The following is a 52,486-nucleotide window of genomic DNA, read 5'->3' on the forward strand; positions in this document are numbered from 1 at the left end:
AGCGTGCTTTCCTGGATGGCGGAGCATCCATAAACATCATCACTACCGACACCTTTATGAAAGCTGGCATCCTAAAATCCAGGATGGTCCGCCAACCCATTACTGTGACGGGTTTTGGTGGTGAGAAAAAGGCTACTAAGGGCCATGTTGTAGTGGACTTAGCAGTTAGCGAGATCCGCTCTGCCATTAAGTTCCATGTAATTGAAGCTGACACAAATTACCACATGATATTTGGCAGAGCTTGGATGCACCGATATAGGGCTATCCAGTCGAGTTATCACGAATGTGTAAAGGCAAAGTTGATGAAGCGTACAGTGACCATAAATGCGTCTGAAAAGCCATTTGGAGTAGAAGAGGCACACTATTTTGATGCAATTTTCTTTATTAAGTTATCAAAGGATAAAACTCCAAGGACTGGTAAGGTTACAGGGGTAAAATTGCCAAAGTGGGAAGACATTCGAGATGCAAAAGGCTGTTTCAGAAAGCAGTGGGCAAAAAAGGAGCAGCAAGTCTACAAATCCTTCGCCCAAGATTGTTAAGGTACGCAAGGGCAGCAAGACAGTTTATTACCTATGATGATCTTGGGGGACCAGACTTCATACCTTGTGAGGATGACCCCGAGGTAAATAAATGTGATGGTGATGAGTCCCAAGAAGGGTTGGTGGAGACACCTGAGCCCGCCCCTGAATGCATGCAAGATAGACCCAAACTGTAGTAGAAGGTAATTGCTGAGGTCAACCTCAACAACTTACCAGGGTAGAGCAAGCCCATGTTTATCAGCGCTGCAATGGCTCTAACAGCTAAGGCAGAATTGATAACACTACTGAAGTGGTACAGTGACGTATTTGCTTGGACATACGATGAGACGCTTGGTCTTGACCCATCTCTTGTCACCCATCACCTAGACACTTTCCCCAACTCTAAGCCAATAAAGCAGCGTGCTCAAAAGTATCACCTTGATCTTGAGACAAAGATTAAAAAAGAGGTAGAAAAGTTGCAGAGGACCAACTTCATTGAGCCTATACAATACCCAACTTGGCTAGCAAATATTGTGCTTGTGAAGAAAAAGAATGGCCAAATCAAGGTCTGCGTAGAGTTTCGCGACCTGAACAAGGCTTGCCCAAAAGATGAGTTTCCATTGCCCCATATTAACACACTTGTTGATTTTACTGCGGGCCATCAAATGTTCTCCTTCATGGATGGGCTCAGTGGTTATAACCAGATCAAAATGGCACCAGAAGATGCAGAAATTACAGCTTTCAAAATGCCCTTGGGACTATACAGTGATGCCCTTCGGTTTGAAAAACATGGGGGCAACCTATCAACGAGCTATGATTGCAGTGTTCCATGACATTTTACATTATGAAGTGGAAGTGTATGTAGATGATCTGGTAGAAAAGTCTACTAAAGCAAATCGGCACCTTTGTGACTCGGAAAAAGTTTTTCAGCGTTGTCAAAAATTCTGCTTAAAAATGAACCCTCTCAAGTGTGCCTTTGGAGTTACCGCAGGCAAGTTCATTGGCTTTCTGGTACACCAACAGGGAATTGAACTAGATAGGGATAAGATCAAGTCAATCATGGAGATGCCACCGCCGCACTCTCAAAAGGCCTTGAAGAAATTCCTAGGCAATGTGACATACCTCAGGAGATTCATTCCAGTCCTTATTAAGATAACCTTTTCCTTTAGGACACTGTGGAAAGGGAATCACAAGTTTGAATGGTTGCAAGAACACCAGCATGCATTTGATATGGTAAAGAAAGCACTTACCTTTCCACTTACAATGATTGCCCCATAATCTGCAAAACCTCTACTATTGTACCTGACCTCTACATCCCGGCCTATTGGAGCTCTACTTGTCCAGGACATAGATGGTGTTGAGAAACCAATCTATTACATCAGTCGCAAAGTCAATGGCCGCTGAATCACGGTACACCCCAGTTGAAAGGCATTATTTAGCCTTAATCTTCACAGCATAGAAGTTGCGTCACTATTTTTTGGCACACCCGATCCAGGTTGTGACCAAGAGTGATCCAGTCTGCTACTTACTAAGTAAACCCACTCTGACTAGAAGAATGGCAAGATGGCTCTTGGCTCTAGCAGAATATGACATCACTTGTGTTACTCCCAAGGCTATTAAGAGCCAAGCACTCGCAGACTTACTAGCACAATTCTCATATGGTGAATATGAACCTGCAGAGGTACCTCTACTAGATGAGGTCCATGTCTCAGCAGCTGCAGTTGAGACTTATTGGGACTTAAAATTTGATGAAGCTTTTGGAGCTGGGAAAGGTGGAGCTGTCATAACACTAACTAGTCAAGAGGGAGAGAAGTTTCATCTATCATATAAGCTTGACTTTGAATGTTCAAACAACGAGGCCAAATATGAGGCGTTGATACTAGGTCTAATTGCTGCTCAAAAGAAAGGCCTCTACAAGTTGAAAATTTGGGGCGACTCCAAGCTAGTTGTCAAGCAAACAATGGATGAGTTTTCCTTGAAGGAGCCTCTGTTGGCCCCATATCACACCATAGTTCAAAGGTTGCTCACTTAGTTTAATAACGTCCAAATCCAGCATACCCCTCGAACACACAACCATTTTTCCGATGCCTTGGCTATACTGAGGGCAAAAGTGGATATACCAGATGATAGTATAGCCATCGTCGTCGAGAAAAGAACAACACCAGCAGTGTTAGCCGAAGAACATACATAACAAGATGCTGAGAGACGAAAAGCAGATATAATCCAGCAGCTGAAAACAGGCTAATGAACAATCAGACCAGCAGAACTTGCATTATTCCTGCTTCTCAAAGGAGAGTTGTATTTTCGTGGTCCCAACAACCTGTTAGCAAGGTGCATTGACAGACAAGAAGCAACTTATAGACTTAAGCAGATTCATGCTAAGTCTTGTAGAGATGGAGATATCAGTCTATACCAACGGATACAGAGATAAGGGTATTACTAGCTAGACATGGAAAAGGAAAGCACTAAGTTGCAGAGGCAATGTGTAAAATGTCAATTCCGGCTTGAAAATGAAGAAGCCCACTTCTTAAGCAGTGAGGAATGGAGACAGCCGTATATTAACTATCTTGGAAATGACACACTATCTGAGAACAAAATCGATGCAATTAGAGTTAAGAGGCGAGCCCTCTGCTTCTTCCTTGACCAAGGAAAGCTGTACTCTAGAAGCTTTGAAGGGGAACCTTTGGCGTGTTTATCAAAGGATGAGGCAAACAAAGTGCTGAAGGAAGCCCACAAAGTAGAACATCAAGGAGCGCGACGATTGTATCTGCACCTTATTCACCTCTGCTACTACTGGCCAACAATGGAAGAATATGCTAAAAACTTTGTAAAGAGATGCCAATTTTACCAGAAGTTTGGGAACTTGATACACGCACCAATGGTCGAACTACACAACATCAAGACTCCTTACCCATTTCATACTTGGGGATTTGACCTGGTAGGTCCTATAGCACAGCAATCTAAAGGGCATAGATGGATAATCGCAGCGACTGAAGTTAATACCACGTGGGTAGAGGCTATACCAATGAGGAAGGTAGATGGGGCAAGAGTGGCCACTTTCATCAAAGACAACATAATCTGTAGGTTTGGCATCCCCAAGGTGATGTTGTCTAATAATGAGACCCCCTTTGTGAACCTCCATATGGGAAGATTGTTGAACGCTTATCAAATCAAGCACCACAAGTCTACCACATACTACCTACAAGGAAACGGACAAGTTGAGGCAACTAGTAAAACCCTTATTCGAATATTGAGTAAAATGATAGATGAAGCAGGGGGCACATGGTCCGAGTAACTCCCCATAGCACTCTAGGCATATAGAATGTCAAAAAAGAAGCCAACTCAGGTAACCCCATTTTCCCCAGTATATGGGTCCGAAGCTATGTTACCAGTTGAGTTGGCAATACCCTCGACAAGAATAGCTATGTCAGCACACTTAGTCCTAGACAGTAGGAAGAATGACATAGAAGCAGCCGAAGAAAGAAGAGATCGGGCCTCGCGGGTGATGGAAAAGTATCATCAATCCATAGCTCGCGCTTACAATCAATTTGTTCAACACAGGGAGTTCAATGAGGAGGACTTGGTATGGAAAACAGTAGACGCAACCATGCGGAGGCAACCAATCCCCAAGTTCTCCCAAGATGGGAAGGCCCCTACAAAGTTGTTGAGGCAAGCAATAGCGGGTATTACAAGTTGACAAGAGTAGATGATGGGTTCAAAACTGGCCTTATCAACGTTAAGTATGTAAATAAGTATTTTCCTTAATTTCTTTTGTTTAGAAAAAGAGTTGTAAATTTATTTGTTAATACTTCCAAACCAAAGTGTAAAGAAAGTGTCATACACTTAGTAAACCTGTTACTCTTGTAAGCACTTGGTGTGAGGAAAGTTTTCCATACTTAGTGAATTTTTTATCCTTGTAAAAACCTAGTCATGCTGAAGTTCTATTTATAGCAAGAGTTTTGTTCAGCCTTAGAAGATATGTAAAGGCAATGAAAAGAAGGCAATGAAGTAAGACTCAATATCCTTGCTTCTCATAAAACATCAAAGTTTTCCATAGCATGATTACAATGATTCAAAAGGCAAAGGAGAAAGAAAAAGAAAGCAAAAGTGCAAAGGAAAAAGAGTCATAACAAAGCCACGATACATCAAATCAAGCCCTTCGTGAGGGAGTCCATCAGGGTCACATCTCGAGACAACTGAGCAACCAGCGCAGAGTCCTTTTCTTTGAACCGAGCTAAGTTTTGCCGATGTTGCTCCAAGGCACCCTCACACTCTTTGATAGTCTCTTCCAAGGATGCAATCATCGCCACATTGTCTGCATGCTCAAGGAAGCCCTCGACTGCCTAAAGCCTATCTCTCATCCACGATAAATCCAAACCATTCCTCTCAAAGCCGCTCAGATTGGCCTCAGCACTTTCCACGAACTTACTGGGAGTTGTCAGAATCTTCTTAGTAGCGAGGTTGCGAATGAAACTGGCAAGTGACTCTAGCAACGCTGTTTTACTATAGAGCTAAGAACATTAAAAGTGATAAAGGTGCCAGGGTATAGCGCCTGGATGTAGGCAAGAGTAGGAGCAACTTAGGAGGAGACCCAATAACTTAGAAAAGAAACTTTCCCTGAGGACTGAGGAGACTCTCTCACGGCGCCACCAGCTTCAATTATTGGGGGGAGACTAGCAACATGACCAAAGGTTTATGGACGATGCATCTCCCCTGAAGATGACTATCCAGTAGCATTGGAATGAGTAGATGCTGGGAGGCGATCGGATGAATTAACCTCGCAAGAAAGACCAAAATTTCCTGCACCATCATGTCACTCCAAAAAGAGATCGTCCATATGGTAGCCTTAACCTTCAGATCTGGCACAACAGTGGTGTCCATGCCCACATAAGAGTCTCGTGATCCCCCAAGATTAGCTGGCACCTCAAGGAAGTGAGTAGGGTACAGATCAGCAAGCTGCTTAAAAGTTGCTGAGGCAACTGGGTCAAAAGCATCAGCAGCAGCAGTAGCACTATGAGTGACCAAGTTTGGAGGGCCCACAGTAGGAACAGCAACTACATCTGCTCCTCTCTCAGCAATCTGAACATTGGGAAGTGGGGTCTATTGAACCAATGAAGACTCAGTGGACTGGAAAGAACCCCCAGATACAGCTTCCAAAGGGGGTGGTGCAACTTCCAGTGGCTCTCCTGCGCTATGCTCTTCTCTTGGAGTCTCGAGAACAAAATCATCCCCGCCGATGGAGGAACAGTCAGAATGAATAGAATCAGCAGGGTTTGGAGGTTTTGCACCCTCAGCAACTACACCACCCGCCGCAACTTCCACAACAGGGGGACTTGTTCGTTTTTAGCAAAGGGGTATTACGACCTCCTTCCATGTCTGCAACCTCAGTATCTGGCTCAAACTTAACAACTGGCTCAGCCTCAGTAGTTGGTTCAGCCTCAGCACTTGGTTCTTCTTCAACATTTGGAAGTACCATCTTGCGGGTTTTGAGTTTTGTGACCCTTGAAGCAATGGGAAGGTCGTCGTCGTCGTCTGAATCTGAGGAATTTCGATGGCAGTAAAAGAACCTCCGGGGCCCGAAGATGGCTAGCTGATGGGCCCTGAAAAGGAAAAAGATCATGTGAATACTAAAGTGAAGATAAAAAGCCCAAACAAGTATAAAAAATACAGAATATTTTCCAAGTATGGATACCTTCCGGAGTCTCTTCCTACTTGGTGAGGCACGGGCCTTAGCAACTGATGTCGTTGCCTCCTAGACTACTCTCAAGCAGGAACGGGCCATGCGCACTGATGTACCGATTTGAGGAGGAGTAACTTACAGAGGCTAAACAGATATTGCCCTAGATGGATGAGGCTCCTCTACTACAGGCAAGAACAAAAGCTTGAAACTGCAAAATACACTGGTCTGCTTCCCCCGACCAGAGGGGAAACGAAGGGATAAATCAAGTTGGGAAATGAGTTCCATTGCAGGAACAATTGGATCATTGTTGCAAAAATTGTAGAAGGAGTTGAGATTGCGATGCCAGAATAATCTGTTACTAGGAGTGAAGGTGCCTTCTCTTCCGAGCAAGGGCAGCTCTATGAGGCCTAAATCCTCTACAAGTAAAGCAGTATAATCACGAGCAAATCGCTAAAAGCTCTGATGGAAATCTGCCTAAGGCGGAGGAGCATGCGGGACACCCTGATCTATGCCAAACTGCCTAAGGACCCTGTCCGGTCGATAGATGACGCTAGACAAGCCCTCCTCGTTCCATACAAACAGAAATCTAGGGCGTATCATAGCAGCAATAAAGAGGGAGTTGGCCTAGACACTATCGAGAGAGAAATCAACACGACGGGCCTCAGAGAAATAAAATGGAACAACAGAAATCCTTGGAAGAAGTTGGGTAACGGGGCAGAACAAGCACTCTTCTATGCGGTCAATGTAGTCCACAAAGGGTCTGTTGGTGCCAACACCAGACCACCTGGAGATGCGAGAGAGGGAATGGCTCACTTGCCTTATGATGGGCCATTCCTTATATCTAGGACAGGACGACCTTCTACGTCAAGGACTTTGTCGGTAAAAAATGGCCCATGCTCTTTGGGCGCCCATAGTAGGGAACCGCTCATAGAAAAAAAGGGTCAAGAATTGAGTTTGAATGAAGTTTCATACATTATAGCAGCCCATGGATCTCTCCACGTCCCATTGAATGAGGTCCAGACGAAAGTATAAATTCCCCAAGAAAAGATGAGCCTATGGGATCTGATTGTTGCTACAAAGTTTAACAGCAAGCGGGAACACCAGAGGATTTATGCTCTTAGCAGGGTTACTAGAGAGGACAAAAAAGGAGATAAAATAGCTAACAAAAGTGGCCAGGTACAAATTGTCGCGGTAGCCCGACCCAACTATGGACTCGCGACTGTCTTCAGTAATGTCACCCAAAACCAGTTGCATGTTCTTGAAAAAATGCTTCAACCAAGAGAGGTAAGTGGTCTTGTCCTTCTTGGGCCTCTCTTGAAGTAATTCCCCAGTCCTTAGATTGTACCAAAAGCCATGCTTTCATGCCTCTCGAAAGGCGCATTAAAGAGTAGTGACAGCAATCTGTTCCGCAGCAGTCAGGGACGCAGGATCAAAAAGGGAGTCCCTACGGATGCTCAACCAAAGGAGAATGGCGACGTCTTCAAGGGTTGGGGCTATCTCTCCCCAAGCTAGCACGAAGGTGTGAGTGTCACGGCTCCACTAGGAAACAATCGTATCAATATTGGTCTGTACCTTACGCACAGACAACTCCCTCGAGATCAAAATGGCGTTGAAAAGACAAACATCCCTCAAGCGCTGCTCAAAGCTGTCATCTACAATGATGTCATCAACCCAAAGGGACCAACCTGCTGAAGGGCTCGAGTGAGTGTGGTAATAAATGTATGAATGAGGAAAATCACCAGCTCCTCAACTGGTAGAGGTGGTTTTAGATCCGGATGAGATGTAGATGCCCTAGATGGGCTTTACAATAAGGCAAAAGCCTCACTGTTAGCGGAAACCTTACTGGTTTGAGGGATAAAAACAAGTTTGCTATACCTACCGAAGGTTGGTCAGCTATCACCACTGGAGGTGGATCCATCACAGATTCTAGAAATTCTAGCTGGAGAAGTACTGACAGTGAGGTCTTAACCTTTCTTCTTGTAACTGGCGGTAGAGAAACTAACACTGGTTGTCCTTGAACCAAATCTGTCTACCAGCGCAAGTCCGCAAAACTTGGAGGAAATTAAACCGTGCTGAAGCTATAGTGTTACAACTTCCTAGCAAAAACAAAAAATGGAACTCCTAATCAAAATTTCAGCAGCATTCCGTCTTAACTAATCATTATATAACATGCTGAAACACCGAACTTAATCCCTAAAGCTAAAATGCCTGAACTACTCATCTGAATTTGAGAACCCCTGTAATAGATCCCATACATTGCACATAGCAGGACAGAGAACAAACACCCCTATGGAGAGGGGGAAAGGTTACCCTATCTTAAGTTTGAAATGATTTAGGGTTTCACAAATCAAACAAGTGGCATCATACCTCCTGAAAATGGGATAACATTGTGCCTTAAGTTGGAAAGGTACTATAGCCCACTATATGTACAAGGTCAGCTCTATTCTTAGGGGTTAAAGTCAAGATGATGTCGCAAAAGATTCATTTAGTTAATAACCAAGTAAGATCCTAGCAAAGTCGAAAGAGTCAAATATAGCCTCTCTTCTAAGTCCGATAACCTCAAATAGCGGAGTTACCTTTTTGACAGATCTTTAAGAGGTATAAACACAAGGTCTACAAAGTAATGCGGAGATAGATATAGTGTCACAAAAAACTTGCATGTGGTCCCACCAGTATTTGGACAACACAGAGACTTTAAGTGCATCAATGCATGCAATGCAATGAACATATAATTGAAAATAAAAGTCATATCATGGAGTTTAAGTCAAGATTTCATAAAATCCCTAGTAGAGTCGCCAAAAACTGTAACATCGCCCGGGGATACCCATGAGCATTAAACAGTTTGGACCCTTGATTTCTGTGATCTAGTCTCACAAGTGTAATGTGAAATATAGATAAGAATCCAGATTTGGAAACTTTTATAGAAAATCTGTTTTATGAAAAAACCTTTGCCCGAAATGGACTACATCACTAGATCTTAGAGTCGCAACCTAATATTTTAGAAAAATTAGAAAACTCGTGACTCGTGCCAAGGTCACTATTCATCGTAACCAAAGATGTTTTGCTCGGACCCTTAGGTATGAGTGGGGAAAGTTATTAATTGAGCACCCCCACTCACCCGATTAAAGATCAGCCTCTACTAAACCATTATATGAATTTTATTAATTTTATATGTTCATATTCCAATTATTTAATAAATTCTAAAAATTACTATGTGAAGTATCCAAGTATAGACTTAGACTATATCATTCATTTTGGAACAATTTGATTTCATGTATTTTGAAAGAGTTTTAAAGATGTACAATTCAAAGAAATTCAATTTACAAACATGAAAATCAATATCATTCCAAATTAAGTGACATAACATCCATCCACCGGCATTCATACAATTATATCAAGTAAGTAAGTAGCCACATGGTAGGATATTTAAACATAATAAGAAAAGCACACACAAGCGAGATGCTAAACCCTAAAAACTTACATATTTATCGATGTCCCGCGACCAGTTACAAAATAAAGTTAGAAAAACATGCATGATCTTATGTACAAAATCCTAATGCAATTCACTCATGAAATGCAGCTATAGATTCGAATTCTAACATATGACATGTGAATCACTTCAAGAACATGAGGTAGCACACATAATCATATAAGAATTGACATAAGAATTGATTAAACCCATAGATACAAAATTAGCTGAATCAAGATGCATGAAATATAGATGCAAAACATGGATATGATTAAAAGCAAAATATGATGCATCTTTACAAACAAGAAAAACAAGTAAAAGCATGGGATAGAAAGAAGCGGGGCAGAGAATTATTATAATACTTGGAATTAATAATTACAAACCAAATGAGAGAGGGGAAAAAAATATTGCAACAAAATAAAAAAATCACAAAACTCTCAAATGAAAAGAATAAAATATATAGGTCTTGAGGATCGCCAGAAACTAGTATGCTCAACGCCGGAAGACTACTTTGTTCCGTCCATCGAAAGTTAGCTGACCGGCCAACTAAGCCTAACAAAACTTGTCTTGTTGCAACACCGAGAAAAGAACAAACAAGGAATATGTAGATGGCTTAACTAACCACTTCCGGTTAGATTACAACAAAACTAATATGAAATTAAAAGAAGAAAACAAATATAAGATATAAAATACAAGAAAATGATATAAATTGAAAATTCACCTTTCAAAGAAAGAATGAACTTCTTGATTTCTAAATTTTCTTTTGATCTCCCTTAAGGTTGTGAATTGTATTCTCAATCCTCAATTCAAAAGTTTGGAATTTGAGCTAGAATGGTGTCTTTGGACAAGTAAGTTTATTGAAAATGATCACTCTTTAAGTTTCTTGAACTTGGCAAGGATTACTCTCTTTGATCAAAGCTTTAGGACTTGGTTTCAATGAATTTCTTGAGTTGTGTTTTGCAATGTATACCAGGTCAGAAATTAAACTCCAAATTAAGTATGGGCCTAAGTGCTGAGGTCACCCTTCTGAGACAACTAGGAATAAAAAAAGAGCATGGGCTAAAGCCCAAAAAAAGTGGGCCAACAGTAAGCCGAAGCAGGTCCAACCCGCCAAGGGTCCAAAAGGACTCCACGAAGGAAAATGCCTAAGTCAAGTTGCAGAGGCGACACTTACGATGGCGAAGTTGCAGAGGCACTTTGTCTCAACGCTACCATTCCAAGTATTGTCGGTTCCGTCGCCACCTGGAGTTGCTGAGGGAATGAGAGAACCGAAGCAACTAAGTTGCAGAGGCATTACTTGTTGTGCCCAAGTTGTAGAGGCACTTTGTCGGCGCCGCCATCTCCAATATTGTCAGTTTTTCCATTTGAACTTACCGCGGAAATGATTGCCGCAGCAACTATAGTCGCCGCAACCAACTTGCAGAGAGAACATCCCGCCAAGGTGATAGCAACCTTTAGGAAAAGTTTCCCCTCTGCAAGTAGAGGCTAATGTTTGGCGTTGATAGCAGGCCCCAAGACTTACTGGTTGGAGCTAATAGCAGGCCCAGAGATACCAGTTTACCGCGACAACCCCAAGATGATGGGAGCAGGGCAGCCCGAGCGCAAGGGACTCCTTTTCCATTTACCCAGGTCACGAACCTGCCTTAGTTGCACAGGCAGGACTAAGGAAGCCCCATTGGGCTTGGTACTAAGGCACAACATGGTTGATAGCAGGCTTGGTTGTAGCCTTTGCAATAGGAAGTTGGGGAGTTTGTGGTTAGGTAGCTAAGAGTGGAGGCTTCGCTGAGGTGAGCACGAACATAGTTGATCGCAAATTAATGGAGTCCTAAGAATGCATATACTGGCCAAGTAGAACTGAGAAGGCAAGTGCAGCAGCAATGTTTACTGCTGCAAGTGCACTTTCTAAGGTTCGAGCTGAGAAGGCAAGTGCAGCGGCAAACACTCCTGCCGCAACTGCACTTGCTGAGACTCAAAAAGAAGTTGCAACGCCAAACACTCCCATCGCAACTACACGTGCTGAGGCTTAAAAAAAAGGTAGTTATGGATGTAAACAGACAGTACACAGTACATGCAAAGGGACATGTGGCACTTTCAGTCTGGTGGCTCAAGGCAAGATATTCCATGTGATCCTTTAGGACACATGTTCTCTCTCTATTTGGCCACTTGATGTCCTCTTGGTACCAAGGAAAAGCCTATAAATAGGACTCATTTCCCAAGGTTCAAGAAGAGGAATTTTGGAGATTTGGTGGAGATGCTGCCCATTTTGGCACTGCCATACATTTCTTCTTGAGCTATCTACTTCACTCTCACCCAGCTGGTCACTCTCCAACTTCCTAGACAGTTGCTACTGTTCATCCTCCAGCCATTCCACCATTGTTGGACTATTATAGTTTTGCCTCTCTAATCACCTTCCTAACCTTGAACCCCCCTACACAATGGAAGATGAGATATATGGAGGCTAAGACAACTTCACTATTTTGGCAAGACAACTCTATCTTTTTCAAAGTTTTCTTTTCTTTCTCAAACTCTAATCTTCTCATCTCAAACTCATCATTCTCTCTACACTTCTTCTCTTAAATTTATCTCCTTAAATTCAAGACCTGAGCTCTCCTTATATAGGCAATGCAAGTGAAGAGATGGTGGAAGACAAAGTGGAAGCTTAATGGACCATTAAGGAAGATAATGGGGCAAATAGAGCGCAATTGAGCTAATGGAAGACAAAAATGGAGCATTACCTTGAATGGATCATCCACTAGGCAATGGAAGCTGAGTATACATGCATTCAATGCATGAATGGGGTTGTGAAGTGCCCACCCAAACCAACAAAAAAACAATCTTTGCTATCTCTAGGTAGTCGACCGACCGAACGACCACCCAGAGAGAAAAATACTGATTTGTTTCAGTTCAGTCTAGCTTTGCTCCGGGTCTGACGGGGCTTAAACACTTGGCCAAAGCAAGCTTAGGTTTGGGAACAAAACTCAAATTCCATCTTTTTATTGATGATTTTGTGAAAAATGCATTCTTGTTTTTATCGTTGAGTAATCAAAAGAAAGCGTTCAAATTTTAAGACCTACCAAAATAGAGCGTCTATAATATAATAGTTTTAAAACTTGTTTGAAAAGTGTTACCAAAACAACACACAGAGAAGTGTTTTCACTTTGCTGATTAAAAACAAAACGAAATCACTTCTTAGCCTACCATCAAAGCCTTGACCATGCTTGCAGCCATGAGTTTTCAGTTTGCTGATTAAAAACAAAACAAAATCACTTCTTAGCCTACCATCAAAGCGTTGACTATGATTGCAGCCGTGTGTTTCCACTTTGCTGATTAAAAACAAAACAAAATCGCTTCTTAGCCTACCCTCAAAGCCTTGACCACGATTGCAGCCATGTGTTTGTGTGGATTTGCATTGAAACCTCCGTTATTGACTTACTTACACCAAAAATCCTTTATTGACTTGACTTACTTACTTACCCAAAAAATCCTTTATTGACTTGTCTTATCATATGCCTTTTGGTTGCATTTTGACAATTTTTCAAAATCATTCATCAACTAAGTTAATTGCACCAATAGACACTATTAAAATCAATTTCTAAATTACTTACATTTACACCCGCAATGCATGTACACTAAAATTCTAGTATTCATAAACCACGTTAGAGTCTTGTAATTGTCGCAATAGTAATCCCAATCTTTTTTTTCTATTGTGGTGTTTGGTAGCATCTCAAAATGCTTCAACTGATATGAAACACTCAATTTTTATTTTTATTTTTTAATCAAATTATTTGAAAATTTTGTTATTCTAAAAACTTTTTTAATTACTTTTGAGGAAAGAAAACCATTTTCAATCTTTACACTTTTCTTTTTAAATTTCATCAAATTTAAATAAAAATACGATTGTTAGAAACTTGATAAAAACTTTATTCATCCTTGATTTAGTGAAAATTTTACGTTGATTTAATACAAGTTTAATGAAAGGGTTGGTGCTTACTTTTAACTCTTTATTAATTATATTCAATTTTTATGAAAACTTTTGTGTTATGATATTTGGTGTAATTTTTATTTGTAACTTAACCACAAATAATTTAAATAATTTGAAGAAATTAATTTATATGTAAAATGAGGATTAAATAATTTCAACATTTTCTTTTTAATTAATATCTTTTCAAATTAAAAAAAAAGTACATTCAACACGCTCATTATATAAAACATCTAATTTAGAATATATGTATCTATATATATATATATATATATATTAAACTTTATAGAGAAATGACAAATTAGTAGAAATTCTAAAAATAAATTACACATCAGTGAAATTTTTTGTTAATATTAATAATGAAAGTTTTAACCTTTTCATATAACTATAATTTTTGTATAAAGTACGGTTGGATAGTAATTCTTCCAAACTTTATCATACAATTTTTTACTTGAAAAATGTTTCCAGAATTGTATCGATTATTTATTTCTCTACCATTATGAGATTGTGGTGATAGTTTATTTGATTGTTAGGCTTGGGTTTGGTGGCTGGTATATTAGTTATGCTAAGTTTTATTGACTTTTTAATTATTGTATATAAATTTATTTAGGGAGCTTTTTTGATAAATCCATTTTCTAAGAGCTTTATTCCATCCAACCCATATTCTTTTTGACTATTCCATTAGGTCCAATTTGAGATAAGAAGACCAAAATACCCTTTTCATCTACTTATGTTCCATTTAGTTCACATTATTTTCTTATGTTTCAATAAGTCTTATGGGTGACATAATTACCAAAATACCCTTAATGTGAATGTTCACACCGTCAATATAAATGTTTATATCATCGATGTGTAGGGGCCCGGCTCATGTCGATTCTCGTGGATGCCCGGAAAAATTCGAGTCGGGCCGGGCCGGGCCAGCCCACAAGCCAAAAAAATAGGCCCGATCCGGCCCGTTGATAATATGAATATTCACATTGACAAGTTAACATTCACATTGATAGGAGTGTAAAATTGGCCTACAGCCCGTGGGCGGCCCGAAACCAGCCCGTCGCCCGGGGCGGGCCCGGGTCGGCCCGTTCACAATATGAATATTCACATTGACATATTAACATTAACATTGACAAGAGTGTAAAATTGGCCCATGACCCGTGGGCAGCCCGAAGCCCGAGCCCGGACTCGGGTCGGGGCGGGCCCGGCCCGGCCCGGCCCGTTGACAATGTGAATATTCACATTGATATGTTAACATTCACATTGATAGGAGTGTAAAATTAGCCCGCGGCCTGTGGCTGGCCCGAAACCCGCTTGCGGCTTGTGGGCTGCCTTGGGCGGTCCCGGCCCGACCCGTTGATAATGCAAATATTCACATTGACATGTTAACATTCACATTGATAAAAGTATAAAATTAGCCCGCGCCCAGTGGCTGCCCGAAACTAGCCCACGGACCGTGGGCGGCTCGGGGCGGGCCCGGCCCGCCCTGTTGACAATGTGAATATTCACATTGACATATTAACATTCACATTGATAAGAATGTAAAATTGACTCGCGTCCCATGGGCGGCCCGAGGCGAGCCCGGTCCGGCCCGTTGACAATGTGAATATTCACATTGACATATTAACATTCACATTGATAGGAGTGTAAAATTGGCCCGTGGCCCATGGGCAGCCCGAAACCAGCCCGCTGCCCAGGTCGGGCCCGGCCTGGCTCGTTGACAATGTGAATATTCACATTGACATATTAACATTAACATAGATAAGAGTGTCAAATTAGCCCATGACCCGTGGGCAGCCCGAAGCCCAGCCCCGGGCCGACGCGGGCCCGGCCCGTTGACAACGTGAATATTCACATTGACATGTTAACATTCAAATTGATAAGAGTGTAACATTAGCCCGTGCCCTGTGGCTGCCCGAAACACGCCCACGGCCCGAGGCGGGCCCAGCCCGGCCTGTTGACAATGTGAATATTCACATTGACATGTTAACATTCGCATTGATAAGAGTGTAAAATTGACTCACGTCCCATGGGCGGCCCGAAGCCCGTCGAAGGCCCGGGGTGGCCCGGGTTTGGGTCCTGGCCTACCCCGGGCCGCGGGCGAGCTTCGAGCAGCGGACAAGTTTTACACTCCTATCAATGTTAATGTTAACATGTCAATGTGAATATTCACATTGTCACGGGTCAGGCCAAGCCCGCCTCGGGTGCGATCGGGCTTCGGGCCGCCCACGGGCTGCGGGCCAATTTTACACTCCTATCAATGTGAATGTTAACATGTCAATGTGAATATTCACATTGTCAACGGGCTGGGCCGGGCCCGCCCCGGGCCGCGGGCGGGCTTTTGGCCGTCCATGGACCGCGGGCCAATTTTATACTCTTATTAATGTGAATGTTAACATGTCAATGTGAATATTCACATTATCAACGGGTCGGACCAGGCCCGCCCCGGGCCGCCCATGGGCCACGGGCGGGTTTCGTGCCGCCACAGGATGGGGGCCAATTTAACACTCATATTAATGTGAATGTTAACATGTCAATGTGAACATTCACATTGTCAACAGGCCGGGCCGGGCCCGCCCACGGGTCGTGGGCGGGTTTCGGGCAGTTACGAGGTGCGGGCTAATTTTACACTCCTATCAATGTGAATGTTAATATGTCAATGTGAATATTCACATTGTCAACGGGCCGGGCCGGGCCCACCTCGGGCTGCGGGTGGGCTTTTGGCCGCCCATGGGCCGCGGCCCAATTTTATACTCTTATCAATGTGAATGTTAACATGTCAATGTGAATATTCACATTGTCAACGGGCCGGACGGGGCCCGCCCCGGGCCGCCCATGGGCCGCGGGCAGGTTTCGCGCCGCCACGGGACGGGGGCCAATTTTACACTCCTATTAATGTGAATTTTAACATGTCAATGTGAATATTCACATTGTCAACGGGCCGGGCCCGCCCTGGCTCGCGGGCGGGTTTCGGGCCGTCCACGGGCCAATTTACATTCCTACAAATGTGAATTTTAAAATATGAATGTTCACATCATTAAATTGCTAATCGTTGAAAAAATATTTATAAGGATATCAAAATTAAATATAAGGGCATAAGTGTCCAATAAAATAGTGTAAATCAAGAAAATGGACTTTATGGAATAAAACTATACATACATGGGACTAAATGGGTTAAAAAATTCCTTCATGGACTTCTTGGGTTAAAACACTTCTAAATTGGACTTATCAATAAAAATCCCATTTATTTAATAATATAATATAAATATTACTCATATTTATAATTACTTTTCTATCGATTAATAAATATATATAGGGACACTTTTTCATAAATCATTTTTCACCTACTTATGTTTAGTTCACATTATTTTCTTATATTCCAATAAGTCCTATGAGTGACATAATTACCAAAATACCCCTAATAATATTCACATTTTATAGTGTGAATGTTTCGTGATGTGAATGTTCACAATGTCAATGTGGATGTTCACACCACCAATGTGAATGTTCACAATATCAATGTGAACATTCACACGTCAATATAAATATTCACATTGTAAAATATGAATGTTCATATCACCAAATTGCTAACCGTTTAAAAAATATTTGTAAGGGCAGAAATGTCCATAAAATACTTTAAATATGAGAATTAGGATTTGGTAAATCAAATATTCAAATAATAGGATTTATTGGAATACAAGAATATCTTATAGACTAATTGGGATACAAACATTTGAAAAAAGATTTTCTAATAAATCTCTCATATATAAACATATATATATATATATATATATATAGAGAGAGAGAGAGAGAAAGAGAGAGAGAGAAAGAAAAAATTAGTGATAAATCCAATTTAGAGGGTGTCTACGGCATTAGGTCCAATGTCTTTTTTTTATTAGTAAGAAATCCACCATTTGTGAAATAATTTGGTAAAATGTCCTTTTATTTGTTTTGAAGGACATTTTGTTTCCAGTTTTATCCCTATTGATTTTTTTTATCTGTTGACTTTTCGTTGACTATCTGTTCAAATTTATTTTTATCTATTCAATTTTTTTTCTATCTATTAAAATTTGTTTCTATCTGTTCAATTTTTTTGTCCATATGTTCAAATTCTTGTTTTATTTTTTCCTATCTATTGAAATTTCTATCTGTGTAAAATTTTATCTGTTGAAATTCTTGTTCTATCTTTTCTTATATGTTAAAATTTTTGTTCTAATTTTTTTATCTATTCAAACTCAAACTTTTTTTATTTGTTTAGTTTTTTCCCTTTATCTGTTGAAATTAATTCTTATTCTAATTTTTATCTATTCAAATTTATATCTATCTGTTAAATTTTTTCTTATCTATTCAATTTTTTTATCTTTTCAAATCTTTTTTTTATCTATATGTTCAATTTTTATTGATTATTTTTTATCTGTTACAATTTTTTTTTCCTATTTGTTCAATATCGATTTAATTTTACAAAATTTATTTTATCTATACAATTTTTATTTGTCGAAACTGATTTCAAACCAAAAACTAGATTCATATATGTATATATAAAACCAGATTCATATATATACACACACAGATTCATATATATATATATATATATATATATATATTTAGTTTCACAGATTCACTTATCATTCATATATATATATATATATGTATACATATACACACACATATTCCTACTTTTCTATTATTCCAAACACAAATAATTTTCTTTGCACCCAAACACCCTTCCTTCACTTCCTCCATGGACCAGACACCAAGCTCTCAAAACCCTAGCTACTATCACCAAACCTCCACCCAAGCCCCCTCCCATGGACACCCGCCATGTTTATACTATTTGCTAAAAATGCATCAAATCTAGATCTATTATCATTCATCTTTCTAATTTCTTCATTTGATTTCACTCAACACACCCCCCAACACACGGAGCTGGTGCTAGGGATTCAGGCCTCGTTTGACAACATCACTTTTTAACTTAAAAGTCAAAAAGTCACTAAAAAGCTAACAATCTATACCAAAAAGTCAAATAATCTTTTTTTCTCTCTACTTTTTGCACATCTTTTCTTAAAAAAATCAAAAAATCATCACAAATATACTAATTTTTTTTACCTCATATTTAAGCTAAAAAGCTACTAAAAAAGCATGTTTCAAACGAGGCCTCAATAGCAGCGGCGCATAATGGAAGAAAGAAAGGATATGGAGGACGAAGATGGAAGAGAGAAAGAGAGAAGAGTAAAGAGAAGATAAAGAGAGAGGCGGTGGTGACACTATTAATGTTTTTAGCTCCATCGTAGCCACACAAGCTTTTCTCTATTGAATAAAAGCTCATCACCCTTGCAAAAAGGTGCAGATCTCTCGATGTCATGCTGGAGTAGCGGGGGAGCAACGACGAAGGGTTGGAGGAATAGTGATGGACGAGCAATGACGGAGGAGTGGAGGAACAGTAACAAAGACTTTGAAGATAGAGAGAGACTTAGGGTTTGATGAGGAAGAGAGAGAAAGAAAGGGAGTGTGTGTGTTAGTGCTATGGATTGAGACCATATATGATATGTATAAAGTTATTTTGACCATTATGTTTAAACTTGTCCTTTTAGATAAAATAAAAAAACGCCTACACTTTTGACAATAAAATTGGGATTTGTATTTGTGAACGGAGTGCCCATATATATATATATATATATATAGAGTAAATAAAGTATTAATTATTAAATTTTAAAATTAACAAAATTGTCGTATAGCAAATAACCCAAAATTATAAACAAAATTACAACACATCGTATATCATGTACCCACGAGCGGCTGCTATATAATCACATACATGGCGGCACACTTTGTCTTCTTCGAAAGCATCATCAACTCTGCAAACCTCTGAAATCACTCCTGTCAATTTCCCATTTATTTATTTATACTTCAAAAAAAAAAAAAAATCCCCATATCATGAAGAAAACCGAAAGCGAGCAGATCTGATTTCCATAATATATCCAATCTCTCCACCCCATTCTCATTCCTACCTTGCTCCGCCGGAGAAATTGTCCAATACGACGTCGCTGGTAGTGCTTTCCCTGATATTTTCGAGGAGGAGGAGAGAGGTGCGCCAACTTTGGGTTGGGAGGGTAGTTTGGTAATTTTAAAGTTGAGGTGGTTTTTCTCGGCCCCATTCAAAAAATTCGATATGTATTTGTTTATTTGGAGTACTACAATGCCATTTTAGTGTCAAAGAAACAGAGCGAACTCATACTGGTTTACTCTCTCTTTCTCGAGTCTCACTCTCTCACTCTTTATCTCTGAGCTTACCGTTTTCGAGTGGTTAGGGCTCCATTCGCTCTCAATCCTAATTCTCTATCCTTCTTCGATTGCCAAATTTAGGTATCAAACCTGTTTTTATGTATATTGTATGTATCTGTTCATACGTAACTTATGTATATACACATACATATATACGTGAATCTACAATATATCTTTTTTTTATAATTATTATTTATTTATATAGGTATTGCAGTGGATGGAGATGGTTTTAGAGAAAAAACATGCAGCCGATTGGATTTACAGAGGAGAAGGAGCTGCCAATCTTGTTCTGACTTATATCGGATCCTCTCCTACTTTTGTATGTCTATTCATGCTTTACTCTAATGTGTGTGTGTATATATATATATATTCATTGTTGTGAACTCTATGCATGATAAAGAGAGTTTGAGTTTTTGTTAGTATAATGCTTATAGACTTGGAAAGGAAATTTAATTTTGTTGATGAGAAACAATTGGAGATGGAAAAAATTTTGAATTTGATTAAGCCTAATGTAATGCTTAGGCTTGGAAATGAAATTTAATTTTGTTGATGAGAAGAGCAATTAGGGAAGGAAAGAAATGAGAATTTGAATCTGATTAAGCCTAATACTAGCTCTGCATGTGTGGATTATTTTTACAATTTTCATTATTGGTTTTATTTTACATTCGTTGTAACTGAATGTTAGTTAAAGTAAAACATATAGCTAAATTATGCTTGTTAGAACTGGTATCTTGAATATCCTTGATTACTGAATTGGATTATGCAAAGAGGAACTCTGAAATGGGTAAATAGGTGGAAATTCTTATAATGACTATCCTCTTTTGTGTGTGTGTGTGTGTGTGTGTGTGTAAGGTTCTTTTGGGTTTACTATTCTTGATCACGCTTGTTGCTTTACTTCCCTATGTTTGGTCATGACATCAATTTCTTGTCTAACATCTGGGTGATTCCCCATTACCAACTTTTTTCCCCTCGAAAGCATAAAATGTGGTCTTATCCTAGCTTTGCACTCCATCAATTTGTCTAAGAAAGGAGATTCTTATAATGACTATACACTTTGTGATATATATTTAGAGGGAGAAAGGTTCTTTTCGGATTACCATTCTTGATCACGCTTGTTGCTTTACCCCACTATGTATTCCTCATGATTCATGATGTCAATTTCTTGTCTAAAATCTGGGTGATTCCCCACTACCAACTCTTTTCCCTTTGAAAGCATAAACTATGGTTTGAGAAAGGAATTTTTTTCTTAAATTCTAGAAAAATAAATTTTCCTACAGTTATCCCTCAACAGGCAGAGAAAATGGGCTTGAGGAAAATGAGTCAAAGAAGTTGGGCCATACCATGCTTCATTTAAAAATGTTGGAGTGGACTAACATACATTTGTCACTTATAGATTCTTTCTTCTAATATGTATAGGTTGGTAAGGTACTACGCATACAAAAAGCTTCAAGGAATGGATCTTCTATATACTTATCTGATAGTGAGCATGGTTATTCAGCTCTAACCATGGATGAGTGTCGTCTATGGAAAGAAACTAAAGATCTTGTATCAGCCCCAACAAGGGAAATAGCAAAGCAACTATACGTGAAGCATGTAATCTGCCCACTGTTAGGTCCTGAATATGTTGATGCTGGGGTACGTTGCCATAGCATTGTAGGTTTTACCAAAATTTACTTTATTTGTATTTCTAATTTTGTTGAGTTTTGATGAGAAGTTAAAAAGCACAGACACTTCTAAGAGGGGAGAGTGTTGTGTCCAACACCGTGTCCGATACGACACTCATCGGACACTTCCCAACAATTAGACAAATACGAAACACATTACAAGTTTGAATAAAATAACTTATAATCCAATGATGAAATAAAAACAATGTGAATTATGCATATTCTCCTCCTTTAGAGTTTAAAAATCATTAATTTTGACTTACATATTCATATATATGACATACAATATATAAAATTATATATTTTACACATGTCCCCCGCGTGTTGTGTCCTACATTTTTTGAAAATTTATGTGTCAATATGTCCATGTCACGTTTCCATGTCGGTGCTTCTTAGGTGGGAAGATATTAAAGTTTGGAGTTTGACTTATGTTTTGATGTAATTGTTCATATATTTGTTCAAAATTCTTTTTATTTTGGGATATCTACGCCTATTCTTGGAACTGCAATCTTTGTGGAGTACACTTAAAAATTTTAAATAATTTGTGTTGCATACTAAAAATTTTAAAACTGCATTCAGTCATATGTTAACCTGTTATATGACACACGCATATGCTTTGGTCCTTTTTACAGTCAATTAAAAGGAAACGCTAGAAAGGGATTAAATCTTGTGGTTCATGCACTAGAAATGTGGAATTGGGCAGTTACTTGAAAAGTTATATACATGTTGACTGTATGGAGTTGTTATAAGAAAACTGCATAAAGATTCGTTATTTTTCTGTTACCTTGGGATCATTATGATCATTTAGGACATCATTAACATTTCTGATTATTGTTTCCTCCGTATTTGGCAGATTCGTGTCCTTGTAACCCAGGAATTTCTAGAGTTGGTTGAAAAGAATGTTCTTTGTCAGCGTCCTGCTTCGCGAGTTGATGCTGCCAAGGTCAACACCCTTTGTAATTCTGCACTTGTTATATCTGATCATTCAGTTTTCCCCCGTGGTAATTACCATCTCTTGAGCGTTTTCAAATAATATCTTCTGCTTGCACTATGAATGGTAAGCTCCTTGTAGCATAATTTTACTAGTGTGTGTCTCCCACTTGTGATCAGTGTCATTCTAAGAAAGTAAGAAACATGGCCTCTTGTCTAACAACTGTTTAATTTTGGGTTAGGCTTATGTTTTGCGCATCCCTGCTTTTAGTTGCCTCTGATAAAGTCTGCTTCTTCCCCCTTATGTCAAATGAAAAGGCATCTTGCAATATGGATGTAGTCACACTAGAATGAAGTAATGGGATATTCACTTATCACATAACTAGCAGTGGAAGTCAAAACCCAATTTGGGAGTTAATTGTTAGTCACCAATAAATCTGTATTAAACGATTATTTTTAATTTGTTGAAGAAGTAAGTGTTTGACTTGCAACTTATGTACTTGCCAAATAGTTCAGATCATTCCTAGCAGTAGAGCCGTTGATGGCAGAAAACATACAACATATTTATTCAGAGAATGCAGACGTAAATATTTTAATTATACGACTGAGTTGTGACATGAAACCACATTTCATTAAAGCATTGGTGGGAATAGTCTAGTCTGATATTTTGCATCTAGTCTGTGAAAACTGCATTTGTAGACCTTGTTTATAATATTCACATATACACGTCACATATAAGTAATGACTCCATATTTTTTTTGTTTTTTCTTGAAGTATCATCATCACAAGCCAATCACCTCATGTTTTTCTGGAAATTGTGTTATTATTGTAAACATTCATTCATTGATAAAAATAACTAAGAATCTGTGCTCAAGAGCAGCATCTTATTTTTTAGTAAGCAAACATTTATTAGGGAAAAATGCTGTTCTAGTTCAATGTTCAGGAAACCAGATATTCTTGAGCAAAACTTTGACCAGGAAGAATACTATTAAATATTGCTTAGATGCAGCCAACAGTCAATAGGCACAATAATTCGTTCCCCTTTATTGGAATGATAAAAGTAGTACGCACTTTGAGGAATAAAAAGTTCAAGTACAACTTTTAGCAACTAAACTTGTGTTTAAATGCATAACAAAAGAAACCACTGATGGTTGAAAAAGTGTAGTGAGCTATGAAATTACTGGAATAAATGTAAATCATATTATGTGCTTTAAGAAGACATGACTTGTGTCTTCATGGGAGAATATGCATGCATATGACTTCAATTTGAATTTCTGAAAAGCTCTTATAATGTTAACAGAGAAGATAGGCATTGTAAAAGCAAGTAGTAAATTTTCCATCACATAATGTCGAAACATAGATTTGTTTTTGGTATATATGATATATGAGTGGCATCATGATTTTTTTCCTCCAGGTAATCTTAAAGGTGAATTCTGCATATCTGTTGAGATAAAGGTGCTTTCCTTCAATCAACATCTTTGGTTTCATATCTTTTTGTTGGCTGTTGTTAACCTTTGGTCAACGATTTACCACCATAGTTATCTAATATGTTTCTACTTTTTTCCTTAATTTCTTCTTCTCTCTAAAAAGCAGCCAAAATGTGGATTTCTTCCAGTTTCCAGATTTATATCCGAGGAAAATGCTGTTAAAAAGAGTATATCTCGTTTTAAAATGCATCAGTCATTGAAATTGCATCATAGAGAGGTAATTTTCCTTTCTTCTACTATTTATTCTTGAGGCTAAGCTATAAAAGGAAGAATCTTTTAATTCTAGTGCATTTCTGGATGACCAATCTCATGTATCGTATATGGCTTTGGTCTGATGGGAGTCCATGCTGTTCCATTTAATTTCAGCCTGATTTCATCTAGAATCTTAAGCAACACTTTTTTATTTTTCTTGTAAGTTTCTGGCTCAAACATGTTCATGTTTTTTTCAGATATCAGAAATAAGTGAATATGATCCACTTGACATGTTCTCTGGATCCAATGACAGAGTACATAATGCAATGAAGGCTCTCTTTGTTACTCCTCAGAACAATTTCCGTGTTTTCTTGAATGGTTCCCTCATATTTGGGGGCTTGGGTGGTGGGGCAGATAGTACTAGTTGTATGATTGGTGAAGCATTTGAAGATGTACTCAAGTGTGTGATTCGGGCAAATGATGGCCTACGTACAATGAATTTCCTACACCTTGTTACTGAAGCTGTTTTCCAATCAGGATTACTAGATCGCCTTCTCAAAGTCCAGAAGCTTGATATATTTGACATAGAAGGGGCGATTCATGCTTATTATGACATTGTTTCCCAGCCTTGTATGGTGTGTAGAGATTTGGGTGAAGACAAATTGGCAAACATGTATACCTATTTGCATTCAATGCCTTTGGATGAAAGCTTGAAGATTGTAAGGGACTATTTGATAGCTGCAACTGCGAAGGACTTGAGTATTATGATTTGTTTTAGATCTAGGGAAGATGGGGATGTGAAATCTCCATATAGTGGTGTATTTCTTGAATCAACCAAACAAAGTTTTGATTACAAGGTATGCATCATATCCAGATCTATCATTTAAAATTTTAGTTTGTGTGGCTGGTGTCAAACAAAGTCAGAGGTGTTTGGGCTGAATGAGTTCAACTGTAGAATGGAATGCTTACAAATTTGAGTCATTTTTTACCCCCCCAAAAGAAAAAGATATCATTTCTTGAAATTTGGAAATTCTGCATTAATTAGAATTAACTTATTTTAATATGATACAAAAAAACAAAGATTAAAGAAAAATGTATCAGATACAACTTGATAAATCATCCCCTTTTTGCATTTGTTTTAATTTATTGGTATATTGAAGTATACTTTGGGTTTTTATTTTTTTTAGATACAAGGTAGTAATTTATCTCCTGATGGTCTCATTGAGTATTGCTATGATACATCAGCAGGTTACTAGGTTCTTAAACCATCAAAATTTCTAACGTAGAAGTTGATTTTTTACAAAGCGTAGTGCCTTTTTCCTGCCATATTTATAGCTAACATAAGTTGTAAGTTATTAGGCATCTTTTATTGACCTGGATATGAGACCATTGAAGAAGATGGAACACTACTATGAATTAGACAAGCAGATAGTCAGCTTCTACACTCAAGTGGTGAACAGAAAGCATCAAGCGGAAAAAGTTGTGAGCATTGATGCTAATAGAACTGCATATTCAGATCAGTCCAACACCATGGAAGATGTTTCTCATGCTGGAGATCCTGCTGGTAACATGTAGTAGTTTAAGAAATCTTTCTGTGTCAGTATCTTTAGTTGTGTGCGTGTGTGTTTGTGTGTGTCTGTGTCTGTGTCTGTGTTGGAAATGTTAGTGGATTTCATGCTGAGCGATTTTTTTCCTATGCTCTCCACATCAGCTTTACTCGACTTCTAATGCCTAGGATCCAAAACTCTGAATATAGACAATTTGTAAGAATTCAAAAGCCTAGATTTTGAAAGTGTAGTATTACTCCTGAACTAAAAAACACAAACCCTTCTAAGAAGGTGGCGTATCTTGGAAATCAACACTCCTTGGACACTCTCAGACACATGCTGATACTCATTTTTACATGTCTGATACATATATATATATATATATATATTTTTAACTTCTTGCTTCCTTTGATATTCCTTTTGCCCGTGCAAGGTTTCCATCTGGGTGAGCTATATTTATTTGTAGTATCTCTATTGTAGTTTAACTTTGATTGTACATTGTGACCACTGGCTATTAGCTTCACCGGCATCTCTTGCCACTAGCAGAGGGGAGGTGCAGGTTTGAAGTCTCTCTTAGGACATGGGCATCTATGGATCTTATTTTTCCATGAAAACATTTCCTTAACCGTAGTGCTTGTTTATGGAAATGATTATAGGTTGGAATTTGCTTGACATGTTATTAAGATTATTAAGTTGGAATACTGTTCTAAACAAGTGCTACTAGATGACATAAGGGGATTATTAATGACAATATTATTGTGATGTTGCAGTTATGGGAGCTTAATAAGAAACTCAACGAGAAAGAGACATATTATATCAGACTCTTCCTCTGCTACAATGAGAGTGACATATCAACTACTTCAGTACCTTTCCATCTTGAACCCACATGACCAATTTATTTATACAGCTGGATTTTTTAGTAACCTTGTGGAAGTGGTGGGTGATACTGAACTGCAAGAAAATTGATTTACCTTTTCCTGGTGAAATCAATTTCCTAAGCAGAATTCACTGCAAAACTAGTTTTAAATTTTTGGTGAGCTCTTACAAACTCAATTAGCAACCATACTTGTCAGATCTGTGATCTTTTGTAATTCAACTTTTATCCTTCAGCCATGAAGTTGAGCTCTGTAAGGTGTAAGTTTTTGTTGTTGTAATATACTGTACTGTAACATAGTGTACTCTTTTGACTTATTCCAAATAAATTTGTGCTTTGTTGAATATATGGTGTATTTGAGCTGAAAATTCTACCTTGTGGGTTGGCATGGAGCCTTTTAATCAAAGTGTTGGAAATAATTTATTGTGTATGTATGCACAATTTGTGGCCCTGGCAAAATATTTACACCAATATAAAGCTCACTATTATACATATATAAACGCGAATATGCAGAAAATTGGAAACAAGAGTGAGAGCTATCTCAGAGACTATAGAGGCACGCTGATAGCATTGCCCTTGAAGGTTGATTTGTGGCCTCTCGGAACGAATGATTTGGTGTGTAAGCTTCTTTGGATGTGTATGCTAAACTGCCATCTACACTTTTATGAAGTTATCTTTTTTCTCTTTCATTTTAGTGACTGACTACAAATGTACCCTTTGGTCTAAAAAGTTCAGAATTTCATTCAGCTGATGGAAAGCTATGGTTCAATAAAAGCTTGTGCATGAACAGGTTGTTTATCAAAATATATTGTTTAAGAATGCAATTATGTTATCTCTCATTGTCTTACCAATTAATTGTTAGAAATAGGATCGAGTGAACTCTGTACTTTTGAGTGCACTTTAATGCAAATATAGAGCAATGTACTAGTGACCTGCCTTGACAGAGCATGGAATCAGAATGCTGAATGCTGGAGTGAGTTTTTGGATCAGGAAGAGCAATTGATATTTAAGGTTTCAATGCATCATGGCCGAGGCTGCTGAGCAAGCGTCAGTATGGGAATTAGCCTGGCAGAATGATCCAATAATTGGAAGCAGTCTAGCAGCAGCTGATCACCTCTAATGCTCCTGAGCTATTTACTCGAGGTCTCTCTCTCTCTCACTTTTGTAAAATGTACTTTTGACTACACTACATCCAGAAAAGACTTTAATAGGTAACAAAGTTGGTTGAGTTGGGTACATTTCATAAAGGTGAATGTACAATTGTCTGACTTCTTTTCCCCAAATCTATGGGTCTGAATATCAACTTGCTATATTGCCTTCCCTTGTAAACAGCCTAGTTCAGAACCAGTTAAGATTGTCTGTACACTGTATCATAGTATGTTCAGGTGAGGTAATGCACCACCAAAACTAGCTCCTTTGAGTATAATTACTAGTATATGGCTGATATGCCTTGAATGTTGCTTCCACATAGCTCAGATATGTTAGGATTAGAACAACATGTTACAATTCAAGTATTATTGATTGATTGATTGTTACAAGATTGATCAATTACAATTCCTATACAATCTATATATAGAAGAAAATGTGGTAGTAGGTGTAGTGGAGGTGATAGTGGGTTAGGTGAAGTGGAGTGTGTGGTGAAGTGGAGGTAAGTGAAGTGGAGTGTGTAGTGGAGTAGGTGAAGGTAAAGATGGGAAATTCTAACAGCCCCCCGCAAACTCAAGGAGGAGAGAAACTAACCAACTTGAGTTTGGAGAGAGCAACAAAACAAGAAAATACATAAAAATAAAAAAGGATAGGAGACACTGTATGGTCGTGTCAGACCGTTGGTGAAGACACTGTATGGGGTGTCATAACGTTGTAGAGGACACTGTATGGTGGTGTCAGACCGATGTAGAAGACAGTTTATGGGGTCATGTCGGACCGTTGTAGAAGACAGTTTATGGGGTCATGTCGGACCGTTGTAGAAGACAGTTTATGGGGTCATGTCGGACCGTTGTAGCAGACAATGCTGTGACAGTTGTTGTGACAGTTTACGGAGTCTTGCTGGACCCTTGTAGAAACTAACCGGAATCAATGTCGGGACAGTTTACAGAGTCTTGTCGGACCCATAAAGGAGCTAACCGGAATCAATGTCGGGACAGTTTACAGAGTCTTGTCGGACCCTTGTAGAAACTAACCGGAATCTATGTCGGGACAGTTTACAGAGTCTTGTCGGACCCTTGTAGAAACGAACCGGAATCTATGTCGGGACAATTTACAGAGTCTTGTCGGACCCTTAAAAAGTCGCACACTCAAAAGGTGTGCCCAATTTTGTCAAAAGGCGTGCCATAAAAAGGCGTGCCCAATTCATCAAAAGGCGTGCCGGACATGATGGCGAGGCACGTGGGCGCCTTGGTTTGCGTGCCCGTTTTGTCGTCTAGTGGCAAGAGGCGCGCGATGCGCGGATCGACCCTGGCTATTTAACCAAGGTTGAGGCAGAGGCTGTGCAAACCAGTTTGAAACCTCTGAATTTTGGCAGTCTGAAACACTCTGTAAACCCTGCACTGAAACACTTAGCAACCCAAAACATGGCCTCTTCTTCCCGTCCAGCTACCCAGAACCTGCTCACGCTCTTTCCAGAACTGAACGAGCCCACAAGAGAAATAACTGGTGCGGTGGCCAGTGAACCTCAACCAAACACCTCTGGTTTTGCTCCATTGAACTTTCCGATGCGGTCGGTGGAGCAAAAAATGGCGGTGCAAACTGATATTGAGGCCAATCAGTATACTCTGAAGGCATGTGTGGAAAGCATGACGGCGGTCACAAATTTGTCGAACCGGCTGCAGAGTAGGACAAATGAGGTGCAGCATTTAAACTCCCAGCTGGCTCTGCTCCAACGCATGTATAAGGATGCGCGAGCAGAGATAAGTGTGCTTAAGGCAGAAAATAAGGAACTGAAGCGGAAGGCCACCGTGATGTTCCGATTTGGAGGGCCGCCATACGCTGCAGTGGAGGAGTATGGGGGAGTGATCATGCCCAGTGGAGTGGGAAACACGGAGGCAACACCGGCAAGGACCGCCCAGGACGGAGGTAAGAAGAAAAGACTGGCGGCAGAGTAGAGAAGAAAAATCCCACTGTGGGTGTGGTTGTTGTGTTTGTGGTTTTTTTTTTTTTTTTTTTTTTTTTTTTTTTTTTTTATGTAAAATGGTGAATGGGGTGAGCCCCGATATGAATAAAAGAAGTTTGGTGTGCAAATTTGTAAAGTTTTTTTATTTTTTATTTATTTTTTTTTTTTTGAACATTAGATAAAAAAAATAAAATAATGGTTTGAAAAAAAAACCAGTGATGGTGTGTGAATCTGTGAGTTGATATTGCGTATTGGGGTGGTGGAAACAAGAATATTGTTGAGAAAAAAAGGTTGTGGTGGAAAAGTGAGGCCACTCATATTATTAAAATATAGAATATATTAAGAAATTAAAAAAGTGGTATCATTTGGCGGAATAAATATATATATGAAAGTGGCTGTCATGAAGAAAGTGGCTGTTATTAAAAAAGTGGTATTATATATGAAAGTGGCTGTCATTAAAAAAAAGGGGCTGTCTGTCATGAAGAAAGAGAGAGAGAGAGATAGTGGGTTTAGAATATATTAAGAAGTTGGGTCACATGGGTTGCCTTTTCGATCACTTTTGTTAATGTGGAATTAAATAAGCTTGAAGTGGCATCACTGGTGCTAATGGAGTTTGTTGACCAAATACCGGAACTGCAGGCATGATGGATGCCTGTACTGGGTCCTCAGCCATGCTATCCTCCATGCTCATCTGATCACCATTACCTGAGGCAGCCGTGAAGACAGGAACAGCACTACCAAACATGGGCTGTGCTTGGGAAGAGGCAGTGGCAGTAGAAGCAGCTGAAGTGAACATGAAAATGGAATTCAATGAGCCACTAGTAGGAGTGGATGATCCAAACACCATAGGGGCACTGTTGGTAGCAGCAACAGAAACCGAGGATGCTCCAAAGGAGAACCCAGTTGACGGAGACGCAGAACTAAATGTTGAGTTAAATGAAGGTATGTGTAGAAAATAAACGGAATAGATGGAGGTCCGGCGGACGGCTAAGGTGAGGTTGCCGCCCGCCGGTGAAGCGAAAAATAGTAGGTTTTAAACCTGCTCTGATACCATGTTACAATTCAAGTATTATTGATTGATTGATTGTTACAAGATTGATCAATTACAATTCCTATACAATCTATATATAGAAGAAAATGTGGTAGTAGGTGTAGTGGAGGTGATAGTGGGTTAGGTGAAGTGGAGTGTGTGGTGAAGTGGAGGTAAGTGAAGTGGAGTGTGTAGTGGAGTAGGTGAAGGTAAAGATGGGAAATTCTAACACAACATTTACACAAACGTGAACCGGAAAGAATAATTTCCATATTATTTAAAATTGTCTTCGGTAAATTCTTTAATATTGAGTAAGATATGTATATGCTTGTTTATTTGTGTGTAGCACATACCTTGGTTTTGATTGACATGAATGGGGATGTATATCTAACTGGAATTTTTTCTGTATACACAACCACGTGAGTGGATTTCTTTTTATGCGAAATGAAGCATATGAAACTAGAAATAGAGTAGTTTCACTTATCTAAGATAATTGCATAGGATTTCATTTAACATGAAACAAGAAATCGAGTAGTTTCACTTGTCTAAAACTATTGTATATGATGTCATTTGAAAGGAGATATGTGAAGCCATGTTTTTTACTGTAGTGGACGTGGGTATGCCTCTGCTCTGCGAGCACGCCTGTGAGTGTGTGTGAGAGAGAGAGAGAGACGAATTAAATGCACATGGGGTAATAGGTGCCCAATCAAGAGCTTTCTGACTAGCATTTACTTCTGGTCACCAACACACACTGTTACCCCATTTAGTCTTTCAACCAAATGCCTATCTGAATATGCCAAGGAAAAAAATGAAAAGTGATAACAAATTAGAACTAAATGTCACAAAGCACTGCATTTATCGTGGAGTGTGGGCCTCATTGAAGATTAATCAAGTGCTGTCATGCTGTATTTTGTATATTTTTTGCAATAAAAACTGTGTTTAACAATTTACCAAGCTAATAAAGCCAGAGCAGTAGAGCAATTTATAAATAGCATCTCTGGACCGAATACATGACATTCACTGCAGCCTCTACTTTCTTGCAGCCCAGTTAGTAAACTCACTACCCATACCCATGTCGAAGGTTCTGTCATCTCATCTCCATGAAATCCGAGTCTTTTATATTGCTATACTGTTTTATGTTTTTTTTTTTTTTTTTTTGCAGGGGTCTGTTATGCTTATTCTTTTATCACTTCTCAAACCTCCTCTCCATACTGACACTTTGCAGTACTTCTGTTGCAGAAAACAGTAGTGTCAGTGGATCTGCTTTGTTCCAAATGCAGGGTGAAGGTCATGAAATTAATTTCAACAATAGAAGGGATAAACTCTATTGTCCTTGACCCGGCCAAATTCACGGTGACCGTGATTGGGGAAGCTGATCCTGCGTGCATCATTAACAAGGTGAGGAAATTCAGAAAATCTGCACAGATCATGAGTGTAGGTCCTGCAAAGGATGAGAAGAAGGATGAGAAGAAAGATGAGAAAATTCCTTCCCTTCCAAAGACATGCCAGAGATGCGATGTTTGGTACGTGATTAACGACGATGCTTATTACAATCGCTGTAACATTCTATAAATTATGATCGAGGCCAATGTTTCATGTATGTTTTATAGAAGATCCTCCCCAACATGGTTTCTTCTGCAATATCGACAATTTCTTCCTCAAGTTTCATGTGTTGTGTAACAATACTTTGAGCTGAATACATTTGCTCATAGGTCTCAGTATGTGGCATAAACAACTCTTGTCTAGACTCTGAAATGCTTTTTGACGTTGCTGAGCCCGTAAATAGTTCTTTTCATATTATTCAATATGTAGATAGGAGGACGATAAAATGTTTTTCTTTTAGAAATTTCAAACAGAATCATTTACAAGAATGATATGATAGTGACATTTTGTTTAGAATGGAGCATCTTGGTGAATATTTTTTACTTTTTTTTTTAAATGATAGGCTCAACTTTGTCATATCATTCTGTATATATTTTCTGTTTGCATATCATTACTCTTTAGTTTAGGATCTTTCTTCAATATAATGACTTACTCTGAATGTGAACACATTTTTGTTCTTTTTCTACCATGAAACTAAATGTTATTCCTTCATAATTCTGATATATATAGATAGAGTTGCATGCAAACTTAGCCGAACAGAGTACTGTACGGTTGAAGCTTGACTCATTTATTAATCATGCTCGAATTCAAACTTGATCTCATCTCGAATACACAATCAAGCTTTGCTAAAAACTCGAATAGGAAGTAAAAGCATATATTATTATATACATTTTAATTTTTAATTTATTTTATAGTATACATATATCATTCATTCATTTATATTATTATATATGTATATATAATAATCAAGTTGAGCTTATTTTAATTTGAGTTTAACTCGGTTCACAATCCAATAAGTTTTTGTAAATGAATCGAGCTATGTTTTGATTCATTTGTAGTCCTACGTATATATTTATTTATCGATTAGATATTGTATCTTTATGTGTCTCTGTTAATATTTTAGAGCAGAAATAATAAGTAGGAAATATCAAGGGGTTTTTGGATATAAGGAAAAAAAAAAGTGCAACTTCTTACATTTCCAGTTCATTAACATTAAAGCCTTTGACAAGTTGTGTCCTTTTGAACTTGGAATGAGTTATGTTCAAGCACATGTGAGAAATAAATGGTTTTAGTAATAATGATAATAAAAGAAATTAAAGTATTGTGACTTTTCAAAAGGAGACCCCATTGACTTTTCATTTTATTTCATTTCTCCTCTTATATCTTGTAAACCACCACTGGACCCCAATGGTAGGTAGGAATATTTTTTCCCAGCTAATTTTATAATTTTTCTTTATTTATCATGTTGTACAAAAGAACCTAGATGTTCAACAAGGTTGAATATACAAGGTTTGCATGAATGTGACAATGTGGGGGCATCATTAGCTTTGGATTCTCATCGCGTGAAAAATATTATTAAAAATAAAAAATTTGCCGCTTTGTTGACAAGTGTCCTGATATTGACAAATTATTAGGCTACTATTTGAAGATTTGACATTGAATTTAACAATTCTAAAATATTGAGAAGTCTATTGTTGAAAAGCTCATTTTGAACTTTTCTAAGGAAAAAGACTTTGAAAGGGATAGTCAAATCTTTGGAGTTTAGAGTATTGGGGACTATCAATATTATTATTATTTTTGAATTAATTATGTAGGATTGATCCATCCATACCCATTAAAAAACGACATCTCAACCTCGTCTATTCTCAAATGTTTCATAAATTGCGTATCCGATATTTTTGGGTATGACTCTATCACCCTCACATGGCTATTGATTAAAATGATATATAATATCCATCAAAATAACTTGGAGATTTATGCTGTGTTTGGTTAGGGGATTTGGGAAGGGATTTGGAAAGAGAAATGGAAAAGGTAGGTGAAATGTGAATAAATCATGCCTATATTTCACATAGTTTCACACACCTTTTCCCTTTCCCTTTTCCTTTCCAAATCACTCCCCAAATCCCTCAACCAAACACAGCATTAGAGGACGTCCAAATTCAACCTACTTCATAAACTGATTTTTTAAACTTTTTTTTAAAAAGTATAAAACAATAGAGGGATAATATGACTTAAAAAAAAAAAAGCTGCTTTTTTCACTGTTACACATTTTTACACCAAATCAATATTTTTAGGCTAATAAGGCCAAGTTTGGCAAGTTAAAAAAAAGTCAAGAAATTATTCAAAAAGTTAAAAAGTTATCACTATTCACCAAAAGTTAAAAATTACGGCTACACAACTCCTAATCCTAATTTTCCCCTACATACTAATTTATACAATTTTTTAATACATATTTTTCCTTAAAAAGTCAAAGACAGGAAAAAAAAAGAAAAGACAAAGACAAAGAAAAAGAACAAGAATAAAGGACAATGCCGGAATTCAAATAAAAATGCTTTTAAGACATACAAATCCAGTCAATCTGATTACTATTGTGTATAATTCAAATTAAAGTTGCACACTTTCACTTGGGTACACAGTTCCAATAACACACCAAACCAGATTTACGAGCTTACTAAAGCCCCTGTAGTGGTTTAGCTCAGCGATATGTATAAACCCCTAGGTACCAAACAAACCTCTTTCGTTTTGTCTTGGAAACCAACTCATCCAAATGTTCCAAGTTGAACCAAAAAGTATATAAAATGGTTTTCACAAGCAAATTAAAAAAAAAAACTGCAAATATTTAGACATGAATACACTACCGAATCTTAATCTACCATCCAATCATTACTAAGAATTTTGAGACCTGCTTGGAACACACACTACAATCTGCCATATTGTAAAAATACATGCAGCAGCAGAATGCGAATACGAATAGTTATCCTAATGTAGTATTTAGTTCACCGAATGAAATGTATATTCTAAATGAAAACACAATTAATCAATTTAAGAAAAAAGTTATTCCATTTTTTTCAAAATTATTCTACCAAACCAAACACTATCTAACATTATTAACCTTTTATTACAATGACTCAAAACATCAAGAAACAGTATGTGTTGAGCATGATCAACATACCCTTGTGGCCGTGAATTTCTGGCAAGTTTTAGTTTGAAAATTTTCAATTGGGCTAAAGAAGATGATGCAGACAATTCTCCTCAACAAAGTCCCATCCTTTGCGGTCTAAAAAGGCTCAGCCCAAATTTAGGCCCAAGTTAGATGGTCGAGCCCGATGGGCCTTTATGGGTTTGGGACTCTCCTAAATATGGGCTTAAACATATACAACAATCTGAAGCAAAAGAATCAAAATGGTTTTTCTTATTCTAAAATAATTATTTCATTTTCTTTACAAAGTAAACTTTAAATTTTAAGAGTTAAGAGTTAATATCAAAGATATATTTTTAGATTCTTTCGTAGCAATGTCATCTGTGGTAGAAACTTCTTTCACTTTTCTCCCATAGATCTGCAATCTACACCGAAAAAGCCATTACAACATTTTCTAATTCCTTGTTTGGCAGTATAGAATCCCAACCCTTAGAATCCCATATTTGATTGTAAAAAATTATTCCTAAAAGATGTTTAATAGTGTAATTGGGCATTCCAAAAAATCAATTGGAACAATTTTGCTTTTAAAAAAATTAATTCAATTGCAACAATGTCCCCTAAACAAATTGCATTTCTAACACATGTTAGAGGGCAAATTCTACTTTTAATCATTTTTGAAGGTGCCAATTGTGATTTTTGAACACTTTCCAAAGATAATTTCTTTAATGGTATGTTTGGTTAGGGATTTGAGAAGGAATTTAGAAACAATAAGGAAAAAAAGTAGATGAAATATGAATAAAATATACTTTACAATTCACTTAATTTCACACGACTTTTTATTTTTTCTTTCTAAATCTTTTTCCAAATCCATCAATCAAACATAGACTAAAGCTTCTGCTAGAAATTAATTAAAAAGTTAGTTTATTGACTAAAAATAAACTTACAAAATAACTAATGCTAAAAAAAATATTAAAACAAATTCCTAATGAGTTTTTTTGGTAGAAAAATCTTTCAAATAAGGTTAAGATTTTTTAGCAAAAATAATTTTCTTAGAACATCTCCATCAAAATAATCAAATTGTTTAATTAAATTTTAACTAAAAGTCTATTTTTTTATTTTAGCTAACCATCTTTTCAAATACATTCTTCAACAAACTCTCTATTTTTTATTTCATTTGTTAAAATTTCCTTAGTTACATATAACTAGTGATTTGATATTCAATTAAAGTAGCTAACTAATGAATAATGCTTGGGACCCCCTTTTGAGGGTCACCCCTCACCCCCCTTTGTCACGTGGCGGGTGGTGATTGGAGGAGCAGGAAAAAAAAAAAAAAAAAAAAAGAAAAAGAAAATGTAACCAATGAGAGAGAGAGGGGGTCAAAGGGGGTGGGAGGAAAAGGGGGGATGAATCATTGTTGCTAACTAATAATTGAGTTTGATAAAATGTGTTTCTATAATTTTGTACTATAAAATAGCCTAGAAAAGACTCTAATGAATTTAATAATAATATCTTAGGCCTCGTTTGGAAATAGGTTATTTTAGTAACTTTTTAAATTTTAGCTAAAATATGAGATTAAAAAAAAAAAAACAGAAATCTTTAACTTTTTCGTATAAGTTATAAGTTTTCTAATTTTTTTAATAATTTTTTGATTTTTAAACAAAAACTATTACTTTTCAAACGAGACCTTGATCAAGAAGTAGATTTTCAAGCCACAGCAAAACAAATCTATATTGATTAGGGATGGCAATTTGAAACCGGCCCGACGGGGACCCGACCCCCCGACCCCAATCACAATGGTTTTTCCCCGAAAAATATCCCCGCGGGGACGGGGATGGTATTTGAAATTAAATCCCCAATTAGTTTCGGGCCGGGGACGGGGATAGCTTTCATAGCCCCGGACCCGGCCCGTCCCCATCTCCATCCCCGTCTCCGGTTTTCTCCCCAAAATAAAATTACTATAATACCCTTGTCTATATATATTACTATAATCCCCGTCTCCTTCCTCACACAATCACACAAACACACAGCTTCATTCGCGTGAGAGAGAGAGAGAGAAAGAGAGAAAGAGAGAGAGAAGAAAGTCACAACTTCCTCACACACTGATCTCTTTCGCCGCCGTCCTCCGCCGATCTGATAGCACCGCTCCTCCACCGCCCTCCTCAACTCTCTCACTCGTATCTTCTCTTTCGACTCTCTCACTGTCTTCACTCTCTCGTTGTTACCTCTCACTCTCTCTCAACTCTCTCGTTCTTCTCTCTCTCTCTCTCTCTCTCTCTCTCTCTCTCAGCTCTCTCATAGTCATGGAGACATCACCACCACCATCGCTGGCCCCGCCACAGCCACCGTCACCGTCAATCTCGCCAACGCTGTCGATCTGTTAGATTTGTCATCTCTCTCTCTCTGATCTGATGTTGTTGTTGTTGATCTGTACTCAGATCTGTGTTGTTCAGAATAATTTTTTTTAATTTGTTTAATTATCTATATTGTTCAAAATTGATCTGTACTCAGATCTGGTTTGTTGATTTGTGATATTATATTGATTAGTCAGTGTTTTGTTGAACAAAATTCGAAAAAAAAAAAAAAAAAAGCTCGGGGATCTTTCGGGGTCGGGGAAACCCGATCCCCGTTAGGGGACGGGGACAGAAGGGTGATGGGCTCCCCCGCCGGGGATCGAGGGCGGAGATTTTATAATCTTGGGGGATCGGGGACGGGGAGGATGGTCCCCGGCCCCGCCCCGACCCGTTGCCATTCCTAATATTGTTCTTTTAAAAAGCCAATTACACTTTTAAAATTTCTTAAGCAACAATTTGGTTAAATTGATTTTTTTTAAGGACACTTGTGATAATCTTTTAATTTAAATTTTTTTTTTTTTTTTTTGAATGAATCACGTTTTAAGATAAATTATCAACAATCCTAACCAATGTTTGGTTTAGAAATTTAAATAAAAATTTTAAAAATAAATAAAATATAATTATATTTTACATATATATTTTTTTTCTTTTAAATTTTTACTTAACTCATAAACCAAACATAAATTCATAAACCAAACCCAATGTAGTTTCCAAAATCTCCAAACCGTAGTTTCCAAAATCTCCAACGAGGAAAAGAAACCGCCTCAAACACTTAACAATATCTAACAAAATAAATTTCTCTAATCAATTAAGATTATTATTTTTATTAAAAAAAAAAAATGGTGTTTTCACGCGAAACGTTACCTTCCTGCACCGCCGTTTTATCGGCGGTGGCGTCTCTCACCGCCTCCGCCGTCCTTCTCCGCACCATCGCCACCGATCTCATCCCCGCCGAAATCCACGACTACTTCTTCTCATCCCTCTCAAAACTCTCCCACCGCCTCTCCTCCCAACTCACCGTCGTCATCGAAGAGTTCCAAGGCCTCACCTCCAACACCATGTTCGACGCCGCCAACATTTACCAAGGCACCAAGCTCTCATCTTCGACTCGCCGAATCAAAGTGAACAAGCTCGATAAAGACGAACAACTCTCCGTCACCGTCGACAGAAACCAAGAGATTGTCGATCTCTTCCAAAACGTGAAGCTCAAGTGGATTCTACAGTCCACAGCAATCAAATCGTCATCGTCCAAAGCCGATAATGCCAGAACGGAGCTGCGATTCTTCGAGTTGAGCTTTCATAAGAAACACAAAGATATGGTGTTAAATGTTTACTTAAATCATATATTGGAACAAGCCAAGGCGATTAAAGAGGAGAGAAAGGCGGTCAGATTACACACGGTTGATTACAACGGGACCGATTATTGGAGCTCGGTGGCTTTAAATCATCCGGCGACGTTTGATACGATGGCGATGGATGAAGAGATGAAGATGGAGTTGATGGAGGATTTAAATCGGTTTGTTAGTAGGAAGGATTACTATAGGAGGGTTGGGAAGGATTGGAAGCGAGGGTATTTGTTTTACGGGCCGCCTGGGACGGGGAAGTCGAGTTTGGTTGCGGCTATGGCGAATTATCTCAACTTTGATGTATATGACTTGGATCTGAGGGAAGTGCAGTGCAATTCGGATTTGAGAAGGTTGCTGATTGGTTCGGCAAACCGGTCCATACTTGTGATCCAGGACATTGATTGTAATGTTGGGGTGCAGAATCCGGAGGCGGAGAGTGAAGGCAGAACGGTTGAGGATGACAAGGTTAGGCTCCTACACTATATGTATAAGTTGGCAAATAGCACAGATAAATTTTACAAAACACAGAACCGGACAGAGACACAGAATGTGTATAGAATGACAAAAAATAAAAATAAAAATTATAAGTGATCCCAATAACAAAATGTTAGTGATACTTACAAATAAAACACTAGATAATAAACAAAATAAAAGTTACAACAATTAATATAAGAGCTGAGGCGCGCGAAATTCGCTCTCTTTAAGGAGATTCAAGCCCTCTGCGGTTAGGCAATGCCTCACACCGGTGTAGCAGAAAAACCTTGACTTGTCCCCCAGAATTCAACAGCCCGACTAAGTGGTATGGTTCACCAATACTGCACAATTGGTTGAACCCAAAGCTTTATCTCACATACCCTTTTTATTTGCCTGATAATCTCACTCACTCAAGACATAACAACACAACCAAAACTTCTTCTCTCTTATATGTCTCCAAAGATAGGACATAAGTTAATATATATATAGAAATCAAAATTAGTTAGACAAGTTCTTGGTGGGGAAGAAACGGATGAAGACAAGGAATGAATAAGTCTTGGTGGACTTGACCAAGACTTGGATAAGATAAGATTGGTGGATAAATTATGGAGACTAAGACCAAGACCTTGGATGACTTGGAAGGCTTAACAAGAAAAAAAAGAAAAGAAAACCAACTTATAACACATTATAATATTAAAATACCTGCTAACACAAAACATGTAAAATTTTAGCTGTCGCCCAAGAGAAGTTTAAAAAAAAGAAAAGTCAAATGACTTGCTCATAAAGGAGGGTGCATGAGGAAACTAGGAGAAACTATACCAAAAAATGTTTATAATGTTATGTCAAGTAAAATGTCTCACATATGTGTATTGTGTCAACATATTGCCACGCATCCCAAGAAAAAAAATAAAAGAAAAGGTAGTTATTGTCAATTTTAGAAATTGTTTGGAATGAACTATATAAATGTATTTTTTGACTTTTTAACTAAACAAGTAGAGGAAAAAAATATATATGTTTGAAATAAATTTTTGACTTTTTATGAAAAAAATATATATTAAAATATTATATCAACTAATAAAATTATCTTCCTATCCTTCTGAGCACTGACATACTTTCCGTGCATGTCAGTGAAGTCTTGCGTCAGTGCATTATGCTACACTTTTCTTTTCTTTTTTTTATACCAAAAAGTACACTGTTGGAAGGGGACAAAACCAAGGGCATTTTTATCTTTTTACTTTCTGCCTATTCAGTCTTTTTTTTTTTCGTCCAAATATGTGAATAGTGTTAACTTTTTTAACTTTTTATCTTTTAAGGGAATGCCAAACACCTGGCATAACAAAAAAGTAATTAGCCGGCCCAGTGCGGATCCATCGATCATACTCTCAACTTAGAGCCAAATCAAAGCATTTTGCTTTCAGTTGTTTCTTCATGCCAGATGCGCGTTGTCTTAGATGGTTACTTTTGCAATAACAGCACTGACCTCTGTTTGGTGACTTCCGCTGCAGATTACTCTCTCTGGACTGCTCAACTTCATCGATGGCTTGTGGTCGAGCTGTGGGGATGAGCGGATAATAGTGCTTACAACCAATCACAAGGACCGGCTCGATCCAGCATTGTTGCGACCTGGCCGCATGGACCTACACATTCACATGTCTTACTGCACCTTCAACTGCTTCAAGACACTAGCATTTAATTATCTAAAGATAGAAGAGCACCCGCTATTTGGAGAGATCAAGGAGTTGTTAATGAAAGTTCAAGCTACGCCTGCTGAGATTGCAGGACAACTAATGAAGAATGACAATGCTGAAATAGCACTTCAAAATCTCATCAAACACCTCCACAAGAAGGAAACACGGCATGACCAAGATGAAACAATAATGCAGCAAGAACAACTCAAGCTAGAGGGCACTAGCAGAGAGAACAATTGAGAGAAGCAGAGAACAGACCTGCAACAGTTATTTAGGGTTTTGACATTCTTGACTAAATACAACTTTATTTTTTTCGAGTATAGAGTGAGATTTCATTTATTTAATTCAGTAAAAGAATATTGAACTATACCATTTCCTTGTTTAATTTGTTTAAGTGAATGCACTGTGTCATGTATGCATAGCCAAGTGAAGTTTGCTTCTTCCGAAGCTCATTCAGTACTCGTTGTTAACATGGTATGAAATATTAGAGAGCGAGCTCCAGTTACATGTTTCTAAAGCTTTTGCTACTTTTGCATAATTCCCACAATCATACAGAACTACTCGCATAAATCCTACAATAGTAACTAAGAATAATTTCCTACATGGAAAATCAGTGAATACAAAGTTGCTATTAAAGTGAGCAAATAGTATTTGAAGCTTACATTGCCTAAATTACACACTGCAACCTGACAAAAAAGTTGCGTTTTGCACTTTGGAGAGAATGGTTAAGGAAGATTCTAGTTCCTAGTTACTTACAGATGAGCCTTACCATCATGAACTAAAGAAGTCACAGCTGCTGCATCCAAGAATTGAAGTCAAGTCTAGTTCATACACTGAAAACCAACCCAAATCTTTATGCACCAGCTCCGACAAAGTAGGAAAATAAGAACAACAATTTCACCAAAGAAACATTTCAAAACACTAGAGAACCATTTTGTATATGCAGTCGATACACAACACAAATTCAACTGCACGGATGTTTGACCATTCATGTTCCTTTTGGACTATAAAAATACATTTCAACTGTGTCACATTATATTTGCATGCATTTTCAAAATCATATATACAAAAAGAAGAAAATGGGAAAGAGTCGAAAGACTCCTAGCATATCAACACAATTCAATAAAGCAGTTCCCAACGAAGTAAAGTTCTGTAATATGACTTCATTCAGGGGAACAAAAGCCCCCTTATATACTAATGTGCAAATGTGGTGCCAGCAAAGAACAATGAGTATTACAATCAAAGAAAGGAAGCAGGCACAGGGGGGAGGGTTTGTTGATTGATTCCAGTAGTAGTGATTGCAAGCACACCAAACACGTAGTATTCAATACGAAAATTAGTATAAAATGCTTTGATGGGATAAATAATAGAAAAGGTAGTCAGAAAGAAAAAAACTAACCAAAAGAAACAAATTACAAATTGAACAGTTCCAATTACCTCAAAAAATAACAGGGATCGTGCTTCAGTTGAACAAAAAAGAACAACAATTATCACTCTAAAGTTCTATACTACTATTTCCATTTCTACCTTCTGGTGAGGATCATAACCTATAAGTTTGAAGTCGGCTGCCACGAATGAATCTATATCTGTCTTCTGCGGATTGACCTTCAAAATCTGTATTGCAAAAGTAGAATATAAAGATTCAATAAAAGGAAAAAAGTGAAACAGCTCCATCTAAAGCCTGATTGCAAGAATAGTAGTTGGACACTGCCTGTAGTTTCACATGAAAAAGGCAAGCAACCTCATGTTTTGAGTTCCATCAATCTCACTGTATTTTCCATTGTTTCATCAAATATGAAAGTCGATGACTTTTCCATTCCAATGGTCAGTTCAAAAGCTTACAAGTAAGCATTCCTCCACCAAGAGCTGACAACATTGCAATAGGACCAGTGTTTAAAAACAACAAAGAATCCAACAACTTGTGAAAGAACAAAGGATGTTTACAAAGTGAAGCACATTTAGTTAGGTCAATTAATTCAAATCCTGTTATTTATACTGCATACTTACTGGGAAGGGCTTAGGAAGTTTATAGAGCTGCTCCTGTAGAGGCCTGATATGAGTTTTATAAACATGAGCATCCCCTATTACGTGGATGAAATCACCAGGAACAAGCCCTGTTTAGGAAAATTGACATACAACATTCTTTACAAGGCCCGCACGTGTGAGATAAGTAATAACCAATGAACAATGATTACACTGAAACGCCACAAAAGAAGAGATACTGTGCGTTTTAATAATTTGGTTTCTCATTGTGGAAGAGAATGCATACCGCAAACATGAGCAATGATGCATGTCAATAGAGCATAAGATGCGATATTAAATGGCACACGAAGACCAATATCAGCAGACCACTGATACATTTGACAGGACAGCTCCCCATGGGCTACATAAAACTGCAATAGACAGACAGATTACAAAAAGTAGAGTTGTAACACTTCAGATAATTATTAAATGACGGGAAAACTTTGTAAGTCAATTAGCATATTCCAAACCTGTGCAAACATGTGGCAACGTGGGAGAGCCATCAACTTAAGATCAGATGGATTCCAAGCTGAGAGGAGAATCCGCCTGTCGTCTGGTTTATTCCTGATCTTATCAATAACATCTAACAACTGATCAAATCCTTGGCCTGTGTAGTCAGCATGCATATTGGTGTATCTGGACACAAAACCCTTAAGAGAGGATCCCAAAATGAAAACCTAAGCTACACTTCCTTTAAATCAAGTACTTACAGCTGACCTGGCACCAAAGTGTCTCCACTGGAATCCGTATATGGGTCCCAAGTCACCCTCGTCCCTGTCTGCCAAGCCAATACTGAAACATACAGATTGCAGGGTATACATCAAATTGATCTGTGGGGACAAACAAGATTCAATCCAGATAGTAAGCACATTTCTCATGCCTGTCAAGGTAGTCTCTTGATGCATTAGCATCCCATATATGAATGTCCTCCTCCTGGAGAACCTATCAGCAACAATATGTTTTTATTATCAATTTCTCCCTCAGTAAACAATTAGTTTACCAATGAAAAAAAATTCAGTACATTGAAAGTTTTTGTAGCAAAGGCTATCAGAAAATGTGAAATGGTAACGCAGAGGGAAAAAAATTATATGCCAAATGACCAAATTCAGATTTCCTCAATTATCACATGTACATGACACATCATCCCATCATAGCAAGCAATCCTAGTAATAAGCAGAAAAAATTTAAACATGTATGCCAAACCAAGTCAATAAAGCAAGCAGCAATATGGTGAAATCAAAAGTGAACAGCTGCAATGAAATTTGAGTAGTGCATGTGCATCAAGATATTTGCATATGGGTATATTGCAACACAGAAGGCCAGTTCAAGGGACGATGCCATGCAATACTTATGAACATGTGCATTTCAAATCTTTAATGGCAATAATACAGTACAGGAATGAAGCAACTAGAGCAATGGACCACAATCAACGACAAAACTACAAAGCCTTGACTATTATGGGGTCAGGCAGGGACAAAGGTAGAAATTTTCCTTAGAGAGGCTTTTGTAGGTTGTTTAAAAACATTTAAACAAATTAAGGGCATATGCGGCGGATGGTGGGAAGGGGGACACTTGAAAGTAGGGAAATTTTGAGCCCTCTAGTCGCTAGGGTCAGGTATGTGCCTCATGTTTCACCATTCTACTCGATCAAGGTTCATAGCTTTAGTTAAACCACATGTCACCATTTATTTTCCATCTATCTCAAACTAGTTTAGTTTTGGCCTGTCTTCCCTTGCCATTTATTACCATTTATTACCATCAATATGAACAATGTCACATTCCAGCCACTTTTCATTTCTCAAATATGTTGTGCCCTATAGTCTTACAACTATCTTATATGTAATATATTTTCCAACTTCACAAGTATGGATTAACCACATCAGTCATCAAAAGCATAATATTCTAGAATGATACATGCATGATGTAACATTTCAAACGTATGTTGGCAGGCAATCCACCTTGCAGATTGCCATATGCCAACCCTCTCAAGTCCAATGTTAGTCAATAACCAAAGCAAGCCTCTCAACATCGGCTCAAGCTCATCAAGATAAATCAACACCTTGAGGCTCTGGTTTGTATGGTTTATCAGATCCTATTGAACAAGGAAAACCTTCTGTACCATAATTAGTTAGTTATTGCACATCCTTACAATATATTTTGAGTGTTGAAATATGACTATTTAGCAGAACATCTGGGCTCAGTACAACATTTGTAACAATTAGTCTTGAGTTAATTGTTCAAAAGTAAGAGAAAGCAACACGAAAAATAAAAGGCAATACATGGATTCTAATGCATTAAGTGAAGCTACAATTACCTTGGCATTTGTTGAACCGCTAATAAACCACAAAAGTTCTTCAACAACACCTCTCCAAAAAAGTCTCTGTCTAACAAACACATCAGTGTCATCCCAAAAAAACATAGATGATGTAAAAATTAATGTATTATTATTGATTGATATATTGATATCTATTACAATGATTCATGATTCCTATATATAGAAGAGGGTGAGTGTGTAGTAGGTAAGGAGTAGGTGAAGTGGAGGTGGTAGTGGTGTAGTGGGTTAGGTTTAGTGGAGTAGGTGAGGTGGTAGTGGTGTAGTGGGTTAGGTTTAGTGGAGTAGGTGAGGTGGTAGTGGTGTAGTGGGTTAGGTTTAGTGGAGTAGGTTTAAGTAGGTGGAGAGTAGGTGGATTTTAACAGCCCCCCGCAAACTCAAGGGGGATAGGAACTAACCAACTTGAGTTTGGAGAGAGTAACAAAATAAGAAAATACATAAAAATAAAAGAGGATAAGAGACACTGTATGGTCGTGTCAGACCATTGGTGAAGACACTGGATGGTGGTGTCATAACATTGTAGAGGACACTGTATGGGGGTGTCATAACCATGTAGAGGACACTGTATGGTGGTGTCATAACGGTGTAGAGGACACTGGATGGCGGTGTCAGACCGATGTAGAAGACAGTTTATGGGGTCATGTCGGACCGTTGTAGCAGACAATGTGGTGACAGTTGTTGTGACAGTTTACGGAGTCTTGCTGGACCCTTGTAGAAACTAACCGGAATCAATGTCGGGACAGTTTACAGAGTCTTGTCGGACCCATAAAGGAGCTAACCGGAATCAATGTCGGGACAGTTTACAGAGTCTTGTCGGACCCTTGAAGGAGCTAACCGGAATCAATGTCGGGACAGTTTACAGAGTCTTGTCGGACCCATAAAGGAGCTAACCGGAATCAATGTCGGGACAGTTTATAGGGTCATGTCGGACCGTCGTAAAAGTTGCACCCTCAAAAGGTGTGCCCAATCTTTCAAAAGGCGTGCCATCAAAAGGCGTGCCCAATTCATCAAAAGGCGTGCCATCAAAAGGCGTGCCATCAAAAGACGTGCCATCAAAAGGCGCGCCCATATTGTCGGCGAGCGTCGAGCGGCGCATGATGCGCGTGTCTGCCGCTTCGTCAGGGTCTTTATAAATCGAAGCGGAGGCTGAGGTTGGGAAGCATAACAAACCAGTTTGAAACCTCTGAACCTTTGCAGTCTGAAACACTCTGTAACCAACCCTTCTCTGAAACACTCAGCAACCCATAACATGGCCTCTTCTTCCCGTCCAGCTAACCAGAACATGGCCTCCTCTTCCCGTGGGCTACTTACGCTCTTTCCAGAACTGAATGAGTCCACAAGAGAAATAACTGGTGCGGTGGCCAGTGAACCTCAACCAAACACCTCTGGTTTTGCTCCGTTGAACTTTCCGATGCGGTCGGTGGAGCAAAAAATGGCGGTGCAGTCGGATGTGGAGGCCAATCAGTATACCTTGAAGTCATGTGTGGAAACCATGACTGCGGTTACAAATTTGTCGAACCGGCTGCAGAGCAGGACAAATGAGGTGCAGCAGTTAAATGCCCAACTGGCTCTGCTCCAGCGCATGTATAAGGATGCGCGAGCAGAGATAAGTGTGCTAAAGGCGGAAAACAAGGAGCTGAAGCGGAAGGCCACCGTGATGTTCCGATTTGGAGATCCGCCATATGCTGCAGTGGAGGAGCAGAGAGGAGGCAACTTGCTTGGTGGTCTAGGAAGCACGGAGGCAACACCGTCAAGGGCCGTCCAGGACGGAGGCAAGAAAAAGAGACCAGCGGCAGAGTAGAGAAGAAAAAAAAAAATCCCGCCGGTGGATGTGGTTGTTTTGTTTGTTTGGTTGTTGTGTTTTTTTTTTTTTTTGTTTTTTTTTTTGTGTGTGTAAAAGTGTGATCGGGGTTGTTCCCTGAGATAAATAAAATATGATTGGTTGTGCAAATTTGTAAATGGTTTGCAATGGTGTTTGGTATTTATTTTTTTTTTTTTGTTTTAATAAGAATAATAATAATAATAATAAATAGGTATCATGGAGTGGGCGGTGATAAAAATATGATTTAGAAAAAAAGAGGAAGGTGGTGGAATGATGGGTCAAAAAGTAGAATAAAAGAGAAAAAAAAAAAGGTGCACATGAGTTGGTATGTCAAAAAGTAGAATAAAAACAAAAGTGCACATGGGTTGGAAAGTAACATGACCTCGTCAATTATTTATCCATAACTAGTTCCTTTCTCCTTAAACCAGTATGGGATTTTTCTCTTGGTAAATATGATGTTATCATCGGGGAGACCCGGCAAAGCAAATGTCTCTGTAACATAGAACAAGAACCTGGGAATGGCGAGGCGAGCACCAAGGTCGGCAGTCCAGGGATGGAACATGTCGCTGACGATGCAATCAGGGCGGCGTCGTTTGAAATGATCGCCGATGACCTGCGATTTTGGACGCCGATCACGAGGTTGAGATTTTCCGGCGAGGAAAAGAAGCAGAAGCTTCCGAGATCGCAGGATTCGCCTCTGATGGTGACGACGTAGGCGAATCGGACGGCGATGATGAGAACACTGAAGACAAAGAGTCGAACCAGAATGTTCCTCAGTAAGCTTGGCTTAGACTCCATAGCTCTCTGTATATACTAAATCTAGAGAGAGGGAGAGAGAGCCGTGGGTCTCCTTGGTTTGATGCCAGGAGAGTGTAAAAGAAATTGAGAGAGAGATGTGGAATTTGTGGCAGCGGAGTGAAGGAATGTGTGGAGGTCCGGCGGGCGGCCAAGGCGAGGCTGCCGCCCGCCGGTGAAGCAGAATTACTAGTTTCTTAACCTTGCTCTGATACCATGTAAAAATTAATGTATTATTATTGATTGATATATTGATATCTATTACAATGATTCATGATTCCTATATATAGAAGAGGGTGAGTGTGTAGTAGGTAAGGAGTAGGTGAAGTGGAGGTGGTAGTGGTGTAGTGGGTTAGGTTTAGTGGAGTAGGTGAGGTGGTAGTGGTGTAGTGGGTTAGGTTTAGTGGAGTAGGTGAGGTGGTAGTGGTGTAGTGGGTTAGGTTTAGTGGAGTAGGTTTAAGTAGGTGGAGAGTAGGTGGATTTTAACAGATGAATAGAAATTGCATATCCACACATAACTGGAAAAGCTTGCCTGGGAAAGAATATGTAAAAGGAATACCAATCTAGAGAGACGAAAACATGACAATGTTGTGATGGTAATAAATAAAACACCATTAATACTGATCAACATAAGAACAAGAAAGGGGTACTCCCACAGGACATACAATATAACACATCGCAATTGCTTAAACTTTATAAACAATCAATACCTTGGTTGTGAGAAGTGGAAAACACTTACGGAGATTAAACTGCATCTGCGAATCAAACAAGATTTAGAAGCAATATGATATTTTCATACACTAACTGCAAAAACATGTGAACCAAGAAAAAGTTAGGAATTACCTGGCAACCAAATTTTGAAAGACTACCAGTCCCTGTCCCGTCATCTTTCTGGTTGCCACTTGAGATGATATCTTGAACCAGTCTCAGATACATGAACTCATCATGTTTCTCAAAAATCATCCTGGGCAAGAAGGTAAAATTCTCAACATTGAACTTAGTAGAATCTAAACTGCTATTGTAATTCACCCGGCTGCTTGAAGAAACAAGTTCAGTGGCAGATTTCCTCACACGGACATAAGTCACAAAACAATAACGAATATTGTTCTCCACTTGTGGCGAAGATGAGTACCATGGTTGAAAAACAGAGACATCAACAGGAGGAATGGAAGTGTCACATTCAATACTTGACTCAATTTCAGTCATGTGGATAGCATCGCATCCTGGAGCATTAAGTACCTCCCTGTACAGAAAAACATCAAACTTTTCTTATCAACAATAAAAATTTGTTAAATTCATGAAACAACAGTGAATTACCTTAGAATCTGACCACCTCCTATGATAAACACCTTCTCTATTGAAAAACAATAAGGAGGTCGTGCCAATAATTCCAAAGCAGATGGAATACTCCCACATATCACAACATTCTCAGCAGTAGCAATATCTAAACTCCCGGAACGAGTCAACAAAACATTTAGACGGCCAGGAAGAGGTCGATATTCAAGGGGAATACTTTCCCATGTTTTCCTCCCCATCACTACCGCATTCTTCGTCTCGGGATCTGATGTAGTCATTGTTATCTTGCTGAAAAATTTAAGATCAGAAGGCAACCTCCATGGTAACTTCCCGTCCTTCCCAATACCCATATCATGAGTTGCAGCCACCACAACTTGGTAAGTCCTCTGCAGATCAGGCTGCATATTTACATCACCAGTCGAAAGGCTCACAAAGGAGTTGCTAGCCGTAACTGAATATCTCAGGCAGGATCTGTACTTTGCAATCACATTTGGAACTCCAAACAATTGTGAGGATGCTAACACAGAACTAGAACTAAAAAAACAACTTCTATAAGAACTCAGCAGAACCTGAAAAGGATAACAGTGCAAGACTGTTGTAATTCAGTGTAGAACATTGCCAAGAAAAAACTGAGACAACAAACTAAGAAAGAAAATGAACTAACAAGAGCTTTCCTTTATGTTGGTTTTGGTACCCATGATTTGCCTCCACATATGAAAACACATTATAAGTTACATAAGATGTCAAGACTTGTGTGAAAACCTTGCATATATTAGGTTCCTTGGGCACAATCTCGTTTTAGTATCTGAACATCTGCTGAAAGCTACATGCCCAAAGCAGTAACATTATTCTCAAACAAAGGAAATCAAAGATGAATCTGGAAGAAATGCAAGTGTTGCAATGTCAATTGTTGCTTTAAGTTCTTACTATATTAAAAGGAATGTGATCCAATTTCCAAACATAGACAATGTTAAACAATTGTTGATGAGATCCACCTAAGTAATCTCAAAAAATTGGTAGTAGTGCATCATGACTGCCAAAACCCCAAAAACTATCTAAATGAAAATACTGGAACATAGTTTGAATCTCAACCCGAGATAAAGAGAATTGAACAAAATGGGGAAAATGTATGGAAATCCCTTGATTCATACCCTAAGTAGAATAAATAGATTGAAACCAATAAATAAAATAATCAAAAATTATCCACTAACATAAAAATGCTTGGAAAATCCATTGATTCATGCCCTAAGCAGACTAAATAAATTGAAATGAAAAAAATCAATACAAATAAAATCATCAAACATATTATCCACTGACATAATTAAAAATAAAAATAAAAATAAAAACATGTGTTGAGCATAAACTGAGAAAACATGTATTGCGTCACTTTAATCTCTACAATTGATAAGAAAAGCGCAAATAAAAATGAAAATGCTCAGAAGAATCAGGGTAATGAATTAGTAGCATACGTTTCAGTGGATTTACTTGATAGATTAGTTTTACTTGCCATTTTTCTAGCACATCCACTTTCTTTGTCTCTCGTTATTCCCGAGAACCAAACACAGTGAGAACTAACAGAAAGACGAAGCTGAAGTAAACAATGAAGATACACAACTCAAAAATTCATACAAAGGATTTCAAGTTTGAGTTCCCTGCTTTGCCATGTTTGATTACTCATCATTAGAGATAGAGTTAGAGAGTTGTTAGAGGCCCGAAAGCCTTTGTATAATGAACATTTTGTTTGGAACTTTAAATAAACAAAAATATAATAAAAATAAGAAAAATGTTTGGTTGCCACAAATTCTGTGGCTCAAATGGCTTGAAACTGTCAAAATGATGTCGTTTTGTATCGTTTTTTACTCAAAACGACGTCGTTTTGGGTGTTTTAAGCCAGTTGAGCCACAGAATTTGTGGCCCCCTAACATTGCTGTAATAATAATACATGTATCTTTTCATTTTCACTATTTTGTATTTGGATAGAATATTTAGTTATTTTAAAATTTATTTTCTATATACAAAAATCTTGATGATTTCTCATCAAATCTTAACAATTTTGATGGAGAAATAAAATATGAGTTTGGAGAAATTCATTTTTTCTCATTTTCTCTCATTATTTTTCATTTTCTTAATTATCCACATAAATTATACAAGCCCTCTTCTTCTAATTTTTTTTTTTCCTCATAACTCACAAGCCAAATACTTTAATGTGCCTTTTATTTTATTTTTTGAATTTCAAAAAACAATTCTTTTATTAAAAATACCCCGCAATACAAACTCCACCCAAATGCAACAAATTCTTCTTTTTACCTATTATTTGTTTGGCTATAACAACGTTATGAAGTTCCCAATCAGTACTTTTACAAACTCCATCCATGTTTTGGTATAATTTTCATTTTTATTTTTGTTGTGTTTTTTAAAACAAAAAACAACAAAATCATTTTCATATCATTTCATTTGTTGGTGACAGATCCTAATTAGCTTTTAAATTTTGTAGAAATTGATGCTTCATTCATACATACGCATCCATGACGAAAGTTTTCAGAGCAGCCAAAGAACTTGAATGATTGTTCAAAAAAAATTACATCATTGAAAAACACAAATTATGGTTGATACTTTGTTTGTGATTCAGTTTCTTTTGTTAGCATTGTGTTGGCTACATATTTTATATAGGCCAATCACAGTTCAACACGTGGCAGGATGAGGGTCATACGAAAAAACAATTTAAATCTTCAATCGTAATCACACACGTGGCAGTTAGTATTGGTTATTATGGATCTGCATAGCACTGGATCAGCAAAGAAATGCAAGATTGGTTATTATGGATCTGCATAGCACTGGATCAGCAAAGAAATGCAAGATGACGTGAGTTTAACAGTTACTCGTATATTTGAATTCAAAATCAAGAGGGAAGCCTAACTGCAGACATGACGTAGTGGAACTAATTGTGAGAAAACATGATCAGCGATCATAAAATGATGATTCGACAGTTATCATTGAAAAGTATAAATAGAAGAAAAGGCCCCAGAAAGAAGCCTAGACTCATATTTAAAAAACCAATTTTTATCTATTTTATTTCCCTTCCAGTT

General features: G+C 38.2%; 4 protein-coding genes and 1 long non-coding RNA gene across 44 annotated transcripts; 4 read left to right on the top strand and 1 right to left on the bottom strand.

Moving 5' to 3' along the window:
* The first annotated feature begins 2,073 nt into the window (after positions 1-2,073).
* Positions 2,074-2,550, top strand: LOC145822221 (uncharacterized). Its single transcript, XM_082918829.1, has one exon. The coding sequence runs from the start codon at positions 2,074-2,076 to the stop codon at positions 2,548-2,550; it is 477 nt and encodes a 158-aa protein (XP_082774955.1).
* A 16,867-nt stretch (positions 2,551-19,417) lies between these two features.
* On the top strand, positions 19,418-26,957 carry LOC114288632 (inositol-pentakisphosphate 2-kinase). Of its 17 annotated transcripts, none has more exons than XR_014365232.1 (9): positions 19,418-20,000; positions 20,125-20,238; positions 21,336-21,554; positions 22,437-22,584; positions 23,928-23,968; positions 24,107-24,217; positions 24,450-25,049; positions 25,552-26,395; positions 26,510-26,957. XR_014365232.1 is itself a non-coding variant. In XM_082922229.1 (9 exons), exons 2-9 carry the CDS (start codon positions 20,137-20,139, stop codon positions 26,703-26,705), a joined length of 1,629 nt encoding a protein of 542 aa, XP_082778355.1. In that variant the 5' UTR covers positions 19,420-20,000; positions 20,125-20,136; the 3' UTR covers positions 26,706-26,957. The 17 variants fall into 17 exon arrangements, 15 of the variants coding, with proteins under 15 accessions (XP_082778355.1, XP_082778359.1, XP_082778365.1 ...); XM_082922229.1 differs by having other exon boundaries at positions 19,420-20,000; positions 25,552-25,763; XM_082922233.1 differs by having other exon boundaries at positions 19,420-20,000; positions 25,552-25,756.
* A 157-nt stretch (positions 26,958-27,114) lies between these two features.
* LOC145823094 (uncharacterized) lies at positions 27,115-27,756 on the top strand. 2 transcript variants are annotated; one of them, XR_014365234.1, is made up of 3 exons: positions 27,115-27,228; positions 27,349-27,403; positions 27,558-27,756. It is a non-coding gene; the product is annotated as an uncharacterized LOC145823094 (long non-coding RNA). The 2 variants fall into 2 exon arrangements; XR_014365233.1 differs by having other exon boundaries at positions 27,127-27,228; positions 27,344-27,403.
* A 10,630-nt stretch (positions 27,757-38,386) lies between these two features.
* LOC114288634 (AAA-ATPase At3g50940-like) lies at positions 38,387-41,578 on the top strand. The gene is made up of 2 exons (XM_082922249.1): positions 38,387-39,436; positions 40,951-41,578. Exons 1-2 carry the CDS (start codon positions 38,465-38,467, stop codon positions 41,371-41,373), a joined length of 1,395 nt encoding a protein of 464 aa, XP_082778375.1. The 5' UTR covers positions 38,387-38,464; the 3' UTR covers positions 41,374-41,578.
* Positions 41,579-41,743: 165 nt separating this feature from the next.
* On the bottom strand, positions 41,744-51,134 carry LOC114288633 (bifunctional dihydrofolate reductase-thymidylate synthase). 23 transcript variants are annotated; one of them, XM_028232162.2, is made up of 13 exons: positions 50,870-51,010; positions 50,065-50,223; positions 49,422-49,992; positions 48,948-49,347; positions 48,815-48,859; positions 45,470-45,535; positions 44,036-44,097; positions 43,873-43,947; positions 43,626-43,791; positions 43,403-43,526; positions 43,141-43,247; positions 42,661-42,747; positions 41,744-41,966 (listed from the first exon to the last, which is right to left on the bottom strand). In XM_028232162.2, exons 2-13 carry the CDS (start codon positions 50,123-50,125, stop codon positions 41,955-41,957), a joined length of 1,776 nt encoding a protein of 591 aa, XP_028087963.2. In that variant the 5' UTR covers positions 50,126-50,223; positions 50,870-51,010; the 3' UTR covers positions 41,744-41,954. The 23 variants fall into 23 exon arrangements, 19 of the variants coding, with proteins under 19 accessions (XP_028087963.2, XP_082778370.1, XP_028087973.2 ...); XR_014365236.1 differs by lacking the exon at positions 41,744-41,966 and adding an exon at positions 42,875-42,999 and having other exon boundaries at positions 42,546-42,747; positions 49,422-49,969; positions 50,163-50,223; positions 50,908-51,094; XR_014365235.1 differs by lacking the exon at positions 41,744-41,966 and adding an exon at positions 42,875-42,999 and having other exon boundaries at positions 42,546-42,747; positions 50,163-50,223; positions 50,870-51,094.
* Positions 51,135-52,486: the final 1,352 nt, after the last annotated feature.

Source organism: Camellia sinensis, chromosome 3 (genome assembly GCF_055761805.1).
Source record: "Camellia sinensis isolate YWXY chromosome 3, ASM5576180v1, whole genome shotgun sequence".
NCBI classification, from domain to species: domain Eukaryota; kingdom Viridiplantae; phylum Streptophyta; class Magnoliopsida; order Ericales; family Theaceae; genus Camellia; species Camellia sinensis.

Bases quoted from the DNA above. Each gene is read 5' to 3' on its own strand.
- LOC145822221 (XM_082918829.1), top strand. From the start codon at position 2,074: ATGGCAAGATGGCTCTTGGCTCTAGCAGAATATGACATCACTTGTGTT.
- LOC114288632 (XM_082922226.1), top strand. From the start codon at position 20,137: ATGGAGATGGTTTTAGAGAAAAAACATGCAGCCGATTGGATTTACAGA. The intron at 22,585-23,927 runs GTAATTACCATC...TTTTTCCTCCAG, and splicing joins TCATTCAGTTTTCCCCCGTG to GTAATCTTAAAGGTGAATTC. The intron at 24,218-24,449 runs GTAATTTTCCTT...TGTTTTTTTCAG, and splicing joins TGAAATTGCATCATAGAGAG to ATATCAGAAATAAGTGAATA.
- LOC114288633 (XM_028232161.2), bottom strand. From the start codon at position 50,125: ATGTGTTTTCATATGTGGAGGCAAATCATGGGTACCAAAACCAACATA. The intron at 43,948-44,035 runs GCATGAGAAATG...TGTATGTTTCAG, and splicing joins TCAAGAGACTACCTTGACAG to TATTGGCTTGGCAGACAGGG. The intron at 43,792-43,872 runs GTCAGCTGTAAG...TTTTGTGTCCAG, and splicing joins TGGAGACACTTTGGTGCCAG to ATACACCAATATGCATGCTG.
- LOC114288634 (XM_082922249.1), top strand. From the start codon at position 38,465: ATGGTGTTTTCACGCGAAACGTTACCTTCCTGCACCGCCGTTTTATCG. The intron at 39,437-40,950 runs GTTAGGCTCCTA...CTTCCGCTGCAG, and splicing joins GAACGGTTGAGGATGACAAG to ATTACTCTCTCTGGACTGCT.